The sequence below is a fragment of the Balearica regulorum genome, chromosome 1, assembly GCF_011004875.1.
Source record: "Balearica regulorum gibbericeps isolate bBalReg1 chromosome 1, bBalReg1.pri, whole genome shotgun sequence".
NCBI lineage: Eukaryota > Metazoa > Chordata > Aves > Gruiformes > Gruidae > Balearica > Balearica regulorum.
This window is the reverse complement of record NC_046184.1, coordinates 122,236,909-122,308,997: the sequence shown is the minus strand read 5'-3', so window position 1 is coordinate 122,308,997 and position 72,089 is coordinate 122,236,909. Positions and strand designations below refer to the sequence as shown.

The 72,089-nt window shown below is 42.7% G+C and overlaps 1 long non-coding RNA gene across 1 annotated transcript; it reads right to left on the bottom strand.

Moving 5' to 3' along the window:
* Positions 1 to 36,281: 36,281 nt before the first annotated feature.
* Positions 36,282 to 41,637, bottom strand: LOC142600122 (uncharacterized). The gene is made up of 3 exons (XR_012833575.1): positions 41,489 to 41,637; positions 37,814 to 38,148; positions 36,282 to 36,488 (listed from the first exon to the last, which is right to left on the bottom strand). It is a non-coding gene; the product is annotated as an uncharacterized LOC142600122 (long non-coding RNA).
* Between the last annotated feature and the right edge of the window lie 30,452 nt (positions 41,638 to 72,089).

Genomic DNA, 72,089 nt, shown 5'->3' with positions numbered 1-72,089 from the left:
TGTCACGTGTATAGCAAATGGCAGTGTTATTGCCTCTGATCAGCTACAGACATAGATGCAGTCAGGCAAGTGTCTGTTCACGCAAAGGCAATGACACGTTGCAGATCACACTTACTGTATCACCACGTACCCAATCATGTCATAACCCAACCTCTGAAGCTGGAATGAAACCAACCATGATTAAAAAATAACTTGAATGTGGGAGTCCTATTATAAAATTGTCCCTGCCACAGTCAGCAGGAAGGAAGAGTTATATTACCCAAATCTAAAGAGGTGTCCTCTCTTCCTTCCTTGGAAGCATCCTTTCTTTTCTACTAATGCTGACTCAGCTAAACACCAGCTAACTGTGACTCTCTTAACAGTAGACAGGTACACTGTAGTCTCGACCCCAGAAAATTCAGCTTTTTTTTAGAGAAAGTGTTGGCATCTTAGACTGGTATTTCAGACCCTTTCTGACACATAAGAAGTAAAATTTCTTACAGTCACATCTGTGTTAGGCTGAGCATGGTCTGAGCCTGACTCTGAGCACCGATGAGTTAAAGGAGTGCTGAGTGAAAGGAAATGCTTTTCCCTCATCTCCCTTCTCTGACCAGATATTTCTGTACCTTATTGTGGACATATAGCATCACAAATGTAAAGATGTGCCTTATTTCCTTAAGTCTGGGAAGAGAAGTTATCCTGGAATTAGGCACTTCCCCCTGCAATACCTGTGTGGACAATAGGGGATCTGAGTGAACCATCCAGGATTTAAAAATAAATAACACTCCTTACTAAAATATCCATCGCTGCATCAATAATTGAATAAAAACAGGCTTTAATCAAAGTGTAAATTCTTTTCCTCAGTTGTTCAGAAAAGGTTTGCTTTCCATTTGAATCCTATCCTGCTATATATTTCATGTCTTTTTTTATTAAAAATGTCTTTATTGAAAGTATTTCTATAAGGCTCAGGAGACTTGGCAATCATTTTTATTGGATTGATCAGTTCCACTTGCATACAAATTGCTCTGTTTGAATTGACTGCTGCAACACACTTTTTTTTATATAAAATGTTCTATTGATTCTGACATAAATAACATACAGAGTGCTTCAAATCATAAAAACATCAGTTTGGGGGATTCTTACCAGAATCTACTACATACCAGACAACAACAGGCAAACAAACAAAACACAACTGTAAGTATCTATGAAATCATTAACTTTTATAAAGTTTTCTCCTCCTGGGTTTGGCAGCTGCCATTTCTCTGTCTATTATATCCTTAATTTGCACATTTTGCACACGTTTTTGCATTCATGAAACATGAATGGAAAAAACCCAAAAGAATCCTTCTAACAGATCTAATGTGGCTAATGAGAGAAAAAGGAAGAAGGAAACGGGGAAAATACATTCAGCTATTCTATTCCTATTTTTGTTTTGAACTTTTATTCTGGGAGGGGGTTTTGTTGCCTTATCGGTACGACTGCCGTTCTGCTTGAGTGGAGTGATGGCTACGTGCTCCCAGGAAACATCTGTTCTACTGCAAACACTTTTATCATTCTTAGGACAGCTCAGCTAAACTGTGGTTTATTTGGAAACTGGGTGTCTCAGTCATGGTGCTTGAATTCAGCAGTGTGGTCTGTTCTTCCAGAGAATGTTTCAGGAACTCACATCTCCCCAGTCTGTGCTTCTGTTCCTTCATTTCTGAGTGATTGTCAGTGATGGATTTAAGGTTGGTCTTTATTTCTCTCTTTCCATTGAGACGTCCCCCACATGTATCACAAGCCTCACATTTGCATACTAATCACTGTCTGGGGTTTGGGGTTACTTTTGGTTCTCCAAGACTGTGCAGTTAGGCAACACACTCTGATTTCCTCGGCTGCCAGTCAGGGCTCGCGAACAGGAGCCTAGAAGCAAGGTTGAGCTGAGATTTGCTGAAACAAAGGTGAATTGATAAAACGGGCTCCAGTTTGTAATAGAAGTTATTGAAACTGAGGTGAAACTGAAAGATGAAAGTGTCTTCCAAGGGAGCATGCATCCGGTCCATCTGTGTTGGAAGAGATACAGCTGTCATGTGTCTGGGTTTTGTTGATCTCATCTCATTTTCTGACTGGAAATATCATTCCTTCTGGACTGCTGAACATCTAGAAATTCAGGCCAAATGGACATTATTTTTCAGACCCTGTCTGGACAGAGTTTCTGGGCAGAGAAAGAAGACACAGCTGGTACGTCTGAATCCTAGGCAGATGTTCTGCCCAAGCATGGTGAGTCCAACACACTGAAGATGGGTAAAGGCCTCTGAATGTGCAGTGCCCTGCATGGGCACATGCATTTCTGCCTGGGATATCTCTGGAAGACCTGCAGAAGTCCTAGGAAGAAAAGTCATTGTGATTGTGAACACTAAAAAAGGGAGAAATAAAGATAGAAAAGAATTCACTATGCAGCTCTCCATCTAAATTATGTCTTTGCTCGTGTATTGGCCTTGGTTTCCTACCTAGATTTTACACTAAAACCCGGGGAACATTGATTATATGTCCTTGCCCTACAGCTGTGGTGGTCTCATTTGCTGTTGGTCAGCAGCAGCCATGGAGCACAGCTTCAATGTGCCTAAGGCTATATTACACGACTGCATTTCTTGCACAAATTGGAAGAAAGCCTAATGTCGTGTTGTTGCATTTCACATAAGAGGGCACAGTATTATTTGTTTGTGGGTTTTTGTTTTGGTTGTTTGGTTTTTTTTTACTTTGAAAAAGGCTATTTAAATCAACAGGGGGTTGCCCATATTTCCTTTAGTCTGCAGAGGAATGGATGAATGGATGGCATTTGTTTCTTCACAAGAGTTTCTTTTTTTTTGAAATAAAGAAAAGGAGAAAAATAAAACAAATGTTCTCACCCATCTGTCAGCAGTCCATTAGCAAACAAGTCCTTGGCAGTAGGGAAAGGAAGAGCATTTACCACGCTCTAAGGTGGATGGTGGGGCAGAAGCAGTACTGGTTGGCTTGTGGCAGCAGCAGTATGTCATGTCATGTTGGATCTATTCTTTTGGCAACAGCCAGATTGATGCTTCTTTTTCCTCCCTCCCCTCTGCTGACTGAAATTTCCCTTTGCATACAATGCAGTGTCATGGGGTGGGTGAGATTCCACATCTCCTGCCAATACTGGGTTTATCTGGTTATCTGTCAAAGAGAAAGCTGCTTTCCAAGAAAACATCCCCACATAAGCTTGACATTTTTTGCAGAACTTGCCTCACCAATACTTTCCTTGTCTCACCAGAAATCTGTTATTACCTGCTTGCTTCCTCATGCTTTGAGCAGACTCAAAATAAGCCAGTGAGCAGTGGGACCACCCTCTCCAAGGAGCTCTGGCCAGTTTGCCTCCATTCCCTCCACTAGCACATTTTAATAACAGTTTAGATGCCCATAGCCACACTGTGGAAAAGTTCTGTGAAAAATGGAAAAGTGTGATCAGCCTAAATTACGGACTACAGTGACAGGATGGGGAAAATGAAGCTGGTTTTCTATTTGCATTGTGCTCCGTGGAGACAGTGAAGCTTTACTAGAGCTTGGTTGAATAATGAGCCACTAAACAGAGAACCCTGCATATCACTTTACAAACAGTTCCTCACAGAGTTCGTATTAATTATCCCATTCCTTCTGATTAGATTCAGCTGATTTCTCACTCATTCTCACATGACTTTGTGCAAGGCTCTACGATGCCTTGTGAGAACAGCGATGACACATCCATGCCGATATAGTCGTTAGACAGCCTGAGAACTCACGCTTCCCGGTGTGGTCATTTGCTTGCAAACAGACACTGCTATGATGCAGTGAAGGTCTTTGTTCCTATAAAAATTGCTGCAAATCTGCAATGCAGATTGTCAGAGGGGAACAGCCAGAGGGTCAAATCTGCTTTTCAAAGGTGTGCATGATCTTCCAAATCTGGGGTATGGTTATGAATATTTATCCTCACTGAAGATTTGGTAATGCAAACATTGGCGGTTGTAACTTTCTCAGTTTTTATTTTTCACTCTCTCTCCGGTGTTGCCCTGTCTTGTGTTGCACCTGGGCAGGTGATGGATTCCACGTGGCTGAATGGCCGTAAACCTGCATCAAGAAGGAAGGAGGGAGGAGGAAAGCACTTTCCTGGGAACTCAGAGATGATAATGAGGGAGCCCATCCTGAATCAGGCAAGAGAGTATAAAAAAAGCCTGAATAAAAAGAAAACAGAAAGATAAATGTTCACATGCAGAGTGTTGGATTGGTACCTTCTTCATCTGTTTGCCTAGTAGCTCCAGGGTTTTTGTGGCTTATGTTTATCATTTTCTTCCTAAGTGGTCATGAAATAGCAAGACCGAAGGGAAGGGAAGGGAAGGGAAGGGAAGGGAAGGGAAGGGAAGGGAAGGGAAGGGAAGGGAAGGGAAGGGAAGGGAAGGGAAGGGAAGGGAAGGGAAGGGAAGGGAAGGGAAGGGAAGGGAAGGGATCTCTGCTCCTTTTATCAGAGCATGTTGTTGACCCATGTTCCTGGGCTGTGCAGAATACCCTTGCTGCCCAGAGACCATGAACACACAGGGGCACTCACTGCTTGGAGCTTCCTGCACAGGTGCTGACAGTCCTGTGCTCTCTGGATGTGAAGTAACATAGGTATATTATTGCAGTATTACTGGTGAAAATCTAATAGCTTGAGTTAGGTGCCTTGCCCATGTGGGGCTAAGCTGTTATCCCTATTGAGGAGAGTGCTGGGCTGTCTGACTTGCACCAGTGCTGGCTCAGGGCCCACTGAATCAGACTGCATTGCAAAGTAAAGACGTTTCCAAGGTTTTTGCTTCCCTTAACAATTAAGGTTTCGTTGGTTACCTCTTCTGCACCTTTCCTGGTGGGCTCCCAACTTGTTGCTGTTGCAGAGGAACAGGAGACCAGAGCTTGGCTGTGGGCTCAAGGAGGAGGACTGCACCCTGCCAGGGCTCTTCAACTCCCCTGCTCTCCGAGGGAGAGCTGGTGCTTCATTTAGGGATACCACATTGTACTGTTTGTATTTCTGTTTTCGAATAGCTTAGTTTGACATAGTTGAGGGGAAAAAAAGAAATGGTAGCATTTCACTTTGCTAGCTTTTAATAGCAGTTCTTTTATGCTAGCAAACAAGTACTGATTTCATCCTCTGTCTGCGTACCGGCATTCGTCTCTGAAACACTTTAGGTACAGCACAAGAAATGGAGTTTCCGCATTAACCAGGGCCAACAAGTGCAGTTGCTTCACAACACTGCTTAAAACACAAATATTTGTGGTGCATACATACTTTGTTTATAATCTCATCACTGTGTGTATGGATTTCATTGCAAACTGTGTGATATATCATTTTGTCTCTTATAGTGTAGAAATAGTGTATAAAAATCAGACTGACTACTTTATTTATAGTTGTCAAGAACCAGATGACAGAAAACATCCTCTGCTTGAAGAATGATCACTGCTAGTGTTTCCTGGGAACCCCTCATCAAACGGTGGGGATGTTTCTTGTCTTTAGCATCACATCTGCAATGTTAGAAACAAGAAAATGTCAATAACTCTACTATTATGAATCCCTGCTTTCAAGGATTAATAATTTTGCACATACTCACGCACAGGCAAAAGCACTAGAAACTGAAATTTGGCATAAACATTTGTAATCCAAGAGCAAAGCTACTTCTGCAAAATGATCTCTGCAGTTTTAAATCTGAGAGGACTCTCAAGGTGCCTGCAATATTTTTTGTTTGTTTTTGAGTCGGTTGTTTGGAAATGATACAATCTCACTTGCTATCTGGCAAGAACTCATTTGTATGTCTGAAGCTCTCAGTAGGGAAAAAATTGTGGTTTACTTTCTTGCTTTTCTAATGGAGCTTTCTTTAGATGCCAAGGAGAGGGAGATGGTGAAGTTCAATTGGTACAGCAGAAACCTTCCCTCACTTCTAAATTTGTCCACAAAGTATTCCAGCCTTCCATTATTTAAAGGCCCTTTATATGTAGCTGAGTATTATGTGTAAGGAATACTGTGCAGGAAAATGTCATTGCATAAAGAAACCAAACCCCCAGATAACTCTCCAAGCACTGGAATAAAGAAAGCCTAGTTTACCGTGGTTTTTGTTTTGAGTTTGATCAACTTGATTTTCACAAAGATACGAACTCTAACTGAAGTTTTCCCCATAGCTAGACATTTACAGTCTCTTTCATTCTTTCTCTCCCTCTTGCCCTTTCTTTTCTCCCATGTAGATTTTAATTAGCTCTTTCTCTGCCTGTTTTAATGAATTTGGCTGAAATTTGTATCTTTGACATCTCTTCTCCTCTTCCTGTTAGATTCTTTTTTCTTTTAAATTGGTGAACAGATTTAAAAACTATTGCCAGGAACTCATATTTGCACATAATTAAAAATGTACATACAGTGGGAATACACAAACCTCATTAGCTTAGAAAAGCAGGTTTAAAAATGTGCTCTGGCTCTCTCAGCTTTCATGTGACAATATTTCAGTTGTCCAAGAACCCCTAATAATCTAAGAACCTGCAATAATAGTGTGAATTTCTCTTCAATCATTGCCTGATGATCTTTGGGCACCTATGTGAAATGTAAATAAACCAAAGTGCCAAGCATAAGGCAGCATGCCCAGTTTCATTTGATTATGCAACTGGCAAGATGCTAAATCACACAAGTGTTGGTGAAGATGAATTTGAACAGATTCTTTTTGTGGGGCCTAAAATTTTGTGTCAAAATCCAGGACTTGGTAGCATTCAGAACACCCACGCTGTTGTTGTTGATGAAGGAGCACAGTCCAGTTCAGCTTCTTCCAGAGACCTGACATTTCTTCTCTGCATTTCTGAACTGTTGACTTAAATAACTCACTCGTTCCATACCCATGGACTTGCTTCCTCCCTCATTCACCTACGCAAAGTATGAACAAACTTCCTGAAGTTATCACTTCGTATTTCAGCTTGTAAAACAAGGCATTTTGGGACTTTTGCACAAGCTGCCTTGGCCACTGCTCCCACTGTTAAGCTGTGGCATGACAGGTGCCCGGAATCTGAAATGCAAGAGGAGGAAGCAGCAGGCATTTGATACACCCGTCCATGCACGTAGCACTGCAATAGTCATCAGTCATGTTGAATGTTAAACATCGCACACTAGACAGCTTGAGTAGGAAATCTGTGCTTTCACGAGGAGTACTCTTTATTCTCCTGTTAAACCAATACAACTCGATCAGAAACAACTGAAGTGAGTTCATGATTAATGTGTTAAGGGCAACCTACTCTAACTCTGACATAACAGTCACCCATTTCCAGTTGAGGGAGGAGGCTAAATGAACTCTTGGTCAATCTGTGCATAGAACAGACCTCTACTTTGAGTTGAAATGATGCTGGTTTGGAATTAGAAAGGTTTCTAAGATCATAATTTTTATTCGAATTGACCTTTGGACTTCACAGTGTACTGCAAGAGCATCTGTGATAAGAAATGTGGGCCAGCCAAGCCCAAAGGTCCCCCTCTCCCTGAGGACTGGCCACACTAAACAACAAAGCCACAAGCCTGCCATGAGAAGCTGAATGCGTGGAGAGGAATGTCAGCCTAGATAATACTTGCCTGGCACAGACCTGCATGCCATGCCAGGTCAGTTCTTTAACAATATGGAGAAACCAGAAAGCCACATCACAGGTGATCTTCAGATAACCTCAGTGGGAAGAGCCTGAAATAAAAAAACCTGATTGAACAAAGTTCCTGAGTACTTCGGCTTAAGTTAGAGTACTCATGTACTTAAACAAGCTGGAGTCTCCTGCTAAGTGGTGACCTCAAAAAGAAAGACAGCATATGATATTAGAGTGCTGGGTAGGGTTCAAAACTTACAGTAGGTGCCCTGTATGGTCTTCTACCTTCCCAGCGAGTGCTTTAGGGACTAATCTGGTGTTAACTGAAACTCTTTATAGGACTCATACTTTTGGTAATGAAGATTCCCTATTATTATCAGATTTGGGGAATTTGCCCTGTAAAAATAGTTTCTGTTCCAAGACTGGCAAGACACCTTCAGTATGATCAAGACACATAACTCCAGACTTGGAGAACTGGGAGAAAGCAGAAAAGTCAAGGCAATTGTTTAATGGCTGATAAGTTGTGTGTATATCAGTGGCAGATAACAGTGCTCATTTTCTCCGCGAGTTTTGTAGCACGATGTGTCACCTGTTCTTGTCTGTAGAAATCACCCCAAAACCTGCATGAGCTATTCTGCTTGTAGATTTTTTCTGCTTGAATTATGCTGGTATAAAACTGGTGGATTAGAGAAGAGCATCAGGACGTCTGTCATCAATGTCCATGCCAATATGACAAGCATTAAAAAGCGTCAATTCCTCAGTAGCGTAGAGAACAAGCACTGCAGTGGATTGTATTTCTGGTACTATTATTACAGAGACACTTGTAAGAAGCATACATGCTGTGGATGAAATGGGTATGGAATCACAGAGGCTAATGATAGAAAAAGGCCACTTATGTCAACTGCTACATTTCCCTGCTGTTATAGGATTGTTCCCAATGAGATAAGGTGTATTTTTAGTGCTTTGTCCAGTCTGGTTTTATATGTAAATAATAAAGATTGTCAGTCATAAAGGAGCCTGAAATAGTTTTGTTCTAGTTCTGTCTTCTTCTTCCCTCCCTCCTCCCCTCCCTAATTTCTTATTCAGGTTAAATGAGAACAGGAAAGATATCCATACTTTTTTTTCCCCTTTCTGTTCTCTCCTTTCTACTGTTTGACCCTCTTCATAGACAGGATTTCTCTGACCTGATTTTTAAAAAAATGTATTTGGACAGTTCAGTTTTATATGCTACTCTATCACAGGTCTAATTTAGGAGTCTTTTCAAAATGTGGAGGCTCAGTTTGACAGGAAACAACCTACTTGCAAGCAAACCTGGAAAATAAGAAATAAACAAAGCAGTGATTTCTGCCTAGATAGGAACTGAACTGGAGTTTTGCATATGTTTTCTTGTGTACTGTGTCTCACATTACCTTATGAGTTGCTGAGGGTCTACTCACTGTCTGTCTGTCCATCCATTATGCATAGACTTCCAGAACAGTGAGCTAGGATGTGGTTTAGCTTGAAATCAAGTATAAGCCATACCACACAAGAACAAGCAATTTAACAAGATGAAGTAGTCTTTTTGGTATAGAAAGAGAACTGCACGCATTTTCATACAAATACCCTTTCATGTCTGGGAGAACTATTTCCCTTTTTTGACTTTGCACTCTTAGAGAGTTGCATCTCAAGTGGACATAAACTGGTATGACACAGCTTTTAGAAAATGAAATTTTTGGCTTGGAACTCATCTGTGTTAGGAAACAAACTTGCCCCCAGTGGTTTGTCATTGCACGTGCCAGAAAGTCAAGTGGAGAGGCTGAGGAAATATCTGCTCTGAATCTGGTGAGCATAGTATCTTTTAGTCAGTGAAACAGTGGACAAATTAATGCCCTCTTTATTCCTGATGGGAGAAACCCATCTAAATGGTAGCCCGAATGAGAACACAGAGAACAAAAAGACCTAGGGATTGAATTAATAGCAGCCGAGCATGTGTTCTATCTGCAGCAAAAGAAATAGAGAGAGAGATGGAAAATGAGGACACACCAAAAAATTACTTGTCATCTGCTGTTAAGATAAAGCTGTGGAGAGAGAGAGAGAGCGCAAGGGAAAAAAAGAACCTGTGTTACGGACTGTGTTGGCTGAAAAAGTCTTGAAATAGAAACTGCATCCTATTGTCCGTCCATGCTGAGTTCAGGGAAATAGAGTTCGTGACATCCTCTTTCAATAATCAGTCTTGCACAAAGCACCCAGCTCCAGCACCAGCTTCTTTTCCCAATAGAAACCACCCCCCAAGGTACCAAATATTGGTCAAGTGCTGCTTTTTCGCAGAAGGAAAAAAAAGGCGAAGCAGAACCTAATCCCCATTATCCCTCAGTGCCAGACTGCAGTGTCCTGTGACTTTGGAAAACCCTCCCAGAAGCTGCTGAGAGCAAAAGAGGCCTTGGCCCTTACTAACTCCAACTTACTCCTGATTTACTCCAGGGAGAGAAGAAAAAATATACAAGAGGATGAAGATAATCTGTGCAAAGAGGAAAAATATTCAACAAGGGAGAGCAGAAATGTACCGGAAACAGAGCACTATTAGAGACAAGCTGCCGTCAGCTTCCTTTGGAAGTTTGGAGTTGCTGGAGAGAGATGAGACTGTACAACTTCATAATTTATAGGCCGAAAAACTTCAGGCATGTAAGGTAATGAACGAGTGGTGATCCATCTCTTTCTGAGAACTGCTAGTTCTACTTTCCTTCCTGTCGTGGTGTCAGCAGCACTCTGCTTCACCAGGCCACAGCTTAGTAACATTCCCACAGTTGTTAGTGGGCTTAGCCTAGTGATATTTCTGCAAGATCTAGAAATATTGCTATCTGTCCAAGGAATAGAAGCACAGAGACTAAGTGCAAGATTCATCCTGCATGACTTTATACGTCTCATCTGGGCTCTAGGGTCAGCAGAGATACGGAGACGCGTCTTGGGCACAACTTGTCTGACCTTTTTCAGGCATGTAAATAAGCTGAGACATGTGACAGTGCCTGTTTCCCCACCAATGGTAAAAGGAATCCAAATTATTTTCTCATATGTAGATGCTTGAACTGTAGAGGGCTGAACGCACATAGGTCTTTCCCAAATAAACATCTGCTTAAGGGTTCTTGGGAATAGAGGTTGGAGCAGGAGCTGGGACCCTGGTTTCCCAGAAAACAAAACAGTAGCTCTGAATATACAGCAGTCCTTCTCTGCGTGTAGTTCCTCGTGATTGTGACACTGATTTCTCTATCCACAGTGAAACAGCCAGTTTACATGCTTACTGCTAATAGAATATTCACCAATAACCAGGTTCAGGCAATCAGAAAAATCACATCTGCGTCTTAGCAACAGAAAATATTGCTAAATTGAAAAATGGTCACCAGCAACCTCACACTGTTGTCTTTCCACTGCCACAGGAGAAGTGAATGTTTTAAAAAATCAGTTTAGATTTGTGAAATGGCATAATTTTTTTAATCTAATAACTGCTGACCCAACTTTTTGGATAGCATAATTTTTATTTTTCATCATCTTCCATTTTGCCATGCTACCTTACAACCTTTCTCCTCAACTTGCTGTTGCATGCCTGGCTTTCTGAGTGTGGTCTTTGGGGTTTACCAGCCTCTTTCCCAAGAAATGTGTCTTCTGCTGCCTTCCTCCCATTGCGATTACAGGACATGTTTTACAAACTGAATCCTTGGGTCTTTATATGCTCTGTCTGTAACAAAGTCACCCAGATTTCCTCAACACTTTCTTTGTTGTTTTTTTTTTTTTTAATTATTATTATTATTTTTAACAACTCACTTCAGAGCCCTCATGTCCCATTTTGTCTTCTATCACACAGCAATGAACATTTTGATTTCTTCAGTGTATTTGTGTTTCCATGGTGAAGAGAATATTATCATCTTTTCTTGTGGCTTACCAGCTTTGAATGGTATAAACTACAGATTTACTTTTTAATCTTTTGGCATATTTTTCTACCCTGAATCCTTTGTATTCAAGTTAAATACATTTTATAACCAGGTGATCAGTAGATATCTGCACTTCAAGGCCAAATAAACTAGTAGTCTGACTTCCAGAAAATTTCACCCAGCTACCCTTAACCTGGGTTCAACATCTTGTATTTGCCTACAGCATGTCTTCCAGAAAGGCACCTGGACTTGAGATAAAGAATTCACCTCTTCATGTGGTAGTTTGTGCAAATAATTAATCATTATCTTAAAACATTGTGCCTTATTTCTCATTTGAATTTTTCCAGATTTAACTCTCAGATATTGATTCATGTTTGGCTTCTGCTCGATTAAAGTACATAAGGTACTTATAATAAAACACTATTCAATCTTCTCTTTGACAGGCTAAACATATGGAGCTCTTCAAGTCTCTCGCTTGATGCTCTTCTTGAACCGAATCAGGGAAACGAATTGTGTTGCACCCAGTGTGCTACGGGGGAAACAATGGGAGCGTGTTTTGCACAGAAACATTGTGCTTCGTCAGGGCTTGGGGGGACAAGGGAAAAGAGGAGGGGAGACTAGGCAGGGCAAGAGACAGTTCCTTAGCCAAGCTGCAAAGAAAATCATCTGGGGATGAAACTGGGGCTGCACGTGTGCCACAGCTCTATAGTTACTTGCCTGCTGTTCTGGGAAAGTGGCATGGGGCAGGGACTGCCCACAACGTAACTAGTCACTAGCTCTCTGCATCTGCTGGGGTTAGATGCTAGCAGGTCCGGAAACTCACCTGGCAGGGACAGGATCCAGATTTCTCTGCGAACTTGGCTGAGTAATCAAAGGCATTTACTCTTCATTATGATGTGCTTTAGCTAGAATAAAGAGATTGTGCTAGGAAGAAAAATAAAATAGTTTCTATTTCATTCTCTTGAAACAAGTGTTTTTCAGTTACGTATCAAACAGCATAAAACCTATCTGGAAGAGTATTAAACCTCTACCCATACTTTCATGGTAATATAGTTTTATTTAAAAAAAGAGTAAACTGAAAACATTATCTCATTTCTCTATATGTTGGCATTTTTCATCTGCTTGGGTATTTTGCTGCAGGTTTTTTTAATATGTATTTTTGGGTTTATATTGCACTTAAACAGGTAAAATTATTACTTATTTTTAGCTTTTTAAAAATTGTTTAGAAAACATAAGATTAGGGACAAGATTCATGCACAGCATATATGCAGTTCTCAAAGGTGATTATAAAAGACTACTCCAAGGAAAGTATATTAGGGCGAGCAGGCCCAAGTTATAGGTTTAAGATTACAATATTAAACTTTTAAATACCACATTGCCTTGTCTGAAATAGCTGGTGTGTGGTTAGTTCTGCATCCTTGTAGAATTTTAAAGCAAAACCAAAAATGAGGTTGGTGAGCTTAGACAAATAACTTTTGAAGTACATGAGATATTTCCAAGCTAGGCCAGCTTGTTTCTTCTGGGTTGTATAGTAAGTCAGCTGCACCACAAGAAATGTATAAATGCATGGAAAATTATAAATATTGCCAAGATTGTTTGATGTGATAATCTATCCCTCTTGACTGTTGTGAACACTTTCTATGTTTTGTATTTTCTTGAAGTGGAGTTTGATATATTTATCGTAAGCCCAGTGATTCGGAGCTTGAGAGGTAGAGAGCTCTTTACTCCCATCCGTAGGTAAAAAGGGAAAGAACAAGTATAGGATTGCTTTTTATCTAGCTGCAAGAACAAAGATGCTTCAGAGAGGAGAGATCTCTTGCTATTACGCAGTAGTAAACAGGGGAGGATGTGCAGCTCCCATTTCCATAGAGCTGTTAGCCAGGGACTCTTCTGATGCATAGCACAGTGTGTGCTCAACGTGTGCTCACCTACAGCAGGTGAACCAGCATTACAGTTTGCCAACTCCAAGAACGTCACCTTGCATCCTTCTCCCTCCTCCTCTACTCCTGCCATACCCCATCCCCATCCCACCTGCATGGTCCTGCCCCTTCCTTTGTGCTCTTCATCCACTGCCATGAATTAACTTGGCTTCTTCGGTCCGGAAATAACTACACTTTTCTTTCTTTTCTATAGCTTATTTTTCTGCCTGGCCAGGGAACTGCACAGTGAGCCCCACGAGCACTGGAGCTGATGCGTGCCTTGTTATGAGACTGGGGTCCCAGCTCCCCCTCCCATAGTGAGCAGCCATCCCTCCCTGCCCCCTAACACTGCAGCACAAAAATTCCCCAAATAACAGAGCAATGCCTGCTGGGGCTGAAGTTTGCTGTAAGATATGGCAACAGTTGCTCGAGGATTTTAGAAAAGCACTGGTACTTTCTCCTGAAGAGGCTGTCTAACCTAGGGAGATTATGCAGAGAGGAAAAGGAGAATTTGACAGCTTTGTCAAGGGCTCTCCATGTTGGGTATCAAGTAAAATGCATCACAGCAGGCTTGACCTTGGCGAAACAGATGACAGCACAGTACCTTAGGCGTCAAAGGACCTGGCTGCCAAATGAGGAAGAAGTCCCAGACACATCTCAGACTGTTTGGAAGTCTTGGGGTCAGGAGCTCCAAGGAGAAAGGTGTCCTTTGCTCCCCTTGCTAATGAATGAAGGGAAAGCCCGAACATGAAGACTTCACACAGGCAAACTGCAGCAGACTGCAGGCCAGTTGGGAAATCATCACAACTAGAAGTGAGATCCCGATGGACCACAGTGGGGTCCAAAAATCTTTCGGGATGGAAGAGTTCCTTTCTAAGCAGTGGAGAGCCCAGGCAAGCTTCCTCCACACTCTGAGCGCCGGGAGAACTGACCACTGGGAAAACGGACACGAGTGGCAAAGGACCTGCTGGGCATTGACGCGTGTAAGATGGGAAGATGCACATGGATGATGTGTAAAAGTTGCATTCACCTGTTGGGCACCCACACATGGAAAGTGTGAAAGTTGTTGACTGCTGCTAAAGGTGGCCCAGGGAAGCCTGTTATTTTTGCATACAGATAGTGGCCATGCTTTCCCAAGCTAATGCTGTGTTCCCATTTTCTCCTCCTCTTAAAAGCTTTTTTCTTGCTTCATGCTCAGGCTTGTGCGAGGGCAAGTGCTGCCTGTTCAGGACACAGTCGGAGGAATATCTTCTGCCTGCAAGGTTCAGCTGCAAGTATGAATTGTTCTTAGGAAGGAGCCTCATGTCTTACCTGGTCAGGTGCTGCCTCTCACAATTTGCTGCAGTTGTGTGCTCCCAGGCATGTGGGACCTTACAGATGCCCTTCGCATTTATGAACTTATTTTGCATTACCGTGCGCTGCGTTTAACAAAAGCATAATAGATTCTTTATCGCTGGGGATTTTTGATACCAGATCAGACAGATGTCTGTTGGGCGTAGAGAGCCATGCCCTCAGGAAAGTAATAGACCAATGATTCCTGAGGAATCATGCAGGCCTCCTTTCTGCTTTTCTTTGCTTACTTCTTCAGAGAGCAAAATCTAGAGCAAAATGATGGTAATATTAAATTCTGCCCAGTAGATTTCTGATACAGTGTTTTATAAACATTGCACAGCATTTTAGGACTCCTAGATATTTTACTACTGCTGTCAGAGGAAATTTAGGATTACTCCATTACTTCAGACTACTTCTATGTAATACCTCATGTATTATGTTGGAATGTAACAGAATGCTTATATACCAAAGATCAGAAATCAGACTATTGGCACTGACTTGGGCAGTTCTCAGTACCAACTGACTCTTAGGATAAAAACTTACAATTTCTTGTCTTTTCATTGCCCCAGATGACATGGGGTTCAGTCTCTCTCCTGGTTCATTAAGAAACATGCAAAATCCCTTCTATTTAATTTTCATTTTGTCCCTTTTCTCTCTCCTTACTAAGGTGGCCCGTTAAAAAGTGCTGAAATCTAGAAAGCGGAAAAAACGTAATATCAAAATTTAAACTGTTCATACCAATCCCTTTACAAATGTTTTGCGTATCCGAAGGCACCCATAATTTACAGCCTTCTGACTAGTGTTCATTAGCAATTTCGAAGAGTGGCCCTCTTTCCTTTGGCCTGGTCTTGAAAAGATGTGCTCTGGGCGCAAATTTCCTGTATTAACTGTGATATTGGAACTAAACAGGACATCTCGAGTCCCTTATATTTCTCATTGTTGAAGTCACTGGATGGCACAAGGGCTTTGTTTTCTTTTGCAATCAGGATGACAGATACCCGTCTTCCACATAACGCAATTAAAGAAGTCCTCCTCAAAATATCCGTTGTCGGGTGTCAGAAGACCAGGTGATAAATTCCTACCCACCAACATGACTATTAAAGCAAAATGTGTAATGCTCCTTTGGCTGTGACATATGCGTAGTCACTAAATTCAACAGCTCAAACACCTTCTCCCAGTGCTAGCTCTGCTCCGTTCCAGTTGGCTCCTTCAGTATGGTTTTGCAATACGCCAGATATTTCATTTACAGCACAGAGGTGTATGCCTGAACATATTTGCAGGCCAGGAGGGGATTTTTTGGCTGGAGAGATTTTTTTTGGAACAGAGAGTTAGAAAAATCCTGCGTGGAGTTGGCAGCGGTGGCTTGGTACGGGTTAAGGTGCCAACTCAGCCGTGCTCAGCCTCTGACGGGTGGCAGGCAAGTGCTTTGCTGAGCAGGTTCCTGGGTCACCTCTGAAGTTAGTCCTGCTTGTAAAGCAACTTGCTATCTCCCGTGCAGATTTGGTGTATGCATGCAGGCTGGTACATGTATAAAACAAAGCATCTGATGCAAGTGGAAGTGCCAGCATTAAGAAAGGAATATGTTTGTCAGAAACAATTTTTCTAGCTGTCCTGGATATTCCTTTTTTTTTTTTTTTTTTTTTTATTCTTTTTTTCCTTAAACAGTATAGGAAGTGAGAGAAGAGAATGATGTCTTTTTTACCGATGTTAAGTTCAGCCTGTGGATGAAAAGCTGGCCCAGGTTTCAGCTTTCACAGCAGGTTTGAGAAGTCTGTATCCCATGCTATTAAAAGTGACTGAATCTTGGAAGTTTATCTCAATTTCACATAAATTTGAATAACCCAGAAATTTAACTCAAGTTACAACAAAAATTTAAAGATATTTTGGATTCATGGGTAGTTCTGTTTATAGGATCTCTTCCAGGCAGATTTCATGTGCATTCAAGAAACAGTTGAAGTTGTTCAACTGTCATTTTGTAGGTATTGTTAAAGACATCGTCTTCCTCTTGTTCCCTGGATAATTGCATTTCCAGTTGAGAGAAGACCCAGCTGAGAACACGTGGACCCACAAGTAGAGCAGTAGTATTTGAGGGCATTCAGATCTCAATTTTTGTCCTGGCTCATATACAGAACTGATACCTGGATTCAGATCTCAAGCAATCCAGAATTCCTGAGGTGCTCATATTCATGGTTTGGATTTGGGCTGGAGTTCAGTTTTACAGAAGCAATAAGTGAACTAAAGCATGGAAGTGAATCACTACCAAAATCAATTTAGGGTAAGCCATTATTAACTTCTTCAGTGAACAGAGCCAAAAAAAAAAAAAAAAAAAATTAATTTAAACTACCACTACTTTCCCCTGAGTTTTCTCCATCACATTCCAATACTATACTCTTATAATCTCTCTAAACTTATAGACGACTCAAAACATAATGTTTGGTAAGCGCAGTCATATGCTTTTTATCAATATTTTATTTTGAAACATGGTGAAGAGTTGTGTTGCATGATGAAAAATATCTCTCTCTAAACATCATTTTCTAATGGTCCTTTTTATGTCCCATAAAATGTGCTAATTTTTACTTGTCCTCTGCTGTCAATGAAACAAACTATTATTTCTTTCTGCAGAACCAAACTCCAAACAAGAATGTCTGGAATATCAAGAGTAATGACGTACAAAGTCCCTTCTGGCCCCAGCTTCTATTGAAAAATAATTGGATGAATTGGTGATGCTTACATTTCATCTAGCCTGCCACTGTGAGTAATTCCATGGTGCCTTCTTGGCCAAAGCTCAGCCATTTAAGCACTTGGTGAAAATCTATTTGGATGGACTTGGTGTAGGAATATGTCAGATGATAGCAGCAGAGTAAGAATGAAAGCTCTTTGGAATAGCATTGCATATGTTGTCACAGCATCTAACGCTCTGTAAATGGCATCCTGACTGTGACTTCAAGTTTCTGCCACAGTGTAAATAATAAATGAAGAAGATGCTAACTATAAAAGTATAGCTGGCCTGGATACAAACTGCAATGGGATGGGCAAGGGAATTCAGACGTTGGAATCGATCCTTGTGTGGTGTAAATTATCATGGTACCATGTGATGTCAGTGGAGCTGCGATTTGCCCAAATGATTGCTTCTTTGCCTTGCCAAGAAATCACGATATGGGCTGTCACCTCTCAGGATGGATTAATGAACTAGAACAAAACAGATGCCAGCTTGCCAATGCTCTTATTGGGATCACAATTTGCTACAAATTTGCTACAAATTTTTAATAGGAACTTAATAGGAAACAATTAATAGAAAAATTATTTTTTCCCTTCCAAATCTCTCAAATAGTGATTCTAAAACATGTATGTGCTTTTTTTGTCTTTCAATTCATTTGCTTTCCAGTGACTTTTCCTTCTGTTCCTTTTTCCTGCCTTATTGTTGATGGGTTTTGAAAAAGTTTTTCAGATGTTCCCAGACTTTTAGATCATCAGAGGAGAAAGAGATTTGGGAGAGGACTACGAGACAGATGCACCACCGAGGCAGCCAGGGTGAGACGAGACCAAGGAGTGGGGCCAGCTGGTGCTGCAAGGTAGTCACTCCTGTGGGGGTCCCTGGTGGGGTCCCTGGTGGGGTCGCTGCCCTGACCCACTTTGCACAGCCAGCTCTTGTGCTGATTCTTCCCTAGTCTTGGGAGTGCAGGCTGCACTGAGGGAGAAAGGCAATCAAAAACAAGGAGAGAGAAAAGGTGGAGACTTTGCTGAAGCCAGCACTCGAGCAGCAGTTCCCCAGACCTCCCCACTGCGTAATGAAGTGAGAGGGTGAACTTTAGAAGGAGGAGATGGCCTCTTCCTCCTGCTGTTTTGGAGGTGAAAGTGAAGAACAATGTGTTAAGCAGAACCAGCTCACTACTTTCTCTCTTGAGCAGGCATTTATTTCCATATGAATAGCTGCATTTGAACAATTTTTTTTTTTTTTTTGGTAGCTCAAAGTTTGTTTATTTTTTAACAAATCCTCCTATGATGAAGTATCCCATGGTGTCACGTACATCTGTCAGCCAGCGAACTCGCCCGTTAAGGGCTATGAGGCATGAAGTTTTGCCTGTTCATGCCTAAGGTGTGCATGCAGAGGCTGACAGACGCAGACTGTGGTATGTGCTATTGCTTATTCAGGGCGGTCTGGAAAGGTGGTGTCTTGATTTCACTCTGGCAGCAGGGTAACTGCTGAGAGGGAAGCGGGAGGATCGGAAAGGTTAAGTGTCGTCTAGAGTGAAGCATTCTCAGACAGCCCCATGACTTCATATGAACTTGTCACACGCCGAGTCATTATTTTGGACAGAAACATGGCCAAGGCAAAGTTGCGGTCTGAGTTCTAGACACTACTCCAACACATGCAAATAGATATATGAACTTTTCTCTCTACTCAAATAAATGAATACATAAAAACAAAACACACACACAAATTGTAAACCCCAATGTCTCAAACTGGTTAATGCAGGAACTAGAAGGATCTCAGGTCAATTTATAGTGCTCCTCGACATGCACGTGAATTCAAAAAAATCTTCCTGTTCTGATAATGAGGAACTTACTTCTAACATAGAAGAGTCCCATATTCCATGTGACTTCATGGGTGCTGTCTTTCAGTAATATACTGGATGTTGACTGCCCTCTTCATAAAGCATCTCCTATTTCCTTTACTGAGTTGTAAAAACACTTCCTGGAAAAGGCACTTTCCCTGCAAGTGTTCTAGGGACACCCCCCAGATACTAATCTGGGAAGCAGCATGGGAGCAGCATGGGATCTCCCTGAGATCTCATGAGAAGATGGTTTCTGCTAGGGTTTGAGGGGCCGGGGATGGTCTTTTCATCAGGAGGGGACAAGACATTTATCAAAACCAGGGCGGTTGCCATGGGCTGACCTACTAGGTGCTGAGGAGGGGTCCTCCCAGAGGAGGAGACAGTCCCACTGTTAGAAAACAGGGTATATAAGGACATGTAAAAGTAGCAGCCAGGTGGCTGAAATTGTTGTTTACTCTTCGTTGAGAGCTGTAAAGAAACGGGGTAGTGTCTTCCGGCGTGGAATGAATAAGGAAGCTGAAAATGTGATTTTGGGGTGGGGAAAGAGCTCGCAACAATGACGTTGTAAAAACAAACCCCCTAAAACGTATCATGGTGAAATTCAGTGCTGCTCAGAAACTAGAGAGAGCTGATCTTACAAAAACAAGTGCCTGTTGAGGTTGCTGTTGTATGGAACTGGCGTGTGATGTTTTTCTAGCAGTCTCTCTTCACTGTCATCAGAGTGCAATTTCTCTAGAGTCGCTGTGGGATGCAACAGATTTCTTGGAAAAGAAGGCTGTGTTGACACCCACAGGCTAGTAATGTTTTCACAAGAAGGAACATGACTTTACATTTGACTCTCTTGAAAAGAGATTAGCAACACTGATTTATAAGAATTGCCAGGGTTTGAGGTTGTTTTTTTCACCCTCTCTCTGAATCTAAGCTCCAGCAGGTAGGTGTTAAGTGAGTGAAGCATTTCTGGCAAGATTTATGTGCCCATACAGTAGAATGGGAGTGAAATCTGACAGTCTAAAGGAGGGGGAGCAACTGACAAATAGAGGGGGTAGAAAAGGCAGATTTGCTTGGATTTTTTCTTTCCTGTTCCTTTGCAGTCAAAACCCTTTGAGACTCTTCACTCCTGGGTTGAAAATTCAATTTGCACAGACATTTCCCTTCCCTGTCCTTTTGTTCCAGCAGCAAACACGGGGCCACAGCATGTATGTGGAAAGCAGACACAGCCAAGGCTAAATCTTCTTGAAAGAATGTATTTTTTAGAAATAGATGACAAGCACTTTCCCTAGAAATGAGATCTCTTCAATGATGAAGTTCTTTTAGAAGAAAGAAGCCCTTTCTCACTGTGGAGTCTCACAGTTAAATAAATATACTAGAAGAAAGTGTATCCTCATACAGTAGGGTATTCCAGCCTAAATAGCAACCAAAGCCTTTGCTTGACAGAAAGATGTATACTGTCCTGTTTGGTTGTTTTGATCAATTGGGTGCTTGCAGCCATGCTGGACAGCATGATTGCTCTTGTAGGACCATGGTGGTTAACAGTTCCAGGACTACATAGAATCACAGAATGGTTTGGGTTAGAAGGGACCTTAAAGGCTCATGTTGAGCTTCTCGTCCACCAACAGCCCCAAGTCCTTCTCCTCAGGGCTGCTCTCAATCCATTCTCTGCCCAGCCTGTAGTTGTGCTTGGGATTGCCCCAACCCATGTGCAAGACCTCGTACTTGGCCTTCTTGAACTTCATGAGATTCACACAGGCCCACCTCTCAAGCCTGTCAAGGTCCCTCTGGATGGCATCCCGTCCCTCCAGCATGTCGACCACACCACACAGCTTGGCGTTGTTGGCAAACTTGCTGAGGGTGCACTCGATCCCACTGTCCATGTTGCTGACAAACATGGTAAACAGTGCTGGTCCCAATACTGACCCCTGAGAAACGCCACTTGTCACTGGTCTCTACTTGGACGTTGAGCCATTGACCACAACTCTTTGAGCGTGACCATCCAGCCAATTCCTTATCCACTGAGTGGTCCATCTGTCAAATCCATGTCTCTCCAATGTAGAGACAAGGATGTCATGTGAGACAGCATCAAATGCATTGCACAAGTCCAGGTAGATGACATCAGCTGCTCTTCCTTTATCTACCAACACTGTAACCCAATCATCAAAGGCCACCAAATTTATCAGGCATGATTTACTCCTAGTGAAGCCATGTTGGCTGCCACCAATCACCTCCTTATTTGCCATGTGCCTTAGCATAGTTTCCAGGAGGATCTGTTCCATGATCTTGCTGGGCTCAGAGGTGAGACTGATGAGCCTGTAGTTCCCCGGGTCTTCCTTTTTACCCTTTTTAAAAATGGAGGCAAATTTCTTGGCTGTTAGATGGGAAGTAACCTATAGTTTATAAAATGACCAGCTTAAGCTGAGGAACAGAAACTCAACACTTGATGAATAACAGATTACAAAACCCAAATGAGTGGGAATATTTCTGTTAGCCCAATTCCTACTGTGCGGTACTGTAGGAATACACAATAGGGATATAGGTCAGATGATAATGGCATTCCTCTTACTGCACAAAGACACATTTTCAAAGAGACAGAAATATAGATGTAAACTACTGAATATATATCTAAATATCAGAATATGATCTTAAGTAAATATCTCAAGCCACTTCTGAAAGACATTCATCTTGAGTCATTGGTGGAAATTAAAGAAAAAAAAAGTCACACTTGCCAATTGAATTTTGCTTCTTTAGCCCATGAAAACACATAGACAGATGGGTAACTAACCAAGTTTTATCTGTTGCAAAATCCAAATGTACAATTGTGTCTATGTTCTAACAAATTTGGAGTGTCCATCAGCCACAGAAACCCATAATGAGGCACTTCAGAGGAAACACTTTGACTGACATGATCTCTTTTCTGATAGAGATACATCACGAAGAAATTTCTCAAGAAAAAAAAAGTTTTCCTAAGAAAAACACTACACGTTGGCTACAGCCTCTGTGTTTGTAAGGCAAATGGAGTGATGTGCTGCTTGGGACTACTATTGGTAAACACAGTCAGTACAACTGATCTGGAATTTTTTTTAGTTCTCCTGCTCTGTGAAAATTTCCAAGATTTAAAAAACATCCTGCTCCTCAGTGGGAACAACTTGAGACCTTTTGAAGTTTCTCAGTAAAATGAGACTGGTGGGTTTCATGAACTGAACTTCATCCCAGTCACTAGGTATTAAGTACTGACGTGAAATGGAGATGCTATCAGGACCAAGTCCTTGTTCTACTGACTGGCACTTAATAAATCAGCATCAATAAGAGGCCATGAACTTGCTCCGTCCTAGGATATGATGGTTGTTACAGCAACCTGGTCCAGTGCAGGATGGCAGGGGGGTTGGAACTAGATGATCTTTAAGGTCCCTTCCAACTCAAACCATTCTATGATTCTATGATTCTATGAATCTATGATTCTATAATAGGAGAACCAGATTCAGGTCCCTATTTTGCCAAAAAGCCCAGTTTTACTATGTCAGTGACCTAACCGCTAGTGTCTTGGCTAAGCTGAGCTGTTCTCTTTCTTTGGATGCAAGCAATTTTTCTGACGGAAGCCTAAGCAAAACTGGTGTGTTTCTAAAAAAGATTTATGTTTTAACAAATCAACATCTTCCAATAAAAAAAGTTTGTATCACTGGAAAATTCCCAGCTAGCTCTACTGATGAGTAGAATTTTACTTTACAGATGGAGTTAATAATAGTTTATAAGCTAAAGTGAAAAGGATTTTGGGTGAGCTTCCTAAAGAGGAAGTGAGTCAGTGTCTCGGCAGGAATGTGTTCCAGATAGGCAGGGTTGGAAAAGTTACAAAACAACCCCCAACTGCGTGGAGTCACAGGGAGTGGACAAGGTATTATTGCACCCCAGATTGAAGAAAGCCGGTAATTAGTAGGGGGTCTTGCATACCCCTCAGCTGATGTGTCTTAAGGCATGGGCTTCTCCCATCTCACAAGCTCAGAGCAGCTAAGCTGAGTCATCCCAGGGAAGGCGTAATAGTTAAGGAAGAAGCAGGTGTTGCAGATGGGTGGGTGATTCAGTGGATGGTGTTATTCCTACTGAGTCAACACTGAAGCAGTTTGTAAGCAGGAAGTTGGGGACACTGTGTGGCTAGAAGATCTGCTTTCTAAATCCAGTGACATTCAAGGAGTCTGTGGTTCCCTCAGTATGCTTTCGATAGGGTAGGTTGCCTTCAGCTGTTCTTGGGCACAGCATTTTCAAAAGCAAAAGCTATAGAGGCATTTCTAAGCTGACTTTCAGTGGGATTTACAATCCTGAGAATCCAGGTAATTTTTGATCATGGACTGGTATTTCCACATTAGGAAGGTGTTTTTGGAAAAGAGAAGTCCTGTATTCTTGTGACTGACTTCACAGCCTTCCCACTGGTTCCTGGGGGTTCTGAGTTGGACCTTTATATTTAATTCTTTTTAGCAAGAGTTATGTCCTTTTTAAATTCTGCAGGACACCAGGAATGGTAATGGCACTCATCAAGTGTACTTAATGACCATGAAAAGCAAGTTTTCCATGACCCTCATGTCCTTTGAAGTGCCAATGATGTCTTATAGAAGAAAGATGGAGCTGCTGCATCTTCTCTGACTTGCTAAATTCATTGCAAAAATAGGAGCAAATTTTAGAGAACATGTTCTGTAATATCCATTACGAATTATGTGATTACAAGGTGCATATTTGCTTTCTGCTGTTCTAAAGCTCTCTAGTAATTTAACTTTTCAGAGCAGAGATGATCTTTCACTTCCTCTCTGTATGTGTGTGCACAGACATACACAGGTCAAAAATGCATACATTGTACAGCATAGAGGAAGAGGTTTAGACCTTAGAAGCCATTGCTGTTTCCCCTGTGCTTTTTTATTTACTTTCCTCTTGCTGGAAGCATTATGGGTTTGGAAGGTGGATTATTTTTCCTTCCATTCTTCAGTAATTCAGCACTCAGAGCCTCTTCCTTTTCCTTTTATTCCATTACTTTTCCACTTGGTCCTTTAAAATTTCATAGTATCATCTACCCCTCCAGTAAACAAGAAGAAAAATGAGAACATAATTTCTGAATCCTGTGAGAAGAGTCACAAACTCTGGTCCACGTGGTGCTTGGGAGGATGGCAGATACTTCTGTGGATCTCTGCAACATGATGAAATGGTCCTAAGATTTGGACCAAAGAGGTGGCCTTCCAATTTCTGGTGCAGGGAGCAATTTCTGGGGAGACCACACTTTTTGGGGACTCAAACTTAACTTTGAATGGGTAACCAACCATTCCCTCCAGGTTAAGGAAAATGAACTGGGTGGCTTTTCTTAACTCATGCTTGACATTAGCACTTACTGTTTTCCACCCATTTTATTGAGCATTGCTCTTGGGTTTTATTGGCTGAGCTTTTCATTCATTTCTCCTCTGCCACCTCTTCTTCTGCCTTCACTAGAGGTCTGTGTGCCCACAGTAGCTCAGTGGAGTAAGATTCAGAGAGCAGATTGCAGATGGGCTTCATTTCTGAAGTGCAGTAATGACATACACTTATTGTTGGTTGGGATTTTTTTTTTCTAAATAGCTATATTTGCTCTTAAAGGATTTAATTTTGGTTTTACTAAGAACAAAATCATCCAAATTGTTATTTGGGGAAAACTCTCTTTGCAAGATAAGAGGAGAAATCTTGATGTTATGTTTCTTTTAAAAATTATATAGTTTTTAAAAAATACAATTTCTAAAGTTGAAATGCTATAATCTCTACTGTTTAAGCACTGACCTGAATTAATTTACCTCACTGCCTTTCTGCTTTCTCTTTGTATAGGTGATTTGCTCAACATTATGGAGCAAGTCTGTGTCAAAGCCTGAAATGGATCCAATCCCTCCTGAATGCTGGGCTGGTGCTTTGGCCACAGCACCATCCATCTGCTAAATCACAAACAGCGGCCACATCCAAGGCCAGCTGAGTCCCCACAGGATACAAATGGGGGTTATGAGAGCAGCTAGAGAAGAGAGGCCATCAGGATCCAGAGTCTTCCATTTATGGCTTCTACCTCTTGTTTCACAATTTTTGTCACAGCCTGTCTTTCTTAAATAAGGGTAGACCACATTTTTATTTCTAGAGAGGAAATGAAACAAAATCCACCATATTAAATAGGAATTAAGTTCAGTTACATCTTCCCCCTCTCTTTATGAGATGCAAGTCAAACCTCAGATGGGATGCTATCTATCTCCTTCACTCCTTGACCTCTTTCTAAACAAATTCAGAGTTGAATGGCATGGCTTGAATTCATCTCGGTTGTTATTCAGAGAACACAGTGAAGAGTAACAGCATGTATCAATTAATTTTTCCTCATCCACATCCCAGCACTGTTTTTCCACAGTGAAACCAATGAATACAATCTCTGCTTTCACAAAGCTGCTCTATCGTAAAAGTATTCCACAACTGCTTCCTATGGAGTTTAGTCCCAGTTTCTTTACTGAACACCTTTACTAGCCAAGCATGGCGAGCAGAGCTGTGACTGAGAATTAGACAGGAAAGTAAACTTTAATGAAGCGCTAAATCATTATTTTTCATACCTGTAGAAAGCTCCTGATACTCCCTGTTTTGCTTATGATATCAGTATTTGTATACAACTTTTTAATATAGGTCAGGAAATAAAAGATTCAGAAAAAAATAAGTCTTTACTATTATGTTTTACTATATACAAATCTGCTAGACTTGACAACCTGAAGCACTCCTGGAGGGCTGGAAGAAAGCAAATAAGGCACTGATTAAAAAAATACAGAAGAACTAGGTTGATCATTACTATAATTTTTACTTTGAACCACAATGAAACAAACAGTAAACCTATGAGCATTCTGAGTCTGTAGAAAAAAAAAAAAAAAGATAGAATTGTTATTCACAGGGCAGGGAGCAGCTTTAGGTTTTGGATCTGTAATGTCCAGCATAGTTGGATTCTGACCCTGATCTGCAGCTCCTTAATATTATGACAATGTACATAGAAAAATCTATCTTCTAAACAGGTCACTGTGTCAGGACTGGTGAGAAAGAAATGACCTCAAAAGAAGTCTCTCTCCCTTGTTCCCATCCCCAGAGCTTTGGTCTGCAACCTTTGCCTTTTACCTGGATTCCTTATGGAGGTTCAAAGAAGCGTTTCACGTTTCCCAGCTCCTCGTGGGCAGGGAAGTTGTGCTACAGATTTCCAGAGAAGAGATTTGGCCCTTGGAATAGCCTCATCAATAGACACCCATATTTTGGATATCTGGACTGAGACAGACTCCTAGACCTTTTCCAGAGTGCTGTGTCTGCTCTGGCATCCTCTTCAAAATGAATGTGACCAACCAGATAGAGTTCAAGGAGGGTGTGCAAAGTCTTGGATATATGGAAAAATATGCTTCACAAAGATGGCGTCGAAGCTCCATTTGTTTAGCTTACTGATTAAGTCAGCAGATAGCTTGCTCATAGTTCATTAGTTCTTATGTAAAGAGAAGGTATTTGATATTGAAAGGTGATGTAAGCAAGGCTGGACTTTTTTTTTTTTTTTTTTTTTTTTTTTTTTTCCCCCCTTGAGGAATATTTTTACTTTAAACAGAAGTTACTTGGCTCAGGAGAGTTCATTCACTTAAGAGGGAACCGTAATTCCCTCGGGGGTATGAAGGGATTGAGTGGATGAAATGCTGCAGATGTTATGCAGGAGATTAGAGTAGATGATCATGATGGTAACTCCTGGCCTTGAAACTTGACTGTTTCATAAAACTTCTGGGTGGAGGGATCATAACAGAATGTAGCACGGGATTTCAAAGATGATTGTAAAGTCCTACCTCAGCATTCATGGAACGTGTCTGGAACAAGTACTATGCTGTCCCACGCACTAAGATTTGGCTCAAAAATGTTAAACTGTGCATAAAGCTAAATGACAATGTAGCAGAGAATAGGAGGGATGGCTGGTGATGTGTCATGGATATTTAAGATCTTTACAAGTGATTGTGAACAGAAGATAAACAGCACACTTCTTAATCACAGTGTGCCACACTCAGAGAGAAGGCAAATATCATTGCAGAATAACTTGTCATCTGACGGCAGAAAATAACCCTCTTGTTACCACTTTCTAAGAGTGCTTCAAATCTTGCAGTCAGAATGTTATCAGGACCTTGGGTTTCAATATTTGTGTTAAGCCATGTTGTTCAAAAAACATTGCTAAGGTGGAGTTTGAGCAGGCTTTTGAAGATCCTTATAGGATGTTGTCACCTGTGGTAGGAGGGGTATAGGAATGGTGGTGAAAGAGATCTTTTCCCATTCCGTACCTTTAAAATGTAATAATTGGATAAAAAGAAGGATTATTATGCAAGGGGGCAGCAAGTAGATACAAAGATGTGCCAAAATCCAAGCTTTTATAAGAGTTGTAGCTAATCTGTGTTTCTAGGTCTTCTCCGTGTCTGTGCAACTTTGAGTTACAACTTGTACGCCGAGCAGCACTGTGATTTCAGAGTGCCCCCTGGTAGAAAGGAGCTCAGACGGACGAACCCCTCAGCCGTGCAATGGCTGTCACCCTGTTGTGCCTGCCGGCCACCCGTCCAACATCGTATTGATCCTTCTCACTGTCCCGAGATCACTGTAAAACAGGCTTGCACTCAAATATCACAGAATCGTAGTAAAGTTTGGGTTGGAAGGGACCCTGTTTCAGAGCGATTGCTAGTGGTTCCTGGTCATGTCACTGACTAGTACTACTGCTGACAGGCCTGTAATCAATCGAAAAATGAAAAACCATACATTAAGATATAACAGTATTTTAAATGAAGTCTCAGAATACTGCACTATTTTCCACAACTGCGAGAGTTATGAAATTTCTGCTTTGTAGGAAATCTGAAAGTCTTTGTGTTTGAAATGTAAACAGTTTCAAATGACAAAATTCATTTTGGTTTTCAGCCAGCTCAACAGCACTGGCTCAGAGAAAGGGGAAGGCATGTCACCTTGAGAAGTGAGACTGACCTTATGCTACTCTGTCTCTTTCACTGGCATTTTCTTATCTAGACCTGAGGATTTTTGCAAGGAGATACGAGTCTTTACTGCAATGTCCCAGTTCCCCAGTTCTGTATTCTAAGTCCCTGTGCTGCCCAGGGGCTGCATGCAGTATTTCCCTGGTCCCAGCAGAAGAGACAACATTCAGGATCTTGCCAGTTTGTTTCCAGAAGGATGCTGGTTTAAAGCTGATACTCAGAGACAAATATTTATTTGGGGCAATCCTGTTTATTTATCCTGCGTTGTTTTTCTTCCTGGAACAGTGGGAACAAACAACAAGTTCATTTCCTTCTTGGGAAATGATGGTTGGACTTTTCTCTAAGTTCCCTGTCCAAAAGAAGTTTTGGGTCCTGGTTTCTACCCAGGGCCACACTTTTTTTTTGCTGTATGATTGCTTTCTCCTTAGTTTCACTCTCTGATTTTTAATAGAGCTGCAGCCAAGCAGCACTCTAGCGTCTTGATCTACAACTTATCTCCAAGGATATCCCTAGGGGCACGTCTCAAGATGTGTGGTCAGTGGCTTGGGGATGGTTTTGATTGTGTCAGCCATCATTAAATGGGAGGGATGCTGAGGGGTGCAAACAAAAAAAATTATTGAATTTATCAGCTCTTACCAAATCTGTGATTTTTAGCAGTTATTATCAGCCTCTTTTGGTGCATGATGTTTACATATTGTCTAACCTTTGCCTAACTTCTACATACTTTTCAGTTACAAAGACTGTTGTTCAAACTGGTCAAATGTATTATTACCATAAAACATCAGATGCTTTATACTAGAAAGTTGTGATGCTCTTCAGTTTAGGCAGAGGGACACATGTTTGCACAGGCAAAGGAGAAGGCTAACCTTTTTTTTTTTTTTTTTTTTTAGTATAAAGCCTGTATTATTCAAGAACCAAAGAGAAAAAAGTCCAGCAATATAAAAGTTACTCTGTAAATAGAGTTGGGAGGGGGAAAAAAAAAAGCCATCTTGAAAAAAAAGCATGATGTTTACATGGCACATTGTGGAAAAGTTCTGCGCCGTTTCCAGGTAGTTTTAGTTGTAACAGGACGCCTGGTTGTTAAATCGTATGACTGGAAGATGCTTGCAAGATAGAAAGATCGCAGATTATGGCTTTGGCTACCATTCAGCATATGAAATCAAGAATTTAGCAAGGGCGAGAGTGCTGTCGAAGCTATCACCAAGCAGTGGCTGCACTAGCGTTGGGAGAACCAGTTGCACTGCTGCGGCTATGGCACTTGGTTTTGCTACGTGCGCAGTCCCTGCAGTGGTCCCTCGATGAAAGCAGATGTGCCCGATTGTGCTTGGCCTGCCCAGAGCCCACCAGCACAGCGGCAGTGGGAATGGCCACTGGAAGAACGCTGTGTCTGTGGGTGAGTAGGGTGCTACAAGCACTTAAAATGAGTTTTCATTTAAGGGCTGCAGTGCCGCAGTGCTTTAGGGAGTGGATTTGGCTGTAGACAGAGAAAAAGCAGCAAAAGAAGAGCTGAGAAAGTGCAAACCAGAATTTTTCAAAAACACTGTTTTACCCCACCTTTGTTAAAAATTCAAACAAATACCCACCAGCTGAAAAAGTATATTGAATAATTGGACTTCAGATACTGTGCCAACAAAACACACATGGGCAGTGGTGATAAAAGGTTTTCTCCCAGTGGAACAAATCACTTATCACGCTATGATACAAAGTAAGGAAACATTTCAGTACAAGTGAACTTTAGCTTCACAATAGCTGCAATAAGGGAACGCTGACTTTCAGCTGCCTTATTTGGAGGAGAACTATCCAGACCTACCCACAGCCTTTACTTATCTGCTATTGTGTAATTTTTAATGTCATATTTGCTTATACGTGCCCCATAACGACTATTTTCCACTAGAGACATGTACAGCTACTATTTTGCAGCCTCACATGTTTCCTTCAAAATTTCTTCTCCCTCTTTTCTCAGCCACTTTGTCTCTCACTTTCTTTTCATATCTTGGCCATTTCCTCCCTTTCATTCATTTTCATAGTATTTCTTCCCTTTCTTTTGTCTCTTTCTTTCCTTTCTCATCTTTCATATTCTGAGTCTGAGACAAAGTCCATATAGACTGTCATTTTCTCTTTCAGTCCCTATTTCCTCCTTGATAATGTTTTCATCAAGCACTTGAGCAGAGACAGAAAAATTTGGAAAAGATTTTTTATATATCCTGAGATACTTATTCTTCTTTATGTCCTTTCTTCACCCTAGGAGACTAGCAGCTTGCCCAGGAGAGGCTATTAGATCAGCATCTGTACTGTGGTTTGGGGTAACAGGGACTGGAATGAGACATGGGTTTGCGATGTAGAGTAGTGGTTAATAATGGCACCTACATTTTTCGTTATCTTAATATGAAAAGAGAGTTAAGATTCCCCTAAGAATCACAGTTAAGCTGATTTGGAAAAGCGTTACCAGAAAAGAAGCTTGTAACAGTGGCATAACAGGGAGGGAAAGAGAAGTGTGGAGAAGCGCCGTGTCAAACTCCCGTGCCACCGCTGGTGGAGCCAGACTGAGATCCGGGACTCGGTGCCCCGACCATCGCTGGTGCAGGGGTGTCCGAGCCACCGGTGAGGCCAAGGCCCGATCAGGCTGGGCAGGGGTGGTCATGCTGCCCATGCGCAAGCCAAGCCTACCTTGAAGGCACCTCTTGGCGGGGGCCAGCTGACCTGCCCCATCACTTATTCTCCTTTCTGTCTCGCTGTGAGGTTGAAGCATTTATTTACAGTGCATTATTCCAAGGACTGTTTCTAGCAGCTGTTTCTGCCTATTGCTGATGATACATTTTTTTTCTCCAGCACAGATAATCTTAAAATATGGATATTTAAGTCCCATGAAAGTGAAAAAACTGAAAAGAAAAACAAAACACCCCCCCAAGCCCAGCAGGTGATACCACACTGGCATTATTTAGAGCCTTTCCTCACTTTTAATCTGGTTTTGTTTGTTTGTTTGTTTGATTGATTGATTTTACAAATGCTGGAGAAATGAAGGGAATCTCCAAATTCCACCTGAGGAGGACATACTTTTGATGTTCAACACATTTGGAAGACATCCACAACTTAACAGGAGGTAAAGCGATCCCAAATGCACCATCCTGCACTTGTTATTGAAGAGACTAGGGGACACTACCTAGCCTAAGCCAAGGCTGTTGCAGTTTTGTTCTTTCCTCTCCTTAGCAGAAAGAAAAGGGCTACTAAGGTACCAGGCTACTCCTCCTTGTTGGAGGCAGCAAGTAGTGCCACGTATGACCTTTTGTTACTTTGACAAGCTTCCTTATAAGCTGGTAGCTTTAAGAAATGCAAGGCAGAAAAATTTAATCTCCTAGAACATGATGTAAAGTCATTTAATTATTTTTTAAGACATTCTTTGAGAATGACTGGGTTGCTGCTTAAGGTGGGGTGTGTGCGTGTGAGTAAAGGTTTGCACTTAACCAAAAAAAGGCCTCCCGGGTGTCCTAGAGCTGTTAAAGCAGGCTGTTTCCTGGGCTGGCCTGTAAACTCTGGGCACTCGGAGATCCTGGATGCTTTCCAGCCAGGCTGCCAATTTTCAGACGAGCATGGGTAATTCTCAGGCTCACCCACTCCTACCCACGAGCTGAAGTTTCTATTCCCCTGACAGCACAGTGCTTTTCTTTGGCTACGCTCCCACCAAGCACCCACAGTACGACTCCAGCCCTGCCATTGCAAAAGGTACAGTCTCCTGAGTATTAGGGATGGGTGAGAGCTGGAGTTTTTTTGGTCTACAGGGTAAGCAATGGGTTTGAAAAATTCTTCTTTCTCAGAATGGAACAAAGGCACTCCGTTTTTCTCCCAAATTTTCTACGAGACCAAACTAACTCCCCAAAAACCACCTGTAAAAAAACCTTTTCGAGCTGCTCTCAGTGTTTCATTTTGATAAAAAAGCAATGTCTCATTCTTACTCCACCTTGAAAAATATTTATTTTTTCATGCTCTGTAAAATAAAAGTTAAACCCTGGTAAACTCTTTTTTCAAACTGAAAAGCTGAAACATTTGTTCCCAGAAAGTTCAGGTGAGACTGTCTTGGAATACTTTCTCTAAAAACTTGTTTTTCAAGATTAATTCTTTTTGAATTTGCCCCACTTAGATAAAACCCTTTGTTTTTAACAAATTAGCATTCCTTTCTGATGTGAAAGAAGTTACCATGAAAGATTTCCAGGCCCTCTGTAGTGGGCTTGCCCGTGGAGGTACTATGGATGATTTATCAACCAGTGGTAGAAAAGAGAAGTGTTTGGACGAGAACTTGAACTAGGATCTCCCTCGGCCTTCTCCTTTCCTCATGATGTACCTGCTTCGGCTCCCCATCTGCTAACACAAGCCTGCCCTACCACTCCCCTAACCTGTAATATAGGCACAACTGGAGATTAGAGAATAAGGGCTTCAAACGTTCAAAGAAGACGAAAAGCTATTCTAATTAAATATATAGACCTCCACAGGAACATAGTAAGATCTAATTCGGCTCTGCGGTGGCTACGAGATTCAGTCTTCTTCTCCCTTGTTATTACATTTTGCTCTAGAAGTAGTATTGCCTCCAAGGACTGGATCCAAAGATTGTTGAAGCCAACTGAGAAAATCCCTTAGGCTGAATTTTCCTGTAATTTTGAAAATCCTGACATTTATAATTTTTTTTTAATTTCAAAGGAGGAAAAACTACTAGCTTATTTATCCTCTTTTCTTTACCAATGCCAGTTGTGGTAGTACTGGATTTTGAACTGAGCTCTAAACCTAAATTACAGCAGTAGAGCTGTAAAAAAGCTGTTCTAATTCTGGGAATGCAAACATTCAGTTGTCTCTCAAAGTCTCAGCTAGAATAAAATTCCTAACCTGCACATCCTTTAAAACCAACTCTTCTGCCATTCTCATCACCACCTCCTCCAACCTCTAGTCCTAAGAGTAAGCTTCATCGCTTTCCTCCTTATACAAAACGTGACCTAAAAAAGAAACAAAGCAGGGCTGCGGGAACAGAGATGTTTCTCCTCCTGCGCTGGGTGGAAGAGTACATAGTGCTGCTTTGTTAGTGAGAGAAAGGTTTTCCATCGGTTCTCAGCCAAGGGACTGCATTCACATTTCAGCTGACCAGATGGAGCTATATGGCTCTCAAAGAGTTTCTGTGGCAATGGATGAAAATATTTGTATCTGGATTTGTCTTCTGCTGTATTTGTCAACACCGGTAAAGGTCAATGGTTTTCCTTGGTCAGGGAAAGATGTTGTCTAGCTTTACAGCAGCATGAAAGCTGAAGGAAGAAAAGCAAGCAGAAGTTTTGGCAAGTGGTAGATCCTTCAGAATCCAGGAACCATTAACCTATTAAAATGAAATTGTTTCTTTTTCTGTCCCCAGGACACTTCAGTCATTCCCATAAGCACAGATCCTTCCAAGCAACTTGGAGAAAGCCGAGTCTTGCTGTCAAAGGAGTGAGTTAGCAAAGCTCCCCAAAACATCCCTGTTCATCTCTTCAGAGGGAAAGCAATAGCCTAATCAAGCCATAATACGGAGTAAAAAAAGAAATGAACTACAATAATTTTCTTTTCCTCTTGCTAGCCCCAGAATTTAATTTCTGGCTTTAGACTCAGTTAAAGTCTAAACATAGCAACATGGCATTTCTAAATTTTAGGGAATCTCTAGTCTTGCGTTTAAAGTCTAAAGGAAATTTAACGCCTATTCTGCATATCTTCAAAATAAATCAACAACCAAGCACGATTTCTATCCTAGTGTTGTTGGAATGAGAAGCTAGATTCATAAAATGTTACGTTATGGAAATCTGGAGTAAGAGTGCATTAAATCTGAGTCTTGCCCAGTACACGGATATTTTCCTGTCAGATCCCAGTCTCCGCAAACCCTTTTTTACAGTATTTTGTTCAAATGTACCTCCCCTACATCTTTTGACTAAAAAATGAATACATGCAAGACCCAGACTGCTTGATTCTGGCAGCATGAAGCAGCAGACATTTAAAAATGCATTTATCACTTCAAGGAAGCCATTCCAGGTTGCTTTTTCAGAGTGTGATTGAAAGTAATTTTGAAAATGTAGAACACTAAAATCAAAGGAAGAGGGAGACATCACTATCTGTAGGCTCTCAGATTTGTTCAAGGAGATCAGGATACTTGACAGTACATAAGAGTAATTTCTACTGAGAGTAGTTTCAAAGAAAAATTTTTGGTTTTCCTCAACTAATGGAGAGAAAAGTTGTCAAACACCACATTTTAGGGTTAACAAAGCAATGGTTGTTACTCATGCCCACTATTGCATATAAGTGAATACAGAAATAACTCGGCAATGGTTTGAATTGGCATTGGATTTTTAAATCTGGTGGTTCTGATTTTAATTTAACATATCCTGTGGTGCAGTGTGTGAAATATGTACTTAACCCAGATTGTTGTGAGATGAAAGCACATTCGTGTTTATTTTACATTATTTGCTGTAGTTTGTTGAAAGCCAACATTCCTGGGCAGTGAATGCAGTGGGGATGAATCATTTGAACTAGGTGAGGGGTTAGCAACTGGAAGAAAATGAAAGTTAAATAACTACATTAAATTTCAGCAAAATGGGTTAAAAAATGTAACACTTGAGAAACCGCTATCTTCATGCTGAGACAAGGAATTATGGCCCTTATTTCTATGAGTTATCTACCAGTACTTTTAATGCCAGCAATGATTAGAGATAACTAACATCACACATTTCCTACCTTCAGAACTAAGGTGCTGAAGCAAAGTTAAATACAAATTACTACCAGGAGCTGTAGCAAATGCCTAGAATGACAGTGTAGCACCAGGGAATCGATCCTAATGATTTACTATTCATATCACCATAGCTCGTAGGAATCTTAATCAAGGACCAGGACATCACCAGATTGAGTATTGAATGGTTAAGGAAAAAGGATGGGCCCTGTGCTAGAGAGCTCAGCACGGAAGCAGAGGCAATGGGAAATGACAAAGTAGGCGAAGGGAAGGGAAAGCAGAAGGAAATGATGGAACAGCAGTGTTCGGCAGATCAGAAATGAGCTCAGCACAGGGGCAGTCCACAGTAAAGATTTTCTGAGAGCGTCCCAGAGGCTTTTAATGATGATTTTGACAGAAGACAAGGGAGCGGCTCTGCAGGTGTTTGTGGTGTGCCCGTCTAACGCCTGAAGAGTGGTGGGAGTGGACTGGCAAGGGTGCTTGTCTGAAAATCTATCAAATAGGCAAGCGAGGCTTGTACTAAGGGCTAGCTGAGCACAGAAATTGTCTGGTTAGTGAGTGATGCACTGGGGAACCTGGACAGCAGAGGGATGGGGCTTCTGCTGCACATAGCAGAGCAGAGGAAGGGGGGCAGAGGCAGCAGCAGCAGAGCCAAAGCCACCCGTGAGGAAAGGATGCTCATAGCAGTGTTTGAGCTGGGTACAAGTTGTATGAGACAGTGTTTGTCAAGGCCAGAAAGAAAAAAAAGGTGGGAGTAGCTAAGATTCAAAATGTCAGAAGCCTGCACAGGAATTTTAGCTGAAAGGAGATGAAAGACCACAGCTTAAAGATGGTATCCAGAAAAAAAATAAATCACTGAGGATGTGAGAAGAAGTCTGAGCCAAAGATGTCTCCTAGGGGTGCCTGCGGGACAGGCAGCATGCTCCTGAGGACATGCAGTACAACCCTGGGCTGTCACCTGAGCAGCTCTGTTCCCAGTATGCTGGGCTTCAGCTGGGTGGGATGTGTCTTTTGGGTGGCATCAGAGGGACAGGCATTCACTGTGATGGATGGAGCAGGGAAGCAGATCTATAAATCACCAGGGACAGGGAAAGGCAATTTGGATTTGTGCTTGTAGGTGCGGTTGCACAGAGATAGCATGAAGACACAAAGAGGAGCAGGAGAGATAAGTAGATGCAGAAGTCCCTGTAAAGTGGGGTGGGTGATAAGGAGCATCTGCAGAAGGAATACTCAAGCAAGGAGGAGCCAGCAGGCCAGGAAGTGAGGATGATGGCCAGTGAAAGACTCAGGTGCTCTCCCCAGGGCTGTGCACCGCTTCTTGCAATTTCACAAGCTGGTCTGCAGAGGTCTCTTGCTGGTCTCTGACTTTCTTCCTCTATCTTTAGCTGCTCTGCTCTCCTTGCTCAGGTGTGGACGAACACCAAGGAGACAGGACAGGCTGGAAAGTCTTGCATCATCTTCCAGCATTTGGAAGATCAGCATTGCTGAAACCCAGAAGCAGCAGAGGTGCTGAAAGCTGTCAAAGTCGGGAAATCAGTCAGGCAGACGCACTGTGGAGTACAAAAAAACTGGGACGGAGGCAGCAGAATAGCAACAGAGAGTTTCCTTGGGCTAGCTAATATGTGAATGGCACAGCCATAGGGTTCATCATCACCCTACTCCCTCGATTTCAATTTTCAGAGAGAGCATGATTAGTCCTTCATCATCCTGTGGTCTGGTCCAGATGGCTGAGACTCAGAGCAAAGTAGTTATTCGCCATGAGATCGATTGGAAAAGGACAGTCCCTCTCTAAAAACAATGAAGACATTCAATGGAGACTGTGTCATGGCTAAGAGCAGTAAGGGCTGGACTTAAGTAAGATGAAGATGGTCCTATGATTTTGGGCCTTCTTATATCTGCATTTAGTGTATAGCTTCCATAGCTGTAATTAATGCAATTTTTTGTTTACCATAGGATCTTGTCCTTCAAAAAGCATGGGGATACCTTGTCCAGACAATGCCCTGGCTAAGCCAAATAAGTGTTTCCTGGTCACTCTTTGCGTTACTTCTCTCAGTCTTTAGGTTGAGACATAGCGAGATACTGATGCTTAAATTCCTTAGAGTCCTTTGGATATGCAAGCTTAAATTCAGTGCCTGGGTACCAACTCGAGTTTTAGCCTGTTTGAGCCACAGAGGTTGTCGACGCGGGTGCTGGTGCCGAAACCCTTGCCTCCATGCTGCCTAGCTTCCTCACCCCTCACACTGCAAGATGCCGTAACTCACGCCTTAAACTGCGCTAGGACCTGCCGACGAGCGGGCTTGGCTGTGAAAGACCAGCACGACTCGGACGGATGCGCTGCCGACCCCAAGCAAACGCTGCGGGGCAGCTGCCAGGGGCTCAGCCTGGGGCGGGGGGGGTGTGTGTGTGGGGGGGTGTGGAACAGCGATTTCCCATTTCTAACAGAGGCGTGGGGTGCCCGGGGTTGCCAGCCTTGGGGTACACTCTCAGTGTGGTCTGGACGCCCCTGGAGGGAGCGAGGGGCAGGCGGGAGCCGGCAGAGGTCGGGGCTGCACCGCGGACCGGCGGCCGCCCGGGGGAGCGCAGGCACCGCGGCCCCAGCGCGCCTGGCCGCCCGCACCCGCCGCCGCGGTGGCCCCGCTTCGCAGGCGGGAGTTTACAAGAGCTGGCACCAGGTTGGAGCGGGCGCTTTCGAAGCCCATTCAGAATAAAACATTTCCCCCTTCCCCCCCGTGCGTTACATAAATTTAAACTTTTCCATTATCGAAGCTCTCAAATATTCTGAGAGAGGTTACAAAATGTGTTTACTTACAAATTTGGAAGTAGCGACAAGACGCAATGCAGTGAATTTGTCATCTGCTCATGACTAGCAGATGGTCCTCCTTCTTTGCAAGCAAACTGCGTGAGTCACATCTTGCCTGGTTGGGAGAATCGAACCGAGAAGCTCTCTGGCACCACGGTGGACAGTGTCGCCCATCGCTAATCATGCCACCTGCCCACACGGCGAATGGGCTCTCTTGCACCGGGCAGATTTCACTGTGCCTTTTGCAAAGGTTTGTTATTCCTCCTTCTTCCATGTTAGATTAATTTGGGTGCCACTCCTGTCTGTAGAGACTGCTTCACGTGGCTCTTGCAGTGCAAAGGGATCTTTAAATGGGAACACATTACATTAACATTTTACAGACGATCTGAAAGAGATAACTGTGAATTATGCTTAAATAGACTCATTTTTTAGCACTGGATGAAGCCAAAGTGGGAAATGCAAAAAAAGGCTTTTGAGACCCCTTTGCCTGGAATCAGCGCTGCTGCAGACAGCGCTGTGAAAGCCCGGTTCCCTGCACCATAGCACGTTGACAGTTGCTCTAAACTGTGCTGTTAGTCAGTAACAAAATAAAATAAAAAAATACTGCAACTCTGCATCGGTTCAGGGGTCTGTGCACAGCTTGCAGGATCGGAGTTACTTGTCTGGTAAACAGCTGAGGATCAATTTTATTGCAGGTATGTTAGAGAGTAGTTTTACAAGGATAAAGTCATCTAACATCCTCTCCTGCTTTCCCTCTCTGGTTCTTGAAACAATTATTTGACCAGCTATATTAACGTTGATTTCTCTTGTTAGTTTTTTCCTCAATCATGACACGTTCCTGTTTTGTCTTATGATGCAAAGCAGCACAGATGATTGGTTTTCCTCTGTAGCTTTGTGTGTGTGTGTGTGTGTGTGTAGTCTTCACAACGGAACAAGAGGGAGCAAGTTTAACTGATACAAAAATAAGATGCTAAGAGTGATGGGGAAAATTGAGGGAAGATATCAACCTGAAAATGTTTTGAAATGCTTTTTTTTGCAAAGTGGCTAGGTTTCAAGTTGACAGGCTCTTTTAAAATGAATTCATTTCCAAAGCTGTCACTTACTTATATGGCATAATACTTGTTGCTCTTTGCTGGATGCAAGAGTTCCACTCACTCACACCAGCAACGTTTAAGTTATGCGCTTCTGCCAGATGCTCACATGTTTGCACAATGTGAGACACTTGAATTGAGCTTGACTGTCTTTAGGTAGCAGAGTGCATGTGAATAATGTAAGGAAACGGTTCTGGTTTTCCTTGCTTTTCCTTTTCTTCTGAAATGTTTTCTTGCCTGGCTTTCATAGAAGCCCACTCCAGATCAAGGCACTTTTTCTTTTCATAGGTATGAACAGACAAACAGTCCTCTTGTTTCTGAAAGAAATGCTAAAATCCATGGAGGACAATGAAGAAACTCTCATTGATTTAATAATAAATCATAGCCTGGCACCAGTAGCTGTGATTTGGAAAGCCAGGAGCTGGAACTAACCTGTGAGCACTATTGTTACCTGCTGGCTTCCCGTGGTGCTTTAGATTCTTGCCACAGCAGAAAGAAGGTGCTACGGATGAATGCTAAGATCTGTTTCTGTGCTGCAGAAGGGGAGAGCTTGGAGGTGTGGAGGTGTGTCTCTGAAGTCAACAGAGCCACAGACTCGTCCTGGGTCTGCTGTCGTGCCCCAACAAGATCCCCCCGTACCTTTCAACTGGCTACAGAGGGAAACGCTGGCAACACCAGCCCATGGTTTTGCAACGAGGGCTTATGGAGACCAGACGAGTCCAAGAAATGAAGCTGGGGTCTTTGGAGGCCCTTATTTAGGCTTCCCACCTCTGGCAGGTGGGACTTCCTTGCACCAGTGTGTCTTGGCCTCAGGCAGAGCAGAGCCGCAGCCCATCACTGCCATTTCTCCCAAAGTCTTCCTTGTCTGCTTCAGAGGTCAGATGCTGCCCCTGGGAAATCACCTCCCTGCAAGGAGATAGCGTTTGGGCTGATTGCTCTGGCTGCGCTCCTCGTCAGTGGCTGTGAGGGTGCTGCTGCTGAATTTACCATTCAGTATATGGGCATGAGAAAGGGAGGAAAACTGAGGGCTGGGTCGTACTGGAAACATGAGAGGGTTCCTTGCAGAGGTGTATCATCTTCAGCTTTGAGAAGGGTAACATTCATGGGAGCCTGTGGGGACTCCAGTGCATCTAACCGCCATCAGGAGAGTCCTCCAAAGTGCTGAGAATAGGCTTGTCCTCTAGGTCCCTGACAAGAGCCTCCTCTCTCCTCTCATTGCTGCCAATAAATCCAGGATTAGGAAGCTGACAGCTGCCTACACACTCTGGAAGAGTACAGTGACCACATGCAAAATTTATAGCCTACAATATTGCTGTAGGTGGGGATATAAAATACTTCTGTGGGGTTTTTAGGCTTGGGATTCCCCGTGGATGCTGTCAGTGACATACATATCCTGACACATTATCTCCCCTGCAGCCCAGCACGCTGACAGGGAGGGCTGGCAGGCCACCATGCTCCATGACACTGCAGAGTCCCAGGGATAGACGCTTCCCTGCGTTAAGTCCCAGGTGCTCTGGCAAGGTGCAGGTTACCTATGCATGACACATCTTGAGCCTGGCTTTTGCTCCACAGTCAGATCCATTTGCCTCGGGTCAGTGATGTGCTTCTTTTGCTCTATCAAAACCCTAAAGACCTGGCTGGTTGCCCTTTTGAGCAAGCTCATTCACCATCTAGGACCCTTCCCTTAGGGCTTCAGCAGCTTACTACGTAGATGGTCCTGCACAGACAGGCTCAGTCCTGAGCTAAGCTTTCTCCACAGAGCCCTGTTTGCCTGCTGGACTGTATGCAATGCCTGTGAGACCAAGAGGGACAGGATGTCAACAGTGAGATACTGGGATGACCTTGTGGCTGCAGTTGCCTCTCTGCCCCTGCTGCAGCATCTTCCCTTGCCCACAAAACCTGGGAGTCTGGGGCAGAGCCCCCCCAGGCTCACACTGAATATGCAGATGCCACCAGGGAATCCACTTGTAGACATGGACAGGAGTTGAAACCACTGTTTTCCTTCTGTGCTTCCATGCACCGACACAACTCCAAGCTTTGCAGCTTTTGGGACCTCTACCCTGTATATAAATCCCATGGACCATGCAGCCTCTCTCCTCCCTGCTCCACACGGTGTGCTGAAAAGTGAAGGACTTGGAGAAACCAAAAGTGCAGGAATTCAACAGGAGTGAAACAGCAGGGATTTGTAAAAAGGGTGCAGACAGGGAGCAGGATATGGGCTTTCTAAAACATGAATCCCACAACCTCCTGCTGGCTGCTGTCAGCATTAGCCTGGTGGGTTGTCCCCTGCTGACAACATGCACTGCTTGCCACTGGTCACTGTTGCTTCACCAGGTTTGGTGACCCCGTGCTCGTGGAAGGGAAGAAAGTGAGAAGGGACCACAGAAAGGTCCATGGGAGGCCCAGGAAAGTAGTATGAAGTCTGTAAGGGGAAAATCAATTCAACAGAAGTTGTAGATAAAAAGAAGTGGCATAGTGAGCTCACACAGGCTTGACATTTTTTGGTTTCTACAGTGTCTGATACCCAGGTCTCAAAATCTTAAGTAAAATCATAACTTAGAAGGATGAAGTGGTAAAGGCATGCCGTTCTCACCTGTGTCTTCATTGTTGCTGTTGGACATAGAGAATTACAGCTGTGAAATTTAGATGCTGTGAAGGACTGCTAGCCAGCCAGCTGTGGGGTTTCACCTCCTGAAACCTCTTGAAACTCTCTTGTAGTGAAAAAGTTTCTTGTTGCTTTGAGTTCCCTTTCAAGTCTACTGGGATGAATACAAAATATGATTAATTCCTGAAAAAAGAACTGCTGCATCTCCACTGGAAATGCTATGGGTGAATAGGAAGCTCTGAGTTATGTAGTCTGCCACTCACAGTGAGACTAAATAATATACCTGCAAAACTGCAAAATCAGCAACCACTGGAAAACCCATCATCTCAGTGTTGGACATTTGAGAAAGGGAAGAAACCCTGCTTCAAAACCAACACAGCTACCTTGCTTCTAAGGTATTTAGTTTAAAGCTAGCTCAGTGAGAGCCACACAAGCTGCTCACTGAAACCAGATAGGCCTATGGATGAAATATTAAAGAACAACTTGCCCTTAGATAACTATAATGAAAAATACAGATCTCCTGATTCTACTAATATATGGCAGTAGTCAGTCCATATAGCTTCCCCATGCCTCAGCTTCCAGCATAAAAATATGAGTGCTATTCATCAATCTCAGAAAGACTTTACCAAGATCAGCTATTTCATGTTTAATGAGTGCTTGTATATCTCAGGTGAAGAAAATGCAATAGATGGGCAAATCTTATCAGAAACAGAATTGTATTTCTTGATTTCCAGACCTGTCTTAGCCTCAAGCAAGGGAGAAGTTTGTATAGCATAGTTAATATGATTAACCATGACTGAAGCCACATGTTTCCTAGACTGGAAGAACTGCTAAATTTCCAAATTTTGCCCAGTCATGTCACTGAAAGTGATACCATACAGTCATGACACTGAAAGTGATACCATACACCTGAAGAAGATTGCTACACCCAAATGTTTACTTTTCTGATGATACTAGTTGACCTACTTTTGCCTACCAAGGGAGGTACAAGCTGTTCCTATCCAAATGTCCTGAGTCCATCTCAGATGTGTGAACTCATCTTCTTTCAAACTTGTTCAAAGTGATGTTTTGGGTCCAGCCTGGCACGGAGATGAGTTCAACACGTCATGCTCCCCATTCTAGCAGCATTCGCATGCCTGGCTGAGGCTCAGAAGACAGATGAGCTCTCCTGACAAATGATCCAAGCATTTGACTTTCTTTGGGAAGATGATGTGATAAGAACACGGATGTCATCCAAGGCACATAAGGGAGAGGCGCTGGTGACACCCTGCCACTGAGAAGTCCCATGAGAGGAAGGAGTGTGAGTTTGTGGGACCAGCACTCAGGATGAATTCAGCATCCACCACTGCACTCCAACTGCTAAATAGCTACTTGCAGCTGAATCCAGTTCTTCTCAGTATCTGGAAAAGATAACTGAAGTTTTGCTGAAGAAAACCAAGCTTCTGGTCTCAGGGGGTATAAGATATGTTTTTATTGTTAATTTGTATATTTGCCTTGCTGTGGATGTCATCTAAAGCTGCATAGGAGGAATGTAGCTGGAGGCTTTTTCCAAATTGGTATTATTTGGGGTAGACAGGCTCTGAAATAAACCTGAAACCTGGGAAGAGTGGGGGCGATGGAGGGATGGGGGCTGTGCTTGGACCTTAACCCTAGGAGTGTGCTTCCCAGCTGCTTGGGCTCCGGCTGCACAGCCCAACAGACATACCCTGGGCTCCCCAAATTGCCTCACAGACCAACATCATGTAGTTATCTCCAAGACACAGTGATACGGATCAATGGGGCTTGCAACTTCTGCCTTAACTTTCTGACTATTGAGGTTTTCTAACTAGAAATCCAAAGTGTGACAAGACAAATGGGCAAAGAAAGGCCTTGCGAAAGAGAAGCGAAATAGGAGCGGATTCAAGCGTCTGTAATTAGCTAATAGCTTTGAACATTTATGAAATCTCCCAGCACTGGTGGCGAAGTGCTGATTCTAGAGAAGCGGACGCCTTCTTCCTTGATGTCTTTAATCCTTGCAGTCCCAGCTGCCGTGGCTCGAGTGTTGGAAAACTCCACCCTCTTTCTGGCCTCTGATCAAAATCAATGTTTCTGAGAGAAACGCAGAAGAGCAAAGGAGTTAGTTAAACAAAAGTTCAGATAAGCATAACAAAAACTAAAAAGATGAGATTCTCCAAGCAGAGTGCTCTAGAAAGCACTCATGTTAATCTGGGCAAGGCTCTCATCAATTCCTGTGTGCAGAAAGAGCTATTCTTGGACTCATAAGGAGGTAAGGGATTTATTTCCTCAGCTGCCTGGAGTCATGCTATGAGATATCATTAAGTAAGAATAATTAGGATTTGAGCTTTCAACACACAAGATTTGTGTGTTTCCTTGTTTTTCCAGTCCTTTCCAAAAAGACCTTTCCTAAGTGGTAGTCAGGATTTCTGTACAATTATCTATATAAGCCTTACAAGTAATCTCTTTATGTCTATGTGATAAGTGGCTGTGTTGCTTTCCATCTGAGCATCTCTAGATGAGCTTGGTAATTAATACTTTGGTGCAATAATAAAATAAAATACTGATGTGTATTTTAATTTGAGCAATTCATTGGTGATCCACCAGTGTGGATGTAATTTACCTGGCAATACCATGACTCCAATTAAGAAAAATCACAGGAAAAATGATGGTAAAATCCAAGGTCACTTCAGAGTATTTGGTTTCATGGTTGCAATGGCAATATGAGGAGCTTGTACTAACATACTGAACTCAATTTCCAGTGTGTGGGAAGCAAGTGTGCAAAGGGTCTGATGATTAACTTTCTGGCACCAGTTGCTTTCCTGTGACACCACAATCATTACTTCAGGCAAAAACAAATCACTCCGTGACGTTTTGTTGCTCCATCAGCAGAAAAAAACTGTTCAGCTCTATCTTCTGCCAAGCCTGATCCTTCTCTTCCTTTCTGTGCACGTGGAGGGTCCCCAGGAGGCACACGGACGGTCTACGGCGGCATTGTGTAAGTAAGTGATGCGAATGAAGGTGGGAGGAGTGCAAAGACATCCCTAGTGCCCAGCTGAGGTTATTGGGACGGAGGGGAGCCCAGGGACGGCCTGTTTTATTGAAGCATTTGAGGTCTACTGAAGTGTTTAGTTTTACAGAGCAACAAATAAATTTTTTTTTTTTTTTTTTTTTTTTTCCCCCAGAGCCCCAATCTTGATCTCTTGTAAAACTGAGTCTTATTCAGATCTGGACCACAGCCTATCACTGCTAATTCTGATACAGAATTTGACTTCTCCTCCAGAGGGAAGGGTTTAAACTCAATGCTTTTCCTTAAAGGCAACACAGATGCTTTATTGAGTGACCCAGCGTCAGAGATCCAAGGAAATTTAAATGGATAAAATTAAATATCAGGTCCAGGACTTAAAGAGACTGTCTGACTTCTTGTAGGTAAAGCCAAGTTAGAACTGCTACAGTGACAGTGGGACCAAACTTGATTGGTATCCTACAACTTCTAGATATTCCCACCCACCTTTTTACCCAATAATGACTAGGCTGACACTCATTTAGGGCTATGGTTGATGCTATTGCTACAAAACCTGTTACCCTGTTAACAGAACAATTGTCATGCACTTTGTGTCAAGGTTTCCAAATCAGGAAGACATAACCATTAATGGGAATGATTTATACAAAGCTACTTATTGATGAGCTAGGAGAGCACAGAACTTTTTTTCTGAAGAGTGGCATCAAACAGATCATGTCAGAAAGGAGAAATAATGTCACCGTTGTGAGATAACTATTTTTAAGCTTGGTTGCCTTACTACCGTTCCTGGGCAAGGTAACTTGTGCCAATATGATTCCATTAAATTCTAATTCCCCACTGCAGTTTGGAGAGTGTTGCTGCTGACTATAATGGGACAGGAGTTTGCATCGGACTGCTAATGAGCTGAATGTTTGCACATGCTTGAGTGTAATAACCCCTGATCAGGCCAGGATGTGCTCTGTTGCTGGAGTGCTGTGTGCTGCTCTGCTAAGCTCTCTTGGTGGCCGTGCTCGCAAGCTCTACCTCATCAGGCATAGCAGAAGCTTTTTGGCTTTTTGTCTTATTTGAGATCATGGGTTGCCCTGCTAATGTTCTCCATGGCACCCGGCAGGGTGAGCCAACCTCCCCTGTATGCAAACAGCAGAGACTAATGCTAGGCTTGGGAGCACGGAGGGAGGACAGAGGGTATTGCTCTGAAAAGGTGCAAAGACTTGGCGTGGCCCAGGGAGCGGAGGGCAGAAGAAAGGACCCCTGTGGGAAGAGAGACGTGGCAGAGTGTGACAGGCAAGGTGGTGCAGAGCAGCCCTGAAGGTCCAGGAAGCCATAGAAACGGGAAGCTGCAAGAGGAAAAGGGAGGGACAATAATTGCTTTAAGCAGATGAAGGTGCCGAAGAAGATGGCCCTTTACCTGAGTAATTTCATGCCCAGGCACTACCCTAGCTATGCATCCAGGGGTGTGCTACATAAACGTAACTACACATTTTTCCCAAAAGTGCTGTCCATTGCAATGATTGCAATGATCCTGGATAACTAATTGCAGCTATTATAAAAATAAGACGATTCTGTAACACGTCTGTATCTCTTAAATTCAGACCATTCCAAATTCTTGCTGGTTTCATCAGTTACATGCTCAGAAACACTTTCAATGCACTAAGAAGAATGATAAAAACTATAAATCAGGTGCTTAAATCTCCACAACCATGCTAGCTTGAAAGAAATTCAACATCCCAGGCAAAGCGCCAGATTTTGTTATTACAAAAAAAGGTTCTTCTGCATGTTAGATGTTCCTGACGTTCTAGGCAAGTGCACTGTAGGTTTTACAATGGTAATAAAATGCAAATTTTGCCCATAAGTCTTCCTGTTGACATGGAAGATAACATCATACACATATATGTGTGTGTGTACATTTAAAAATATTGTTTTGAAACTGCTGGGGAATGGAGTGTAGAACAGTATGACTTCTCCAGATTTTTTCTGAGATAAATATACAGTATGAATAATATGCAGTATGGACATGTAGCCTGTAGGTCATCAAGGTATAGTGAGTATATCAACATATTGAGTGTTAGATAAAGAAATAAATTTTGCAGATCAGAAAAAGAGGCACGACACAAATAAAATAAAGAATGAAAGTCCAATAACAGGAGAGGCAGAGCATCTGTAATAGTTATGATTGATTTTCCATTGCCCTACATCTTTGGTAGCAATTACATCAGAGGTCATGTGGGGATGGCTATAAAATGCTGCTAAAAGAAAAGGCTAAATGGAATAGGCACTTTGCACTGTCATGGCTAAACCTGCTGCAGGTTTGAGTCACTCATGGTGGATTAAGCTCTGGAGCCACAGCTGGATAAAGTTGCAATGTGCAACCAAGAGCATTCAGCTTTTAGTTAATCAAGGTAAGCAAACTGAATTTTATAAGCCAATATTCGAAAAGTATCCCAGCCCTAGGACACATGAAGTCCAGAAGTGCCTTGACATTACATAGCCTGTACCTGAACCGTCTTTCACAGGACACAATGCTGGTTTTGCAGCAGGGGTTTCATCAGTGCTGACAAGTGCTTTTTGAAAACCTCAGCTCTGAATATTCTGAAAGGTGACGTGCAAAAGAAATCAAAGCACTTCCAGAAGGCTTGGTTCTCTGCCCTCACCTGTGGCTTTATCAAAAACTAACGAGAGGGTTAAAAAAGATATTGTGAACTTCTGTCAGAGACACCAGATGAGTACAAGAGCTCTCGAAGCACTCTGCCCATCCACCTGCAACCAGAGTTAAGCTCCACATGGCAAACCCCACCTGTATATGGATGGTTGAGACCCTATTTGCCTCTATGAAATGGGGTCCACTTGCTTCAGATTGAGATTTAGATCACTTTTAGTGAGAGGGTCCCTGCCATGATGTTGGCTGGGGGAAATCCGAAACAGAAGTGTTTCTCATAGATAGATTCTTCACTTTATGCAAAATGTGTTGTGACACATTATCTCTTCAACATGTAGCAAAGTGTACTTTGCAGTGATTGAAGAAATTCAGTTAAATCTAGCCTGTACTTGTGTTCTGGTTCGTTATTTATAGCAAGTGTGGGAGTGTGTTGGCCTCCTCTGACAGCATATCATGGCCATCTTAAATTCTGAAAGCACTTTTTGGTTGCCACAGTAAATGTTTAAGAAGTTTGATCTTAAATTTGAGAGTACTTTGGAGACCAGTCTGTTCATGACACATTAACAAAATTAGACCAGGAAATGTGTGTGGAATGAACTCCCGTGCTTTTATAATGAGCGAGGTTGTTGGGAGTGCGCTACCCCCTGTGTATGCAGCTAAGGCACAGCCTCCATGGTCCACGGTGATGCCGTACAGATGTGTTTTCCTGTGGCATTTCAAGAAAAAAATGTTTACTGAAACAGCCTAAGTGATTTAGGAAACCAAATCTAAAGCTGTTGTGGAGAGCACTTTGAATGGTATGAAGTGGAGTTTCGACAGCAAGCATAGTCAGAGGCAAAAGAGTTAATTTTGCTTCAATAAGAAGACATGGAAATAATTTTTTTCTCACTAATTAAATATGAAACTGACTAACTGCATGCAAGTGTAATTTTCTTATCTTATTAGCCATGTTAATTTCTGAAGTGAATAACTACCAGCACTGGTACAGTATATGGGCAGAATAATAGTCGTACTGATTTTTACTTTAATCTCTGAATACAATTAGCATAATTTAAACCATTATAAGCTACAGCAGATAGAAATCACATTACAGAGACTGTAGGTGGAGAAGTGGGTGGTCACATGCAGAGGGAAAACTGGAAGAGCACTTAAAATACAACCGAATAATAAGCGTGCAGGGGAATGTAAAGCTACATGGAATTGAAAGGCACATTATTTCTAGTGATGGGGGGAGAAAAGTGGATAATTGAGAGCAAGGTTCAAGGACTTCTACTACTGCGGGGCCCGATCCCAAGAAATGCTGTATACCCCATGGTGTGCCCACTGTGTTCACCCTGGTCCTGTTTATATGAACGGGGCTTTCAGACAGGTGCCCTGCACCCTTCCAGCAACGCAGACCGCAAGAGCTCTTTGGGGCAGCGGCAAGTGGCCAGCCACGGAGCAACCGTGGGAACTGGTTAAGTGAAGAAGTAGAGAACGTGGAGATGACAATTACACATAGGCAGAAGGAAAGATGGCCTTACTCATGAGCATTTCTAGTTATTTGTCTTTGGGAAATAACTCTTGAGTTTTCTTTTTTAAAGCATTTTGTGATGTGAGTGGTTTTGGTACAAGTAGTAGAGGGCAGCACCACCTCTCTTTCCCTTGCTAGCAAGTCATAGGTGCAATACTTAATACAACTATTTAATGGGGCATAAATCCCAACTTCCATTTTCTGTCAGAGGAGAGAAACAGTGCAATGGAGATGTACAAATCACATCGTGTCTGAACAGGTGAAGAGTTGAGGAAGACAAGATGATGGAGGAAGGAAAGAGGCAGGTCAGATGAGGAACCAGAGAGATGGACCTGGGACCATGGGTGTGAAGTGTGTATTTGAGTGAGTTGTGCATGAGAAGGGGAATGGAAAAAGGAAAAAGAATGGACAAAGGATGTGCTGGATGAGGAGACTGGGGGTGGAAATCCTAAACTGTAGGCTAGGACTCACTGAATACGCAAAGGCAATACGTGCAGGAAGAAAGCATCAAGAACAAGGAGAAGAGATGGGGACAAGTCAGCACGGAGAAGGCAAAACCCAAGGGAGTGAGAAGAAGGTGCTCCCGCCACAGCCTGCACCCGAGCCTGGGACGCTCACATCGTCCTACCCTCTGCTCTCTACAAATATCAGTAAAACCACTGGCAGGCCATTATATATCACCTGCTGCTTTTTCCATGGAAAAGAAGATGAGATTACAATTAAAAGCCCAGGAAAAGAACACCCTGAGCTCTTTTTCCTTTTGAAGACTTACTTGCCTTTTCCATTTACATCCTGTACTTGTTTCTGCAGTATTTTTTGAGTAACAAAATTAAGCCCAGGAATCTGACCTGTTTAACCAGTCATAATCTGAAGTTGGATATAATTAAATTTCTTTCTGCGCCCTCTTTTTGATAGTTGCAAGGAATTCTATAGGATTTGGTCCTTAGTGCAGACCTGTCTGAAATGTTACCAAAGGCAACAATTGAAAAGCTGTGCTGAGCTGGTATAGCATATATTAATCACTAGGTAAATCTAATTTATAGCCTGAAAATTTAGCCAGAGCATGTTGTTTGAAATGAACTAGAAATGTTCTTCATCATGTCATGACTGCTAGTATAGCGTGGCCAGGCTTTACCGCTGAAGACCACAACACAACTTTGACATATTTTCCACATCAAATTTATTGGTTTCCTATCATAAAGACATTTCTGACATACAGAACATGGACTTCACTCCTAAGTGGCTGTTCTGTTATTGCAGTGCTCTCTGCTCTTTGAAACTTCTTCCTACAAAAAAACGATTTCCAAACTAAAATCTCGGCTACCTAATAGGCTGTGCTGTCACCAAATGGCACTTGCAAAAGCAGCCTTCCAGCTGGGTGGATGTCAAGCCAGAAGTCCAGAGACTTGGACAGTGGTCCCAGGTTGCCTAGAGAGCTTGTACAAAGCTTTCATATGGAGATGAAAATATTCTGCTTTTTGGATCAGCCCTACTTGCATTTTCATGATGAATTAAGCAAAGCTACACTGAGACATGGAGTGTACTCTGTGTGTGTGGGGGGGTGTGTGTGTCTGGAGATTGGCCAGAAAATCTGTAGAATCATGATTCAAATCAATGTATATCAGCTCCAGAAATATGTGTGCTGTGCAGTGTTTGTAGATGAGCCGTACGTATAAAGTGAAGATGCACACCGTGCAGTTGTACTTTTGGCAAAGATGACACATGATGATCTTCCATGAGAATATTTTCAAGAACTGATTTTTGTTTATTCAATTAATATTAGCTGTATTTAATGCACCAAGAGAAAGAATTGCAATTGTACTAAAGCACTCTGTTGCAAAAATTTCAGCAAACCCAGTTCAGTAATTAATGAGTAGACATTTTCCCAGTTTTTCCTGTAAGTTTTGCGTTTTATAGACTTTTTAATGAGATTAACCTCTTTAATGCAAGTGGCTATAAAAGGGGTAGTGGCATCTGTCTGGAAGACACACACACAAATACAGAATGTTTGTTTTTCTAAAGGTGAAAATGAAGGCAGCAAGTAAATCATGTTAATGTATGTTTAACACTCTCTAGTTCCCCTCTTGGATTTAGAAAAAAAGTTATGAAAGAATATGAAATGATAACAAGGACACCCCTCACCCAGCCCAAACTCTTAAGAAATAGCAGCGATCCTGCAGCATTGCATTTGTGTCTCAGTGCCAGGGCTCTATATTTAACAAGCTTTCCCCGGCTCCCACACCCAGATGAATTCATTGGAATGCAGAAGGAAAGCAAAGCTCATCTGACTCATTAGGAGGCTGACACACAATTACCATCAGTTAAAAATGCCTTCTAGAGCCACCGTGTGAATTTGGGTGTGCTGAAATAAATGAAACCATCAGGATCTCTGTAAGCAGGACTTAATCTTAGCATTGCGCTCAGGACAAATGCAGATTTGATTAATCTGCAAAAATAATTTGTTGATGTACCGACTCACACGTGAAGGGATCCTTAGAGAAGCAATGCCCAACGAGGTTTTACGTTTTCCGCTTTACCATCTGTGACTTGCAAGCATTATACCCAAAGAAAAGCGTCTTTGTATTGGGAATGTATTGAGAAAATACCTGTTCTAACAAAATATTTTGTTGATGCCAAATGATTTTCCCTCTTTCCTTTCACCAGCCACTAGTGAGGAAAAAAGTTAAGAGGTGGAAGTGTAATGACAAATGATTTACAGGTGGATTCCAGTTTCACTATATCCCCGTTAAGATGGGTTGTAAACACTTTCCTTTCTTATCTTGAGATGATACTGCTCAGAATCTGTTCTGTTTAGGGTTAACCTGTTAGATTTGTAACAAGCTAATCAAAAGACTGAGCAGCTTTTGAGCCAACCCAATGGAATTAAGGTGCCTTTGTCATAAATGTTCTTTGAAAAATTTTATTTCAAGGTGAATTTTGCCCATTCATCTAGTATTTTAACATGCACTTTTGAACTTGATACAGTTTGATACTGTTGATTAAACTTTTTATGACAACTTTTGAAAAAAATACAATAAATTATATGTACATGTATACATAATTACACAAGAATTTTAAAAGTGTATACAATAAAATAAGCATGTCCATTCACTAGTCATAAGAAGCAGCTGATCCTACCTTTGTCTGTAAAAAGGATAATACCTAGTTATCTAGGATGACTGTATTGTTACTTCTTAAAAAAAAAAAAAACCAACAACAAACCCAACAAACCAACTTTAACTGTGGGCACTTTAGAGCAGGATCTGCCATTTCTGTTACTATTTATATTCTGGTGGTGCCAAGAGGATCCTTATGTTTAGGCCTTTATAAGCTTATAATGAAACGGAATTAGTCCCGCAGGTGGAAAGCACCCCGACCTCCACCAAAGCCTCTAGGAGCTGCCACCGGAAAAATAATAAATAGCCTTAGAGTGCAAACATTGATCTCGGTATAACGTTTGACAGATCCTTTTAGTTCTCTCATGAGTGTATTTTAGGACAAATAAAAGTCCAAACAAATCCTTTTGGGTTTGTGTGGGGTTTTTTTATAAATGCAAAGTGGATAAAAAACATAGATCTCAGTTTTGCATGTTGGGTCTACTTCTCGTTGGAACATTGTGTAGAAATTGTAATGGAGAGCAAAAAAAATCTGCATATATATTCATTTTTACACATACTATAATATATTTTCTCTCTTGTCTGCAGTAAGCAGTTATTTTGTGGGGGCAAGTGTGGTCAGGATCCTCAAAAATCCCTAATGTGTTTTACTGATATTTCAGACATATACACGTACTTACTGTACTGAGGCCAAACAATTACTAATCATGGTGAAGGTCTCAAGGAAAACATTTGAAGTTAGGACTATATAGAAGCACGTATATTCTTATATCACCAAGGAAGAGGTGCTTACAGTTGAAGAACACATCAGGTCCCACGTAACTCAATTTTACCTGTACTTGTTAACCTTTTTCAGTATACAGGTTTTTTGTTCAATGAGTTATCTACCAATAAACAAATACTGATTTTGCTCCAGATTACAGGAGCAATCCAACTAAAAACCAGAAGTCAAAAACCTTGTTTCACTTACATAATTAAATGCAGACTGAGATTTTTTTCCTAGTGTTTCCTTTTTTTATTGTTTCTCAAGGAAAGAGGTGCTATCCTATGAAATGTTAAGTGTCAGTAAAGTATAGAGGTGGTTTTATTAACAGTATGGACGCTGCTTTTTTAGAAATGTATCTAGAAGATTTACTGCCTGGTATCTCCCCTGAAGTTGTATGAATCACAGAAGAAGGTGGAGCTGAGGGGTGGAACAGGAGCTATTTATCAACAACATTTGAGAACAGCTACTAGGCTGAAAGAAACAGAAGATAAAAGATCCATTTATTTAATCATCTTTGATCATTTGCAGGCTTTGTTTGAAAAACTGGAGAGTGTGAAAACTTGGTGCCAGGCAGAAGGGCTCTCTCCTCCCAGATCAATTTGATTGAATACATACGAGGGAAAAGAAGTAAGTGTTTGAACCCAAAAGCAGTGTGACACTGTTGTTCCAGCGGAAACTGAAGTCTGTCCTGCTACGTTCTAAACGGAATGTCTTGGGTCACAACGCCAATAAACGAGATATTTGCAGCCACTATAGAAAAGAGCTTTGGAGCTTTATAAGAAAGGGTAATTTCCACAAGGGTGTCCAGTACCACCTCGAAGAACCAAATAGCAAATAATATCATTGCCATCAGTGCTTCGACAGGGAGTTTAAGAGGGGAGAAACCTCTAGAAACTTGATTATTTCCTAGTAAACTCTACAGGCTTCTGAGTAGTTTTTGTATAAAGCTCTTCATTTAAATTATGTTAATCTTCTTCACAGGGCAGTGATAAGCAACTTCCTGATTACGAGAACAAAATAGGAAAATAATGGGACAAAGTCTCTGTGGACATAAATCAGCGCAATACCCTTGAAGCCAACACACAACAGACAATTTCATTTGCTATCCAGCATATTCTAAAACAGGGAAAGAATGTTAAAATTCTCCTTTTTGTGCCGAGATTAAATCCTGCAAATTTGCCATGGAAACCATTTCTTTCTATTTTTTTTTCCCTCCCCTCCTTTTTACAGTTGAGTTATAGTGGTTATTTCAGAGACAGGAGGTGCGAGCATTGCATTTAGGGGTGGGGGTTTTGGGGAGGTGGGTTGAAGAGAGAAACGGGGAGCTGTGGAAGGGGAGAGGGAGGAATACATTCGTCCTCAAAAATGAGTTCACGTCCCTGAGCTCCTGGTGTCGAGAGCTAGCAAAGGGCAGATGCTTCCAACAGTTGGAGAATTAAAGTACGGAGGCAGCAGCCATTCCTCAGAAGCCGAGAAGCCAGCCCGCGAAGCAGGGAGGCCCAGGATGACCCACTTCTGCGTGGGTGCGGGTGGGAGGGGGAGTGGGGCTGGCAGGAGATGGAGCTCCCCCAGCCGCGTGAGCTGACTCACCAGCCCGATTTGATCACACCATTGCAACAGCGACGCAGAAGGGAACACTGTGACGGCAGCCCTGAGTGTAAATAAGGGTGATGTTGCACGATGGAGAGGCAGGGCTGGGACCAGGAGCTCCCCAGGGCACCCGGTGCTGCCACCACCCAGCCCCAGATGCACCAGCCCAGGGGCACCGTGGAGGAGTAGCCGTCCCACAGGGACCTGCTCACCTGCCCCGGCTTGGCCACAGCACCAGGGTGCTTGGGCAGCCTGTGGCTTCCTCACAGGCGTGGGTAGGGTCTGTCCATGCTTTTGCTTTGGAGGAAAAAAACCTGACTTTTGCAGCACACGTGGGTTGTTCTTTCAAGAGCACACACTATTTCCTCCCCATGTTTAAATTCCCCTGTTGCAGAGTATGTCAAGGGTAACTCAAAGGATATCTCAAACTTTTAATTTTAAAAGGCTAAGAGGCGGCTAAAGGAAAGGTAGACAAGGTGGGCTTGGTTTCCCATTGCTTCACCCAATATGCAATTTTGCTTATGTTTCATCTGCAAATTGGGGTTCCATTTTGCATGGAATGCAAAATTTGAATCAATCCCTCCCTGTTTTAATTCAGTCAGGACTTGTAAATTTTATCTGGCTGAGAGGATTGCCAGAATCAAACAATGTCTGCCCCATACCAGCCACTTTGGGACCATCTGTCTCACTTCTCCATTTCTTGGTGATTCCAGTTCTTCATCTCTTTCCCTCAGAGGGACTTTCAATGTCCTTTTCTACTGATGGAGCATTTCATCATCCTTGTGTTGGCATAATGTCGTGTCTGTTTGCTTATACTTAACATGAGGAATTTTTTATGGTGCCTCATCAACCACATTGAATTTTTAGAATGATTTGTTTCTTCCTACTTCTTTTACTCACTCATACAGTAGATTTGCTCATGACAGAAATGAGACATTTCAAGGATGATTAGATGCTATAGCAGCCTAGCACAAAATTACATCTTTCTGCCTATCTGTGTTTTTAATGCGGTACCTCACTGACTTCCACAGTGTTCAGCTGTTCACCCTTTTTTCCTGAGGATGTCCACAAAATAGAAAGTTAGAGGAAATCCACAGTCAGATACAACCTCAGCGAAACTTCAGGGACTGAATGGTCTAATTAGGGTCTACAAGGTTTACAAAATTCAGGTTTTGCATATTAGTAAGTCTACGTTTATTTTTCACATTATTTGTTTGTAACCCTTAGGTGTCCTGCAGCCTGAGTCACAGGTCTGGATCTTGCTATAGATTGCCTCTGTGCACAGACTTATTTATACCTCAGAGATCACCTAGTTTCATCTAGTTTCAGAGCACAAAATTTCTGAGTAGGAATATGCTTCTCTCTCCACTGAATAATATAGGTGCTTCCAGACCACATGCTGGGCACTGCATAGTGCCTTGATGCAAAAGATCAGATGTTTAGATTTTGTCAGGTTGTCTCATATTTGCTGTCTCAAAGCACTTAACTCCTATGGTGAGCTGCATTTAACTGCTTTTTGTGTACTGCTTTGCATTTCCTATTCTTGCACAAGTGAATGTAAAACACAAAAATGAACATGTTATTTTTCTGTAGTGAAATCCAAAACAAACAAAAACCTTTACACAAACCTCCCAAAAAATCAGCTCTGACGTTTTGGGCAGTTTTCCTACTTGCAAATGGATTATCAGCATTCTTCCAACGAAGATTTCAGGTTCATCAAACTGTTTGTTCCAGACCTGCATCTCTCTAATTGCTACTCATGTGCTTTGCACTGGTGTTAAATATTGTACATCTACTTCTGTGAGTCTGCACAGCATTGAAATGACTGCTGATTCAGAAAGTAATGGGGATTTTTTTTTTCCAGGTCAGTAAATATAAGCTTAGGATTCAGCATGCAGACTGGTGATATTGAAAGACCAGCTTTACAGTTTCAGCCCTAAATCGGAAAGTCAGTCTGTTATCCAAAAGGGGTAGAAAACAGGGAACAGGGAGGTAAAGCAGTGGTCAAGCATTCCTTCTGTAAACTTTTGAAGGACTCATTTCCATTTGGAGTCTCATATTTGACATTTGGGAGACTCAAGATTTCTGCTTTCTCAAGGTTTTTGCTATGTTGAAGCTCAGAATAAAAATTAATGTTATTTCCCATAAACGAAAATATGTTTGAATTGTTTTCTCCTTTTGAAACTTAAAAAAACCAAAAGATTCTTGCACCCAGGCAGCTGCTGACTGTCAAGGCTTATGGGAAGATGCAATATATTTTCATAGCTCTGTTAATAAAGGTGTATGTATATATATAGGTACATATATATAAGTATGTATTACAGAAATGCAAGCTTTCCTTCATGTCTACAAATGATTTAGAATCTAGCTTCATCACCATAGATGGGACATTTGGAAGATTTATTGTATTCATGCTGCCTTGGAGCCGGAGACCCAGGACCATGGGATCCCTGCTGACACTCACAGAAGAGAAATAGTGTGGGGATGTAAAGCCTGGTAGTCTATGCTCCAGAACTATTCAGAAGGCATGTTTTTGTCCCCCATGCTCTCCGGGATGTTTAAAGCTTGTCAAGCCCAAATGCTTGTGTGCAACGGTTGGAAACCACTAAGTTAGTTGAATCCAGAAAGAATTTTGTATCATGGAAGGATTTCATAGAATCATAGAATCATTTAGGTTGGAAAAGACCTTTAAGATCATCAAGTCCAACTGTTAACCTAGCACTAAGTCCACCACTAAACCATGTTCCTAAGTGCCACATCTACAGGTCTTTTAAATGCCTCCAGGGATGGTGACTCAACCACTTCCCTGGGCAGCCTGTTCCAGTGATTGACAACCCTTTTGGTGAAGAATTTTTCCCTAATATATCCAATCTAAACCTCCCCTGGCACAACTTGAGGCCATTTCCTCTTGTCCCATCACTTGTTACTTGGGAGAAGAGACCAACACACACCTGGCTACAACCTCCTTTCAGGTAGTTGTAGAGAGCGATAAGGTCTCCTCTCAGCCTCCTTTTCTCCAGGCTGAACAACCCCAGTTCCCTCAGCTGCTCCTCATAAGACTTGTGCTCTAGACCCTTCACCAGCTTCATTGGTCTTCTTTGGACATGCTCCAGCACTTCAATGTCCTTCTTGTAGTGAGGGGCCCAAAACTAAACACAGGACTCAAGGCGTGGCCTCACCAGTGCTGAGTACAGGGGGACAATCACTTCCCTAGTCCTGCTGGCCACACTATGTCTGATACAAGCCAGGATGCTGTTGGCCTTCTTGGCCACCTGGGCACACTGCTGGCTCATATTCAGACAGCTGTCGACCAACACCCCCAGGTCCTTTTCTGCCAGGCAGCTTTCCAGCCACTCTTTCCCAAGCCTGTAGCATTGCATGAGGTTGTTGTGACCCAAGTGCAGGACCTGGCACTTGGCCTTGTTGAACCTCATACAATTGGCCTCAGCCCATCAATCCAGCCTGTCCAGATCCTTCTGTAGACCCTTCCTACCCTCAAGCAGATCAGCACTCCCACACAATTTGGTATCGTCTGCAAACTGACTGAGGGTGCACTTGATCCCCTTGTCCAGATTGTTCATAAAGACGTTAAAGAGAACTGGCCCCAGTACTGAGCCCTGGGGAACACCACTTGTGAGCGGCCGCCAACTGGATTTAACTCCATTCACCACAACCCTTTGGGCCCGGCCATCCAGCCAGTTTTTTACACAGTGAAGTGTACATCCATCCAAACCATAAGCAGCCAGTTTCTCCAGGAGAATGCTGTGGGAAATGGTGTCAAAGGCTTTACTAAAGTCCAGGTAGACAACATTCACAGCCTTTTCCTCATCCACTCAGTGGGTCACCTTGTCATAGAAGGAGATCAGGTTTGTCAAGCAGGACCTGCCTTTCGTAAACCCATGCTGACTGGGCCTGATCCCCTGGTTGTCCTGTAGGTGCCACGTGATGGCACTCAAGATGATCTGCTCCAAAACTTTCCCCGGCACCGAGGTCAGACTGACAGGCCTGTAGTTCCCCAGATCCTCCTTCTGGCCCTTCTTGTAGTGGGTGTCACATTGGCTAAGCTCCAGTCAACTGGGGCCTCCCCAGGTAAATGATGGGAAGTGGCTTGGTGAGCACTTCCACCAGCTTCCTCAGTACCTTTGGGTGGATCCAATCTGGAGCCATGGACTTGTGTGTATCTAAGTGGTGTAGCAGGTCGTTAACCATTTTCCCTTGGATTATGGGGGCTTCACTCTGCTCCCCATCCCTGTCTTCCAGCTCAGGGGGCTGGGTACCTGGAGAACAGCTGGTCTTACTACTAAAGACAGAGGCAAAGAAGGCACTAAGTACTTCAGCCTTTTCTTCATCCTTTGTCACTATATTTCCCCCCACATCCAATAAAGGATGGAGATTCTTCTTAGCCCTCCTTTTGTTGCTGATGTATTTATAGAAACATTTTTTATTGTCTTTTATGGCAATTGCCAGATTAAGTTCTAGTTGGGCTTTGACCCTTCTAATTTTCTCCCTGCATAACCTCACAACATCCTTGTAGTCCTCCTGAGTTGCCTGCCCTTTCTTTCAAAGATCATAAACCCTCCTTTTTTTTCCTGAGTTCCAGCCAAAGCTCCCTGTTCAGCCAGGCTGGTCACGTCCCCATTACAAGCTTGCAGTCCTGTCCCTCTACAGCACTCGGTGTGACAGAAGAGCACCTCCCAGTCTGTCGGGATATTTTGTATTCCCAGAACCAGGGTGAAGTATGAAAAGGCTCTTACATTTCCCTTACACATGTGGGGCTAAGGTATGGTCATACTGCACTCCCCCAGCTACATGAGAAGCCTGGGGCAAAATAGATGAACGTGCACATAACTGAAGGCCTAAATCGCATCTCTAATTACAGGAGCATCCTTCTTCTGCATAAATAAAGGGATCTTATTGGAATAAACCTTCATGAGAAATGCAAATTTGTAAGAAACTGCCTGATTTCTGTGCTGCTGAGGCTTTCTGTGCAGTAGCACCAGATGCCAAAAAAGAAGCAAGAGGAAAGTGTGAGCCCACTTCTCAATAGCAAAGAAAGAGAGCGAGCCCATTCCTGCCGCCGTCTCGTATGCAGGGGCAGCTTCAGTCCCAGGGAGAGCAGCAAGGGAAAGGCTGCACCACTGTGTGTGGGACACCCTCGTTTTCTGTCACACTCTCTAAATCTTCACAGGAACTGTGAGAGCCCACTCACGAATAATAAGCAGAAAAAAAGGATATCCCAAACTGCTTTGGCTAATATGGGAAGTAAAAGTGCCCATGTCTCCTTCCTCATTTCCCTTTGTTGTGAAGGATGCCAGGAAAGACACAAACTGAAGAAAGAAAGCTGGAAGTCTCCAGGCTGATATATATTTTAGGCACCTCTTGCTGCTGCTCTTCTGAGTGGCCATTTCTGAGCTATTAGCTTCCTAATTTGGCCATTAATTTTGTTGACAGTTTATCTGCCAGTGTGCATAGGCACAAGGTGCTGTAACTTGCAAGAAGCAACACTCAGAGTTGGAAACAAGTGGATGAAACCGAGCAGAGCCTGCGCAGGGGAAGGCACGTAGCAGCACGGTGTACTCTCAGGTGATAACCACCACGACAGGGTGCGTTTGGAGGAAGAACAGCTAACGGGTTTACAGACTTTAGGCAGCTTTGCTTTAATTATAACGCAAGGATCATCAGGGGAAAACGCACAAATAGTCGGTCGGATCAGGCAGAGGAGTGGGAGGGGAGGTGGGCAGTGACCCTGCTGCTGAGCTCCTCTCTGGGTAACGGAGCCAGAGCTGGACAGCAAAGCCTTGTGGAAGTAAGGAGAGTAAGTTGGATGTGGAGGAAGAAGGTGGAGGGGTGAGAGAAATCAATACAATTATCTTACCGGCTACCTTTTGAACTGGAGGAAGGGCAGCTTGCAGGCACTGAAGGTGGAGAAGAGTAGTGCAGGCAGGAAGGGACCAAAAAATCTGTAATATTCTGGCGGTGCTATTGGAGAAAGGCATTTGCTCCTTGGAAATTTTACACAATAAAAATGTTATACTATTTGTATATAGATACAAAAGGAAACATTTTTTTTTTTTTACCTCTCTCCATCTCTATTATCATTGATAACTGGCCACAATTTAAAATTAAAAAGCAGAGAAGAGAGAAAAGTGAGGTTTTAGTTTTTATTTTCAAATAGTTTGCTTAAAATCTTTTAAGAGTGTTTGGAAATCAGGTTTTCATATTTCCAGGAGTAGCCTTTTTCATGTATTTTAACTGGACATTCTAACAAAATCTATAGGGACAGTGTTGGTGCATGATAAAGTATTTCCTACCCAAAATTAGTGGGATTTGAAATCAATAGCTTCAGGGCTAGAAGATGAGCACCTTCCACTTGAAACAAAGGAATAGCTCATGGTATTAGCTGCTGTAGTAAAACATTCATGTCGGCCACTTCCTTGAGCATAACAAAGATCGATACAGTGCTAAGTAGGTTACAGTAGGATAGCAGATATTTTCCTGATTGCTATGTGTTGTACAGTACCTGGCACAAGGCTGGCATCCATGCAAAATAAGATGCTTAAGTTGATTAATTAATTATTAGTCATATTTATTTTTTTTTTCACTATAGTCGTTCCATAACAGTCATTAGTATGAATTAATACTGCCTCAAGGAGCATACACTGTGAGGAACTTCTCAGTGCTCTTCATCTAACAGAAACAGAGTTTTTTGCAGTACATAAAGATGCTTGGTTACCTGAACTGCAGATTTCACCCTCTATTATGGTATAGACATGGCACTCAAAATTAATGTCAGGACTGATATGAAGATACGAAACCTGTTAATTCCCCATCCTTTGTTTAACTTTTTTCTTTAATCGTAGTCCAAAATCAGATTACTAGCTGCTGACTTTTTTTGGTGTCCAATATGTGTAAAGGAAATCCTTTCCATTTAATCCTTCCCTCTGTGTGCTAACAGTCTTGCAGCTCAAGGCTGACACAGTATCATGTCGTCAGCTTCCACGCACTAACATCACGCATGTAAGCAGGTAATGCTTTTGCTTAGTCTGGTGTACTGAAAGTACGTGATTTGCTGTAGTTGTTGAAACATCCGTCAGTTCTCACCAAGTTGTGCTTCATGCAGTATTAGTTTGGCATAGGGAGTGCAGAAATGCCCCAACTTGCACGAGAGGCTGGGAACTGCTCCCAAATAGCTGAGACGGGGGGGAGGACCTCGTCAAAGTACAAGCAGCTTTGCATAGATGACCTGTTTTGATTTGAACCAATTTAAGATTACATTCAGAGTCTTTTCTATTTAAAGTATAAAGGAAAGAGCAGACCAAAGAACATGAGACACACATCTGAAAATGGACATCCATTCACTCTAGGGAAAAAAAGACTTACATTTCCCTTACATGCCCCTTCTTTCCAGCCTGTGTGGAATACTTCCTGATACAGGAATTTCTGGGTTTTAAGGGTGTTTATAATTCAGGACTGCTAACACTGAAAACCACTTAAGATTGTTGGCAATTTGCATACCTTAATGTTAGCTGATTTTTATCTGGAGGTTAGGATTTAGGGACCTGGACAACCTCAAGAAGTGGGCCCATGTGAACCTCATGAGGTTCAACAAGGCCAAGTACAAGGTCCTGCACATGGGTCAGTGCAACCCCCAGTATCAATACAGGCTGAGGAATGAAGGGATTGAGAGTAGCCCTGAGAACGACTTGGGGGTATTGATTCATGAGAAGCTCAACATGAGCCGGCAACATGTGCTCACAGCCCAGAAAGCCAACCGTGTCCTGGGCTGCATCAAAAGAAGTGTGACCAGCAGGTCGAGGGAGGTGATCCTGCCCCTCTACTCCGCTCTTGTGAGACCCCACCTGGAGTACTGCGTCCAGCTCTGGGGGCCCCACTACAAGAAGGACATGGAGCTGTTGGAGCGAGTCCAGAGGAGGCCATGAAGCTGATCGGAGGGCTGGAGCACCTCTCCTATGAGGACAGGCTGAGAGAGTTGGGGTTGTTCAGCCTGGAGAAGAGAAGGCTCCAGGGAGATCTAATTGCGGCCTTCCAGTACTTAAAGGGGGCTTATAAGAAAGATAGACAGACTTTTTAGGAGGACCTATAGCAATAGGACAAGGGGTAATGGTTTTAAACTAGAAGAGGGTGGATTTAGACTAGATATAAGGAAGACATTTTTTACAATAAGGGTGGTGAAACACTGGAGCAGGTTGACCAGAGAGGTGGTAGGTGTCCCATCCCTGGAAACACTCAAAGTCAAGTTGGATGGGGCTCTGAGCAACCTGATCTAGTTGAAGATGCCCATGCCTACGGCAGGGGAATTGAACTAGATGACCTTTAAAGGTCCCTTCCAACTCAAATTATTCTATGATTCTATGAATAAAAAAAGGGCAGTGTTACTGAGCATGAAGAGGAGGAGTAAGAAAAAAATAAACAAATATAGTATTAATTTTATAGCATGTTTATATTTATATAATTTATATAGTATTAATTTTGCAAAGTATTAAAAAACCCCACACTTAATGTTACAGAATTTAATTTTTTCCCCCAAAATTAGGATTTTAAATTTCACTTTGCATTATTGAATTGTTTTGAATTTGAATATCAAATACATTTTGGGAAAATTATTCCATAATGAAATGCTATGCTATGATAACATATATGATAAAGTACATTATGATAAATTATAGTGCATATACTGAGCATCTGACATTTTACTTCTTTTTAAAATAATTGTGTTTATACTTTCTCAGTTGCAATGAGAGATAAAAATGTACTAATTAAACACTCTTTTTTTTTCAAAGAGCTACACAAATATTTTTTATTCTTCATACTGAATAGTCTACATGATAAAATTGTGGTGATTTATATCAAAAGGAAAGCTGACCCTTAAAGATGTGTTGGCATCTTATGTAACCGGTTAAATTGTATCAAAAAATGTTTAGACTGGAATAAAGCCTCTTAAAATATTATATATATCTTGGAAGAGATAAATGATTTGACTAAACCATAGAACTACATAAATTATCTTTCCATTTTATCATGTAATGATGTTAAGAGCAAAGCTTTCCTATCAATGCAGGAAACACTTCTACCTCCCTATCAGTCATACCTTACTGCCTTGAAGGAGGTAGAAATAAAGCTATAATTCCAACAAGTTATTAATGTATTTGCAGTGCTTTAAAAAGATGAAGGAATAATTCTATATTTTTATTGGTAGGTTAAAGAATATTTTACATTTTGACGTTTTCTCAGTATTTCATTGTCATATTCGTATGGCTTTTACAGAGTTTTACAAGCTACTAAGGAATAAAAGAATATATCTGAAGTCATAATTTCTGGAGGTTGCATTCTAAAATATTTAAAATCATGTGGTAAGGAGAACTGAACTTCTGTTTTATCTAGGTTCTGACAAAAATACTGTAATATCGAGATTTTCAGGTAAAATTCTAAAGATAACTTTAACATTTGCAGTATTTTCTCTTGTGGCCAGAAGAAAGTGTTAGGTGCTACAAAGAACAGCACATTTGAAAACTGTTCTGCAGTTGTAGTTGCAGTTGTAGTTCAAATATCTTTTCCTTACAGGTTACCTTTTTCAGAAGTATATTAAGTTCCAATTCTGCAAACACATAAACCAGTACTGCAAATAATTTCAGACTCAGGGCTTTAAATACTTCTGAAAAAGAATTAATGGTTGCGTCTGACCTGCAAGCATAAATGTGATGGTGCAAAATCCAGGAGCAAATATTTCATTCTTTCGTGATTGCATATTGAATTCAGATTCTATAGAGTTGACTAAAATTAGGGTTTCAGGTAGTTATTTTGGTTCAATTAGTGTTATTAAAAAAACAGTCTTAGGAGAAAGATGGAGGGTATGTCAATTCCTCATTTTCATTTTTTAACAAGGCTGTACATAAGAAAAAATACTGCAAAGGAGTGGGCAAAATCACTTCTTACAAATCCATCTTCTAATGGAAATTCTTCTATAAATCCTGTTTAGGCATCTGTTCTCCACAGGGTGCGTTGTCTTTTTCTGTGATTTTGATTTTTTTAAAAAAAATACAATTTGTTATGCATTTTTTGAGGAAGGAGATTCTTTTATTCCCCAGATCTTCTTCAGATTTTTGGTTTGGGGTTTTTTGGGTTTAATTTTTGGATTTTTTTTTTTTTTTTTTTTTTAAGTTTCTGACAGTTCTGAGGCTTTGGGTCTTAGTTCTGAGGCTTTGGGTCTTATGAGCATTTTTGACAGACAGAGAAAGCGTATGAGCAGATCTGGAGTATTTCCTAACCTGTTCTTGAACCTTCAGCGAAGCTCTACTGCGTTCAACAACAACAATACTAAAAATCACCTACTCGTTACAGTGCTTTCAGCCCAGCTCTCAGACGCCTTACCCAAGGCAGTGGCAATCCCCTTTTGCCATCGGCAGGGCTGGGGCTGGGATCGGGGCTGCAGAGCCAGGGAGCCCGGCTTGCCCACAGCCCCACGCAGCCGTCTGCCTTAGACTTCATCGCTCTGTAGATATTTAATGGTCACGCATTTGCATTCTCAGCCTGGTGCAAATACAGTATTAGTCTAATCACACTTCTGCTTCACCTCGGAATACGACTCCAATGACTTTCTTTTTCTCTTTTTTTTTTTTTTCTTTTTAATTGGAAAATGGCTAAAAGTTATTCCTGACCTTTTTATCTTGCTGGCAGTGCCACTGCCTTTCTATTAATAACAGGCTTTGGGGAGTGTTTCGTCTGCAATGGAAGCAGAACTGCTATTTCTTACTCAGTTTGGTGTCTGCAATTACAGTACTTTTCTGAAGTGCAAAAGACATCTATAAAAATCAAACCCGTTTCCCCGCTTAACATCAGACACAGTACGGAAGCTCACTGCTGCTTCCAGCTTGCATTATGTTTTCCATCTTTTTGTTGAAACTCTCTCTGCGGTGATTGTCAGCAAATGTTTGCTATCAGTGAAGGTGAAGGACCCTCACTGAAGTGGCAGGAATAATGTACTTCATCAAAGAGCATGTTAAGTTTGTTGGGCTTGGATGTTTACTGATGTCTTCGTTAAGACCTTCAGCTCCTAACAGTGTCCTGCGTTGCCCAGATGTCCGTATAAAGGGGCATCATCCGTGAAGGCGATGCTAGCAGGAAGAAGGAGAGGGGAACAGCTGGTTTTCATTTCCTAGGAAGCCTTAATTTCTTCATTTTGGATGGACAGTGCCAGTGAGGCTGCTTTCCTGTACCTACTCTCCATGTGGTCTGCAAGGCTTCTGAGAGGTCACTTGAAATCCTCGACTGTCCTAGACAGAAGTAAGTATTAGCGAGGTGGCTTAAAAAGGAAGAAGCTGGTATTGGTGCATCAGGGAGGACCAGAGCATCTGCAATTTCAGGGGACTCCCTGGGGCAGTTGGTGACACTGTCACTGCCCTCTCTTCATTCAGGTTTAGAAAAGCTGCTGCTGGTTACAATGGGCCAAATTTCTCATCAGGCCCAGCAATGAGTGACCTCGCAAAGAGAGTTTCAGGTTGTCAATAAATTATAAGCCCATTTCACTCTTTTGTCCAGTCCCTCTCTCTTTCCAGAGAATTTCCCTTTCCCATGCCAAGTCTTCCGTGGGGGACCCATCTATGTATCCACGTGCAAAAACTTAGACCTTGTCGTGCTGTTACAGGGTTACTTTGTATGTGTAGGTCCACAGAGGTTTTCAGAGGAGCACAAGAGGTCCTGACCAGCCCTCCAAGGGCAGCCCGCTGCGCTTTGCCTTCACCTCGCATCCAGACTGTCCCCTGGGGAGGAGCAGGGGTGCATTAGCAGGTCCCCAACTATCCCTGGTCCTTCCTGGCCCAGCGGTTGACCCAGGGGACATCACCCACCCCCGGATCACCCACCAGCCTCACGGGAATCCCCTCTCCACAAGTCACGCAGCTGATGGATCTTTACTCCCACCCCAGAGCTAGTCCCCACTCCATCCCTTTCCTTTAACCCCATTTGGCAGGGGCTGGTGTCTCCTGAGGAACCCAAGCGATGCGGCAAGCATCAGACAAGCTGTCCCACCTGCCCAGAGCCGGCAGACAGGACAAATCCCCCACGAGGGAAGAGTTACAGATGCAGTCACTGCCATAAGCAGTGAATTGACTGTCGATCTGCAGTCATAGCTCCGCGGCTGTTTTCCTCGGAGCGGTCTGCCTGGTGATAATCTGCACAGATAGTTTGGGGTTTTTTCCACCAGCCTCTTGTTTTCTTCCATGAATTCTACATCGCCTCTTGTGTTTTACCTTTCCTGGCAAAACTGTTTCTCCTCATGACACGTAACTCTCCCCCAGGGCCAGTTATGTAAGGTATTGCTGCTCGGTGTTTGTACAGCCCTACATCTTGATCCCCTGTAGAGAGCACATTGTGTATCCTACTGGCAGCAAACAAAAGCAGCTTCCTATACAAAATACACAAGTTCTGCTTCTGTGCTTGCATGTTTAGGCAAACACCCTCCTGCGTTTAGGGACGCAAAGGAAGAACGCTATCAGTACCTACTTTCCTGGTGACGCGTGGCTCCGAACGGCAAAAAAAAAAATAAAAAAAAATCCTCCTAATAAGGAGAAAAGAGTCTGCTTCACTAATCTGCGTTGTATATACATCTTTCACACTTCATGCAGTCATACCATTTTAAATGCAAACAGCTCTTCCAGCTATCAGCGTCATAGTTGTTTCAAAGACAAACAACACATTTGTTTTGTCTTTAAATGAATGTACTCATACTGGGTGGCAGCAGAGGGGCTACCCCTTCCTCAGGAGGCTCCTTAAGTTTCAGCTAGTGACATGGAGTAACACTTTCTTTAAAAGGGAAAAAAAAAACAGACAAAAATGCCACCTCCCCAAAACCCCAAGTTCTGGCTGATAGGAGTGCTTGGCACTCCTGTTGTGGGTAAGGTGTAGGTGTTCTTGCAGGGGAAAAAAAATTATAAATACCTACTTCCCTCATTATCTCTTCGTCTCTGCGCCTGGATGATTTGTGTCTTCCCCTCTCCTGCCTCCAGCCTTCCTCTACACACGAGCTATATTTTATGTAGCTGCACTACAGTTTGTTCATTACAGGGGATGGACTAAGGTCCAGCAATTTAACCAGAACTGCAGCTACCCAAACCCTGGGTGTTGGGGTGGGCTGGTGTCCTGGTGCTGGTAAGGATAGAGTTAATTTCCCAAGGAGCCAGGACAGATGATCCAAGCTGGCCGGGGGCTATTCCATACCATGTGACATCATGCTCACCATAAAAGGGGTGAGCATAGTCGGGCAGGGGCAGGCTCCGCGTGGCTCCGGGACAGGTTGAGCGTCCAGTGGATAGTTCTCTGTTATCACCCATTGTGAATATCTGTTATCAGCACTGTTGTTGATTGTTTCCCTCTCCCTTGCTGTCCCAGTAAACTGCCCTTATCCCAACCCTCGAGGCTTTGCCGTTGTTTTTCCATTCTCCTCCCCATCCTGCCGGGGGTGGGGTGAGCGAGCGGCGTGTGGTGCTCAGCTGCCGGCTGGGGCTAAACCACGTCAGCTGGGTTGAGGGGCACTATCCTGCAAGCTGTAGTGTGCTCAGCGCTGGAGGACAACCAGCACGGGGGGGTCACACTGCTTGGCTGCATTCCCCTAGGTAAGGGCATCCCTGTGAGCCCTTGGGCTGCCCAAGCACAGAGTGCATCAGCTTTGGGATAGATCAGACTGATCTGATAAAGGCTGGTTGTAGGGTTTCCTGCTGTTTCCTTCAATTTTCCAGGGCCAGCACAAGAAATAAAAGGGGGTTTGAGCCCAGGTGCAACAGATGGTGGGGATGTGAGGCTTTCTGGGTGATGTGGCAGTACGTGCTCCGTGTCAAGGTCAAAGGAAGGTCTGGATCCAAGGTGGGTTGGTGGTTTACCCTGGGGGAAGGAGAAGAAAAAATGGTCCCAGCTGGTTGGGTAGCGGTTTGTTTGCTCTCAAATGGGGGATTTCTAAGTGAGCAGAAGCTGGGCTGCGGAGAGGTGAAGGAGCTTGGGAAAGCTCTGAGCATGAGGGGAAGGCCAGGGTTGGCAAGGAGGCGTGTAAAGGAAACAATTAATCCTTAACAAACGTGTGAGTGGGAGGCATAAGGGGATGGCTGAGAAGGGATGGAGCAATACTGGAGAGGGAGAGGTTGGGAACTGAGTGAAACAGCAAAAGAGTTGCACAGAGTAAAAAGCAAAACCAAACCAAACCAAACAAAGCCTTCCCTTGCCATTAGTGCAGATTGCTCCATTTTTTCCTGTCCTGTCAAACTAAAACACTCCCTGTAACAGCCTTGAGCTCCTCGCCTACCTTCCAGTTTCCATCCTACAGCAATGTTTCCCAAACTGCAAGGTGCACCCCCTCCCAAGGAGGAAGGTGGAGCCGAGCCCACAGAGAGAACAAGAGATGCAAGAAGCGAGTGGTGCTTGGCTGGCTTCTGCAACCCTGTTCAGGCTCCCTGTCCCTGAAATCAAGTCCCTCACTGGAAAAAATCCCAACTGTTTATTTTTATTCCCTAGCTAAAACTGAATGCATAACAAATCACATATATAGTTTTAATACAGGCAGCTAGAGACCCTTATGGCCAGCCCAGTCGCTACACCTACTAACAGCCTGTGCTGTGTTGAGGACCATCTGACGCCGAGCTGTGAGTGCCTTTGAGCCACGCAGCCACGGTGGTGTTGCGGCTCCTCCGGCACGGAGCTGTCAGCAGAGCACTGTCCCTTCCCATCTGCGGTCCCCGACAGCTCCACTGCTAGACACCTTCTCCTGAAGGTGACGTTGGCTCTCCCAGTCATCGCCAAATTTGGGGTTTTTTCTGCATGTTTAAATCACAGTCCCCTCTCCAGCCCACATTACGGGATTAGTCATTAGACCAGTAACCTCTTCTCCTTCAGTTTTGTACCTTCATGTTACAAATGCGTTAAATGTTTCATTGTGATGGCAGTATGGGATTGCTAAATTTCTACTACCCTCCTCTGCCTGAGAAAACTGGAAACTGTTAAACACATCAAAGGTATCAGGCCCAGTTACTGTCAGAAGCAAGATGTGTGTCCCTTTTCACTAGCACTCATTGCTTACAGACACGGAGTGAAGTATGGTTTACATTTCTCCCAGTTGTCTCCCATATTTGTAGAGTGTCAGATCTGATGGACCTTTTAGTCACTCTGTTTTTCCACTTCTAATTTTCCTCCTCTTTACATTCTGTGTAATCCTGGTACTGATACGTTCAGTGGGTTTTGTGGGACCACAGCTCTTCGAAAACATCCTCTCCGTTCAGTCCCTGCTTCCAGCTGCCTTTGCTCAAAAGAAAATGGGCTTCCTCGGTCCCTCCACACATTGTCCACCTCCAGCACTAAAGCCATGTGAAGGAGCAGCACATCTTACTGTGGATGCTGCTCGCTCTTGCCCCCGCTGCTGCAGTGCTCGGGGAGGAGCAGCGACCTCCAGACCAGCAGCTTGCGGCGGGCAGCTGCTGCTGTTTTGCACTGCACTCCAGGGGAAGTTCTGCTGCTTCACACAACCAAAAGGAGGAAAAACCCCACAACTTTGCAAAAGCACCATTGAGAACAAACCCAGAATGGGAAATCAACTAGCTCTTTTCCATTGCTGGTTTGTTTGGTTTTTTTTTTAAATATATATACATTTTCCACAGAACTGTGTGTGATCTCCCACCTGCTAATTAGAGATTTCTTACGTAGGTGGGATGCAGATTTCAGTTATATCAGCGTTAATCTGGAGCAATTGCATTGATGAGCTTACAGTGAAGGTTGATTTGGGGTTTTTTTGGCCATGCATCTTAAATGTCATTTAAAATGGACAATTTCTTTGTGGATTTAGGACTTTTTAATAATTTTAAGAGAATGCTGCCTTTTTATCCCCTCTTCCACTCCAGTTCTATTGGCTTCACTCATGGATTGTAATAATCTGTCTGTGAATAAATTCTCTAAAAGCTAATTTTGTCCTTTTTTTTCTTTTTGCCAAAAGTGAGACAGAGGTGAAGTTTTGGTCTAGAACGGCACTTGTAGCTGATCCTGTGACCACTCGCATTCAAACTCCATGACTGAGTGGGAGATGAGTCTCCTCCACGGTGATGGAAAGCTTGGATGTAGGTCAGTCCTCTGGGTCCACCTGTAACAAGGCTTACTTATTTTGGTGGCCTAAAACACTGCCCCTGACAAGGAACACAGAAGTAGGACTTCCCAGCACAGGCTCCTTCACTCGCTCACCATTAGCACCAGTCACCACCGGCTGGGCACCTCCCAGTTGCATTCAGGGATCTGAGACAACCTCCTTCCACCAGCCTCGCTTTTGGCCCACTTCTGCCTGTCTCTTAGTACAGGCAAAAGCAGCACCAGAGATCTGGAGTAACGCTGGTGGACGTGCGGAAGCTGGGTATCGGTTTTTCTTTCCCGGGCACTGGCAACTTGGGCAAAGATCACAGTGGATCAAAAGAGAAGAACTTTTCTCTACTGTCATTTTCCTGAATGGGCAGCAAGAGACATACACGCTGCTTTCTCACTCTGGTGTTGCTTAGTTTCTTCAAGTTTCTAATAGTTACTGGTTTCCTCTGCCAGTAGTGGCGGATGGGAAGCTGTGAACCCAGTGATGAACTGTGGGAGCATCTAATTGATGTTTTGGGAGAATAACTGCTTTCCTTAAATTATGGTCCCATTTTTCATCTTTCTTTTTTTTTTTTCCTAATTTTTCTTTCTGGTATCCAATAAAGAACAGCCAATGGAAAGAAAAGCCAAACCTGAAAGCATATGGTATTTTCTTGCAGTCTTGAGTGTATCTTAGACAATTTGTGTGATTGTAGGAAGCCCCATGGGCCACAGGTTCCTTGTTTTTAAAATGGGCATTATAATACTTAACCAGGTCAAAACACTGTAAGGAACTTTGGTGGAAAGTGCTTTAAGACATGCACAATGGACAGCTGTTCTATTTGCTGGAGAAAGAGGCCATATGTTGTCCTCTCTGTCTCCATGCTGTGCAGCTCTGGCCTTGGAAAAAACATTACAAGTGAAGATCTTGTTTCTGATTTTGATTGGCTCAGGATTACTCCTGGTATTTTGAATGACCTTATGTGAAGTTCTAGTTTGACTGACTCTATAAGCAAGGGATACTCTGAGATTAAGACTTCAGAAGCATCAGTAACACAAAAATAAAGTGGAATAAAATAAATATAAAATAAAATGCAAGTGGAAAACTCTCTCTTCTCACCCACCTGCAGAGATGTTATTGCTGCTGCTTCTGCCACGTGTGCATGAGAAGTGAGGGCTGAGGATGTTCAGGGCTGGGGCATGGTGTGGGTGAGCTGCCTAAAGCTGGAGGAGCAGAAGTGATTGGGGCTGGCTGGGGCAAGGGGGGCAAGCTAGCACTGCTCTGGGCAACATCCCCAGCCTCCCATGGGGAGGGGAGGGAAAGGGAGATTAAACTCCCATCCCACTATCCTGGAAATTTGTGCTGGCTAGACAATGCAGCTTCCTTATAGGTGCTCCAACAAAATATATGGAAAGTCTATTTCCATATATCAGCTGCAGAAATACAAATTGGAATTTCTGAGCTAAATTGTGGGCAGTACTGCTAACCTCAGGCATCCCAGTATCCATAGATAAACTCAGAATCACCAAAAAATAAATTAATCCTATTGATTTCTGACTTTTTAAAGTATAACTAGGACATACTTTATTGGTTTTCTTTGTGTGAAAACTAAATACTCAACAGTTTCAAAAGGGAGGTGTGGGGAAAGATATTCTTCCATCTCCAGGGCCGGGGCTGTGAGACCTTCCCAGCAGTTGTAAGGCTGGTGTTAAACCTGAGAGGTGGCAGGAACGTCTCTTTGATGTGACATCCAGATGGAGGGGAAAGTGGTTGCCAGGGTGACACTGAAAATAGAGCTTGGCCTACTCCGTTCCCATTGCGAGAGATGTC